At 35.5% G+C, this 60,663-nt stretch overlaps 2 long non-coding RNA genes and 1 pseudogene across 3 annotated transcripts; all 3 read left to right on the forward strand.

Annotated features, from left to right (window-relative positions):
* The first annotated feature begins 10,442 nt into the window (after window positions 1-10,442).
* LOC147487526 (uncharacterized) lies at window positions 10,443-13,176 on the forward strand. Its single transcript, XR_015201235.1, has 2 exons — window positions 10,443-10,614; window positions 12,927-13,176. It is a non-coding gene; the product is annotated as an uncharacterized LOC147487526 (long non-coding RNA).
* A 5,737-nt stretch (window positions 13,177-18,913) lies between these two features.
* Window positions 18,914-19,828, forward strand: LOC147487527 (uncharacterized). The gene is made up of 3 exons (XR_015201234.1): window positions 18,914-19,017; window positions 19,484-19,567; window positions 19,720-19,828. It is a non-coding gene; the product is annotated as an uncharacterized LOC147487527 (long non-coding RNA).
* Window positions 19,829-31,038: 11,210 nt separating this feature from the next.
* LOC147487528 (cell division cycle protein 48 homolog) lies at window positions 31,039-36,299 on the forward strand (annotated as a pseudogene). Its single transcript, XR_015201233.1, has 8 exons — window positions 31,039-31,052; window positions 32,041-32,165; window positions 32,478-32,544; window positions 32,808-32,965; window positions 33,100-35,327; window positions 35,441-35,662; window positions 35,759-35,820; window positions 35,938-36,299. The product of XR_015201233.1 is annotated as a cell division cycle protein 48 homolog (transcript).
* Window positions 36,300-60,663: the final 24,364 nt, after the last annotated feature.

Raw genomic sequence — 60,663 nt, forward strand, 5'->3', positions numbered from 1 at the left:
CTTTCAAATTGTTTGGGGGTGGTATATTTAATTTTAGCACATTGTACGTTCACGTATTAAAATTGCATGTATAAATATCGAAATATAGAATCCATAGGCCTTGTTGATTTTATTGGGATTCATAATGTAATTAGGTACCTTAATTTCATGAAATTCACTATTTCATGGAATTTCGGGAGCTAATCCGATAGGAGCCACGATAGGCGCATACTTGATTTGTGAACGTATGGTATTATTTTATTTTTGTTAGAGTCCGCTTATGTCCCAAGTGCTATTTATTATTTCATGTTATCCCCATAACGGGTGGAACTCATATAGGAATTGTGTCTGTTTTTCTTTACATATATTAGTATGTTCTAAATTTGTTTTGCAGGTGCTCTAAAATTTTCACGCGTTTCCATGATATTTTCTATCCTTCTTATTTCTATACTTTGAGAACAAAGCATGTTTTTGTTTGGGGGTGGCATAGAAACACGCGTAATTTAAGGCACCTATTATGATATATATATAATATGCACTTACTTTTTAGTAAAAAATTAAAAAAATATAAATAAAAAGTATTTATATTATGCACTTAAGAATATTGGTATTGTTTCTTTTTCTGTGATGATAGTAGTCTAGAAGTTTCACGTTAGCTCTTAAATTATAATAGTTTTTCGAAACTTAGGTTAATATGTAAGTAATAATCATTGCAACTTTCCATAAATATATTGCATGAGCATCTATGTTTGTATTGGCAGTAAGTTTCTGAAATCTAGGTTAGTATTCTTATTCTACAAAACCTGTGATAATATAGCCTAAAAGCCTTATATGAGTGAAATATTTGAGTAATGACACAAGGAATAAGTAAATTCCAAATAGAGAAATCACACATCCACTTGCTTGATCACTATACCATATCCTAAGCGAGAATTTAGGCCCTTTTTGGATCGATATAACCAGAAATTCAAATCTATATAAAATTATTTTCCACTAGTCGCCCCTCTGAGCCTTTCTTTAGCCTTTTCATAAACCACAAATCCTTGACCCTTTTATAAAAACAAAATAAAAAGAAAATCAGCCTACCCATTTTTGAATGAGTTTGAGAAGTAGGACGAAATGGAATAAAGAAAAAAGAAAGACCTGTGGAAAACCAAGAATTTGTTAGTTGTTCTAAATAAGAAAAGAAAATTTACATTCAAAGAAAAGAAAAAAATAATAATAAATAAAATAAAAGTTAGAATTCCAAAAACATAATCAAAAGGAGTCAAAAGCCAAAGAAAAAAAAAAAAAAAATAGCTAAGGATGGAAACAAAGTGTAGAAGCAAAGTAAGAACAAGGTTTTCTCTAGTTACATAATATGAAGACCCTATTTTCTTAAACTTGTCCTTTTTGAATATCTATTTCCTCCTTTCTTAAACCATCACTTAATCCCCGCAACACCTAATAAAGACCTCTAGCTCAATTAGGATTAGGTTGGTGTGATAGTAAGTAGCAGATGTGTTTGATTGACTTCGGCTCCCTTTTATGTCATTGAGATTGTGAGGAAAAGTGTGCCCACTGCACACTGGAGTGAGCGAAACTTGAGTGGAAAAATCAGAGTATTTTTGTCTTGACATATTTGTGAGGACCCACTTAAGGACGTTATTCCAAAGTTTCATAAACGGATCTGTTATTGCATTTCATAGCATAGTTCATTATATATATATATATATTTATACATAGATGATTGATTAATATGAACGTATTAGCTTAGGTTTCAAATTGATTATTTTTTATTCATTGCTAGTGAGATGTATAGATATCTGAGAATAAATAAGGAAACATTAATTTTATTTCTTAAGTTGTTGTAGTATAAATGAAGTTTGTGAGTACCTTCTCTAGAAAACTCTCGCGAGGCTATAACTCATCAATTAGGGAATTTTTAGTGGTTTAAGACCTTATTGCATATTGTCAAGCAGTCATACTCAGAAAACGAGAGTAGTTAGGAATACTTTTTTGGTCACTTATTTTAATTTCACATATTTACTTGAGGACAAGAAAAATGCTATTTGGGGGTGGTTTGATAAGAGCTCAAAATTATAGTTTCAACCCCTTAATAGTATTATATTTAGGCCAATTATATTTATAATAAATAAGAGTTAGTAATGTTTACGTGTTTTTGTGTATTTCAGGTCTTGAAATCAATTATGTGAAGAAATACATCACTTTTGCAAGAGAAAGACGTCAAATTGATTGCTAGAGAAATTATATGATTAAAGCCAAAGTTTCAAGGAGAAAAAACATTTTTAAAGCCAAGTCAAAGCTGAAAAGTCAAAGTCAACGCGGGTAGAAAAAGAGCAGAAAAGTCAACAGAACTTCTGCATGTTGTAGCTTTGGACTCAGACCTCGGAATTGGGCCTATTATATATCAAAACGATCGGCTCGGAAAGAGCTTTCTAATAGTTTAAGCGTTGATCCAATCAGAGTAGTAAAATTAGATAAAAATAGTTTAAGTAATTAGGTTTTGGGCTTGATTTAGTGGCCCAAAACACAGCTCCAAAACCCATGCACGAAATTGTAAACCTAACCCTCTCCTATATATTTGGCTACTCCCCTCTTTAGTTTAGTTGTAAATTAGGGTTCTCTCTCTCTCCCCTTTTTTTAGTTTATTATAGTTTAAATAATTAGGGTTTATAATTGTAGCCTCTATAAAACCTCCATTAAAATGCTTTCAAGTTATTATTATTATTTAATTCAATTGCTTCTCTTTCTATTATGTCTTTTTTCATTATTTTGTTCATGATAGTCCCATGAATCAAAGCGAAACTCCCATTAGATGGAGTTTGAATGAAGCTTTGAGAGGACTTGATTTGTTATTATAGATTTGTTGTTTAGGATTTTAAGTTTAGGTTTTTCTTGACTTAGAGATAAGAAGAGTTTAACCTAAACTAGATAATAGTGAGTCTGCCATGAGAATAGGAACAAGCTTTCTCTCATGCTAATTAGTTTATGACTAGAGATAGTATAAAGCAATTAGGGATCATTAAAGGTCTAGTCTTTATATTTTAACCTTGTGGGAGAATATCTAGACTAGGGTTTTCTATACAAATCTATGCTAATATGTTAATAAATTAAAAAGTGGATTTCAATCTCTCTCTATTCTTCTCCATATTTTATTCAAATCTTATTCAATTGCTTTAATTAAATTAGTATAAATTAAATTTATATATTTAGTTTCGTAGTATAAATTCACGTCCATAAATATTGCTCTCGCCATCACTACATCATAACAGGCTATTTGCAACGGCAAAAAACCGTTGCTAATAATTTTCGCAACGATTTTTAAGTGTTGCAAATATGGTGTGGGTAAAGTGTTGGAAATGTTTGCAACGGTTAATAAGCGTTGCAAACTGAAATTTCCAACGCTTATTAACCGTTGTAAGAAAAACTTTCCAACAGTTTTTAAGTGTTGCAAATATTATTTGTAACGCTTGTTTATGCATGTTTCGTACAAAATTTTAGCAACGTTTTTAAATTTGTAACGGTTATGAACCGTTACTAATAGGTTACAAATAAAAAAAAATCTCATATTTTGTAGCAACCAGCTAAACCTGCCCCATTTTATTAGGACGCACTTAACCAAAAATAACACTACTCATTTCCATATTGAAACAAACATCTCAATTCCATGATAAAGTCCCCATTGTCTTTTCATACCATTTGACAAGTAAATAATAGCAAAACACAAGCAAAAGACTGGAAAAAAAAAAATAGGATATTCGTTAAACCATGTATGCAATATAACTTCAAAATATTTTCTAAGAGTTACAAATTCATATTTACAAATAAAGGTTACATATTCAATACGATTTTCCAAGCAATCTCGAATCATTGCAATACCAAGTATTGGTAATGGCGTCACTCACTATAAATCTATGCTAGCATGTTAAGAAATTAAAAAGTAGATTTCAATCTCTCTCTATTCTTCTCCATATTTTATTCAAGTCATATTCAATTGCTTTAATTAAATTAGTATAAGTTAAATTCATATATTTAGTTTCATAGTATAAATTCACATCCATAAATATTGCTCTCACCATTGTTTCTTTGTGTTTGATTAGTTGAATTCGTTTAAGTCTAGAGAGTTAAGAGTGGAACGATTCCGTACTGTATATATTGCATGAATATACATGTGAGAGTAGAAAATAAATAATTGATAACGTAAGAATAAGTTAGAGAAATCTAGTGTTGTTTTTTACATTTATCAGTAGTGTAGGATTTCTTCTTAGTTACAGTTGGGCGATGGGGGTGTATTATGCTTTCTCAATATTTTTATGTGACTCCGATCTCATTGGAATGCATCCGATTAAACTATTGTTAGCATTAACATGGGCGTTCCTTTTACATCTTTTGGCGGAAAAGCGGATGTCAATTGCCAAGACTAAAAGACTGATCCATCTCCGTTCCCATTACGCAATTTTGGTTTTTTTGAAAGTACATATCGCGGTTTGCTACCTGTCATTAGTTGTGTCCTTGGTTACATCTTCTGAATTTATGGCTTGTGAAGTTTTGGGCATAATTTGTGTGCTTGTAATTAGCAGTGGCCTTCAGTTTATGCAACATGTCTTTAGTGATCGCAAAGAATATTATGTCCGTTGACTTGAAGTGAGATGAGTTTAGTACGCATTGAAGAAGATTGGGCAGAATTTAGAGGGTTAACTAGAAGAGCGCGGGATGCGCATGTTGCCAACAGATTCTTCCAGGCCACAGGGTTTAGATACTTAAGTGATGGTCTTGTAGCAGAATGATGGAGATGATGGAGTGTTAGGCTAATAGTTTGTTCTGGTAATCATAGATGGATATAGGGGGGGGGGGCGGTCGCACCCCCTGAGATTAGAAAAGCTCTACTACCACATAACTAATTGCCTAGAAAAATCTTCAAACTATAAGGACTCGCATCTCTAAATTATTTTGCAAACTTCCATTGCCGCACTACCAAAATTTTCACAGTAAGAAATTTTCACAACTAAATGAAAGGGGACATGCTCCAATGTGGTTATTGGGAACGCATAATTCAAATCTCTAATATTATGGGGCTATCAAGTCTTGAACTTATGGGTTCTAATTTTGGGAGTTATAGATGTATGATATTAACTTGCTATATAGATTGAAAACTGAAGTGTTCATCAATTTAGTATGAAGTTGTGAGAGAATGCATTCTCTTTCAATAGAACTAGTTGCTAATTGAATTAACTTTATAACCATCTCCTGTGTGCTTGTTTGCTTGTAAGTCGGCTCGAAACTTCTTAGTTGTGACTTGATTTCTGACAAAAAGCTTGGCTAGAATCTAAAAACTTTGGGACTAACTATAGAGTCCTGGAGATGATTGTGTCTGCAATCTTGTTGGCCATCGGAGTTTAAACCTTGTATGAGATAAAAAAAAAAAAAAAAAAAAAAATGACGTAAAAATTGATCAAACCTTTTTGAGTTATCAAATCTAGGATAGTGAGGTCGGGAGTTCAATCTAGCCATCTAGGTCAAGGAATAATGCAGAGCGGGGATGCCTTGACATTGTTTGCTTCCTGATTCATATTTGATGCAAACAAATAGATTGACAGTAACAAAAAGGTGTAAGAAGCAGAGTACATTTCTGAGAATGCAGTTGTGTGAATGAATGTACAAAATTACACTACTATTCCATTAACTCTTAACTCTGAAATAAAATTATTTGTGTATGCATTTTGCACTATTTTCCTCCTCGTTACTGCCCAATTTCTCCAAAAGCTCACTTGTCACCTTCACTGCGTCGGTGCCTCCTCTTTTACTTTGTCATTGGTCTCCTCAGTAAACCACTCGCCCAAAACCTCATGATTTCTCTGATTCTTCTTATTCTCCTAACCTGAAACACATTTGTAGTGGAATCATTAAAAGACCGCTCACATTCTAAATACACATCAATAGGTATGTATTAATATTATGTTATGCAAGGCGAATATTTGGGCATGGCAAATAGAATGAAACCAATAATACGGGCTCGAATTGCTCGAATTAATTTCCACCTTGATGGAACACCAATCTCCCCTTCTTTACTTACAGTTCAATATGTCGGATGGTATTGTCTCTCCTCAATATGTTTAAAGGTAATTTGTAGTTTTGGGGAACTAATATGTTTTGAGGAATTGCTCTCATAGTAGAAAAGTAATTTGTTTGATTTGTTCCGAGGAACTGCTCTCATATTAGAAAGGCAACGTGTTTAATTTGTTGGATGGTATTGTCTGTTTCAATATATGTTTAAAGGTTATCATGAGTTTTGCTCTAGCTATCAATCAGGTCACTTTACATATATCAAAGTCGTTCTACACATATCTTATCTCTACTAGCCACTTTGGCCAGGCTTGCTACATTTATAGTAGAAGAGGATCTTTTTTATTTAAAGGTAAATTCTTGATTCGGCCATGATAATTGCACATTATGCTCCAACCGGCCACACCTTTTTATTTTGACATTTTCAACGGGTTTTTTACTCTTTTGCCCTTCCTTACAACACTCTCTTTCCTCCTGCCATACTCTTTCTCCTCTACAACACTCTCTCTCTCTCTCTCTCATTTTGTACTTGTGATGTTGGCATGCACAGTTATAGTTACCCGTTAGATTTTCTTTGCTATACGTACTAGCGATTTATGACTGTTGGATTTTGACCCACATAAATAAAAAAACATAGCAATCATTTATACCATTAGAATTAGTTATTGTGGGAATCAGGGAGTAGCAATTTATTGATCTACTATTAGCAACTGTTTCGTAGTGTTTGTTGCACGGACATGAAACAACTCTTTCCTTGATTTTTGTGCCAACCTCAAAACGTTATTACAAAACTCCAAAGCTTCCTGTTTTTTACTTCTTCTTCTTGATTATCCTCTCTTTCTTGATTTTTGTAAGGTTTTTCATGGAGGACAATAACACAAATCTCGATAATAGATTTTTCTAAGGTTCTTCTTCTTGAGTATCCTCTCCTTCTAAGGTTCTCATTGTTTATTGATATATTTTGAATTTTGTTTTGTTGTTTTCAATGTTGGTTTATTTCTAGGTAGTGTTGGGTTTGCTTTTACATAGTAGTGTATAGATTTTTTTAAGGTTTCCATGGTCATGTTTACCATTTCCATGTTGATTTTGTTCTTGTTGCATGGAGTGAAGAAGTATATAACGGGTGAGGTGAAATTGAGAGTGTTTGATGTGTATATTCTCTTTGAAGAATTCATGTGTCTTGTGAAAGGTGTGTCATCGCGCATGAAATTGAGTTTTTCTATGATGTACTTGATGAATAAATCCCTTTGTAGATCGATGAAAAAATTGACTGCTTAAACATGATTAAAAAGCAGAATAAGACAAATGTACAGTCATTGTGGTGCCCTTGGACACAATAGTGCAAACATGCACAACAGTCGTTGTGCAGTGCCCTTGGATTGACTTTTCAGCCTAGTTCCGCCAGGTTTTAGTAATGAAGACTTTATTGGATGTCACCATCAGCGACACTTACATGTACTGTCAATAACTTGTGTTTTTTTAAAATCTGACTTCCACTTAGAAGATGTTATTGGTTTTAACTTATGATTTTCACAGCTCATCTTATGGTGTTTTGGGAGTATGTTTCACTGTATATGTTTGGGAATGCATGAATTGATGTAATGGTATTTTGTGGTTTGTGAAGTGGCCGGTTTAGCGTGCTTGAGTGTCAGCACAACAATTGTTAATGGTCACCTGTTTTGTTTGTGATTATATCAGTGTTGTTGTTTATAAGGAGAGAAATGAAAGAGAAATATGTAGGGAAACTCAATGACATAAGTTGTATTTAGCATTCACAAAGCTGGGCTGGACGTGCCATTCTAAAGTGGGATAACTGCCATCCTATGATGTATGATACATCGGCAACTGAAGCCATAAACAAGCACACAATTAAGACTATCAGGTTGACTTAAATATACACCCATAACTTATGTACACAATAATATTATCCAATAACAAATGAAACAAAAGTTAACTTTTATAAGTTTATCCAATACCAAGTAAAGCAAAAGTGTAGCATTATTTAATAACACATACTGAAGTTGAAAAGTAGTAATTGACATTCTAAACTGTATCGTATATCAGCAATCCTAAATACCTTCTTCATCATTGTTCCCCCTACTTCTCAGTACCATATTCACCAGTGTTCCCACCCTGCTCAATTATAGCTTGAGCATTGTTCCCCACTTGTTGAAGATTCTCTTGGGTAATGTCTACCTCCTTTTGAGTACCATATAGCCAAAAAAGGGTTATAGTCTACATCATTGTTGATGTTCAATATTTAAAAAGTTTTTCTTATACAAATAGCCAAAAACATTTTTGTAAAATTGACCGGAATTCGCAGTTGTTGATGGTTAGTACCCTAAAATATGTGTGTACATAGATAAAGTGGTGAGATGAAAAATCTAGTTTGGGTAGGAAAAATGTTTGCCACGTGTTCGGTACGGTACGATAGCATTTATTATTTGCCTAACGGTTGAAGAAATTATGGGTTTTTTACCTTTAACTGGCACATGTCACTAGTAATATGTGTGTGCTATAAGGAATGTTCAGTATCCATTTTCCGACCAAAAAAACCACCCAAATTGAAACCCTTGAAACCCTAATTTTCCGACCATTTCCAATTTTTCAAAAATGCGGAAGCTTAATTTGATGTGTTGTATGTCACTTGATAAAATGCATAAACTGTTCAAGACATTCACTACTGAAGAAAAGGAAGATTTCGAGAAGTCTTGCTTTGGGAAGTTCTTAAACATTGACGAGAGAATGCACACCACCACTACTTGTCTATGTTGTATGTGTATTTGAACTTGGTTTTTTTAACCTAATTGCATAATCCTAGCTGTCTGTTTAATACATTTTATGGGTATTGATAAGATTAAAAACAATTATCTTACTACTATTAATGCTAAGAACACTAATAATATGCAAGACTACATATTCTTACGTTTATATCAATATTTCTACTCTCAATATGATATTGCAATATAACAAAAGTAAAGATTCGTTCCACTCTTAATTGTTCAAGAACATAAGCGAATTCAACGAATGGAAAACAAGGAAACAACGGTGAGAGTAATGATTGTGAATTTAACTAATATGATGATATTTGGTTTGAACTACTACTAAATTAAACTAAAACAAGTAAATATATATTAACTATTTGGATATGGAGAAGAAAGAGATAATTCTAAATCTACCTTGATGTTTTCCTAACATGCCAATATATATTCAAACCCTATTTTGCATAGTTCCTAAGAGTGAATCCCTATGGTTTATATAGGAAAAGCTACGAGAGACCTAGGGTTAGGACTGTCCTCACCGCTTATGAGTTTCCTTCCATCTTTGGACTCTGCCTTCCTATTAGGATTCCTCTCCTTATGGAAGTCTGAATCTATACCATATCTTATGAGAGGTAAGTTTCCTTGTTGATCATAATATCCTAACATGTATGGCTAGATTATATCTAAAAGGTAACTCCTAAGATATGTCATCACGATTTCTTCCTTATCATCAGAGATCGCCATCTGATCTTCAGTTTTCTTCTATTCAGGAACTGTATATATCAGTTCCTAACAACTTGGAGAATTGTCATACTTAGAGGTGGTCAACCACGTGCCTAGCACATGTCCACTAAACACTCGTGATAAGCACGAGGTCACTTATTCACAGAACTGATCCTATGGTCCTCATCTCATTATGGACATCTATAGTCTTAGATTATTTTCCATACACATGTCATCTGTTCAATGACGGGAAATCCCCCTTACAATAGAGTTGTTGAGAAAACACTAGTCTTTATATTTTCACATAAGGTGCAAACATAAAGACTAGACCTTTAATGGTCCCTAATCATTTATGGTATCTATAGTCATAACTAATTAGCATGAGAGAAAGTTTGTTCTCATTCTCATGGCAAACTCACTATTATCTAGTCTAGGTTATTAACTCTCCTTATTTCTAGATAGAGAAAAAAATAGACTTGAAGCTCTAAATTAAATAATAACTTTATACTAACAAATCAAGTCATCATCAAAGCTTCATTCAAACCCCCTCTAATGGAGGTTTAACTTTGATTTATAGGACTATCATGAATAAAATAATAAGAATAAGACATTGAAATAATAATCTTGTATAAAAAATAATAACTTGAGTGTTTAATGGAGTTGGAGGCTAAAAAGCATAAAACCTAAATTATATTAACTAATGGGGATGAAGATAGATTATAACACCCCGTCTTTTATTTTATTTTTCCTAATAATAATAAAGATAATAATAATAATAATGTGTAATAGATAAAATAGATATAGGATATCCAGTAGTCACGGATAAAAGCCCGTAAATAACTAGATAAGAGTTATCCCTTTTTTTTAGAAGTTTTAAAAACTAGAAAATAAAGTTTCTCACGTAGAGTTTTTGGGGAAAAAAAACGAGAGTTTGAAAAAAAAAAAAAAAAAAAAAAAAGAGGAGAGTTTTACTGAGAGGAAAAAAAAGGGGGGTTTGAACAAGAAAGATCGTCCAGTTTCGCGCGACGGTCGACTTCAGTCTTTGGGGGTTTTCTGCTTAAGGAAAGCGGTTCGGTTTATAACAGTGAGTAGTCTGAAGTTTTTTTTCTGTTATATGTGTTTATGCTATTCATCCCAGTAATACTGTTTTCCAGAATTGAGATAGTGTAAACCCCTTTAATGGTGACGACTGATTTATACGACTGTGGCAGTACCACAGTATGTAAAAACTCTGTTAAGGGTTTGTTAGATACTATTTTGAAGTACTACATTAAATAAATTCTGACGAATTTGAAGCCTTGACAATGGTTGTTACTGGCGTCGTCACCAGAACCCAAATCACCCAAATCGTCCTGTTTTGTGTTGGTTGAAAGAAATTGTTTTGTTGGAATTTTTGTTGTGATGTTATACTGTTAGTTTGAATTGATTGTTGATGTTTGATGTTTAGTTTGAATTGGATTGTTGATGTTTGATTGTGCACTGGAGAGTGCGAAGTTGAAGCTCGGGAATAGGGCGTTAATGGAGGCCGAAATATAGATCCAGTTTTGAGGGAGGAATTGGGGAATCAAGGAAGTGGGTTTTTGTATGAACTAAAGAAGTAGGGGTTTTGATGTAGGTTATTTTCGAGTAGATTAGAAGTGTTGAGGGTTGGAAATTGGTGGTGGCGGATTGAGGGAGAGAGCTGATGGCGTTGGTGAGGGAGACGACCCTTGGTTGGGTTTGAGATTGGGCCGAATCCCTTATAGTGTTGGTTAGGTAACACCTACAAGTCTTATTGGATGGCCGGTGGTGGCTGGAGTGGAGGAGAGGTGCTGGAGGAAGAAGAAGATGAACAGTAAAGTCTGATTTGGGCTTGGGCCCGAAAATCGTGGGTTGGGCTTAGGCTTTAAATTTTTGATTTTCTATTTTTGACTTAAATTAGACTATGGGCCCTAGTGCTTTGGGCTTTTGGGTTTTTGGAGTTTAGGTTAGGTTGACCAATATAGACTGTTGACCAGAGTGGACTATGACTTTGACTGTTGACCAGAGTGGACTTTGACTTTGACTTTGACCAGAGTTGACTTTGACCAGTTGACTCGAAAATTTGACTTTTTCCTAAAATTATGATTAGGTCTATTAGGATAAGTCTAGGACTACTAGCATGTTTGACTTAGGCTAGGACCTTTATAAATATACTTGTGTACGTGTATTTATTGCTTTGTGATTTTTCAGTCTTTTACGATACACAACGTTCTGACACTTATACATTCATGAAATTAATAACGCATAAACCAAAAATAATTGAATCAAGATATTCCTACGTTCTCTGAAATAATCTATGCAATAAAATACAATAATGCGTAAACAAAACTTACCGCACCCTTTTAGAACTCTCCACGCCTCAAGTTTTGGAATTGAGTTTTATGACTGATGATGTTATATGTTAGGTGGGCATTTATTGAATGTGCCATAAATGGCCCGTTAGTGTTATATAAGGGTATTCATTGAATGTGTCATGAATGACCCGGGTATTCATTGAATGTGCCATGAATGACCAGATTGTAGTGGACTTCCCTAAAGAGGAACTAAGGTATTCGCCTTGCGGGTTAGTTGTATTCCTTGAGTGTACATGAATGTAGGATTGGGTATTCCTTGAATGTGGCAGGAATGACCCAGGGCATTCATTGAATGTGCCATGAATGGCCCGTTAGTGATATGATAGGTATTCCTTGAATGTGGCGGGAATGACCTAAGGTATTCATTGAATGTGGCATGAATGACCTGAGTTTTTGTGCCCAAAGAGGCTGTGAAATATGTGTATGAAAGCCCAGAGATGGCTATGATATTGTGGTATTCGGTGGGAGAGAGGCACACAGGAATGTGTGATTTGGCAAATGTGTGGAGTGCAAATCGTGGAGTAGGTACTAAAGGGTGGGTGTATAAGAAAAGTAATTGATTAATTGATAAGAGAAATGGATTTGTTTATACGAGTGTGCTTTGGGTTTACCTTTGAATACATATAGAATATCTACATATGTTATATATACAAGTTCTAACTTTCTTTTGCAGGAGGGTAGGACTTAATAATATTTTGTCTTGGGACGGGTCCTACCCTTATACTGGCCGACATCGGTAAAGTGTAATTCAATTATTTAGATATTAAAAGGAGTTATTTATTAATAAAATGGAAGTTAATAAAATGGAAGTTTTGCTTGAGAAGAAACTATGCGGTTGAGATGACTGGAACTACCGCCTTCCAAGCCGAGAATGATTAGGTTATGATAGATTTAAAGTGTTAGTTGGATAAGTAAAGTTTGAAATGTTTATATGTATTTAGTCTACTCATACCAGCAAATTTAATTTGCTGACCCATGTTTTCTTTGTTTTGGCAACGTGGGTGTGTTCTTGGGAACATAGGTGGAAGGCAGTGGAATCGCGGCGTGTGATTGGGATTCGTGCCTGGAGCAGTCCGTTAGTTTTCTTTTAGGTCTGATTCTTTATTGGAAGGATGTAATAACGTAGTTTACCTTTTTCATAGCATGAGAACATGGTAGTGAGGAATTTTATTCTGAGAGTTTGTTTGATATTTTATTTGGAAGGATGTTATCTTAATAAAGAAGTTGTGGATAATTATTGGGATTATTTTAATTTAAGTTGATTCTTTTATGACATGGCTGTTAGGGTTTTGTATGTGTAGTATCTCCTGTCATAGTCTGGGTTCCTAAACAAGTGAACCTAGTGATGTTTGAGATTTTATATTTCAAATATTCACTTTGTTATTGTTTAGAAATTCGGGCTGTGACATAGATCCTCTTTGCTTTGCCCTAAATCTCTTTATAAAGCAAATGTTTATGTTACAATTTTGTGCATGGGATTGGGTGTTGTGTTTTGGGCCACTAAATCAAGCCCAAAACCTAAATATTTAAGTCTAAAAGGGTTCTTACTGTTGGAATTTACTGCAATACCATTTTCATCCACTTTTATTACTCTGATTGGATTGATTCCTAGACCATTAGAAAGGTCTTTCCGAGCCGGTTGTTTTGACATAAAATAGACCCAATTTCGAGGTCTAAATCCAAAGATATAGCATGTTGAAGTTCTATTGACTTTATGTTCCTTTTCTGCCTGAGTTGACTTTGACTTTCCAGCTTTTACTAGGCTTTAAAATGTTTTTTCTCCTTGAAAATTAGGCTTTAACCATAGAACTTCTCTAGCAATCAATTTGACTCATTTCTCTTGCAAAAGTGATGTATTTATTCACATATTTGACTCCAAGACCTGAAATACACAAAAACAAATAAACAGTAATAAACTCTCGTTATTATAAACATAGTTGGCCTAAATGGAATACAACTATAGTTTTGAGTACTTATCAAATATTTATGTTGTTGGTTTTATTAATTTCTGGCTTTTGTTATGTTTTTTGGGATTCTAGGTTAAGAAAAAGAAGGATATGATTTGCGTTGCTCTAGCTGATGACACATGTGATGAACTCAAAATCAGGATGAATAAGGCTGTTCGGTTGAATTTGAGGGTTAGGCTAGGTGATGTTGTATCCGTGCACCAATGCCCTAATGTCAAATATGGCACTCGAGTGCATATATTGTTTGTGGATAATACCATTAAGTAACTGAATTGTAAGTTCAGTTTATTTTATATTTACATCTTTATCTATTTTTCTACCAGTTCATTGGCTTTTGATGAGGTTTTCGATTGACGATATTTGCCTAATTGGTGGTTTTATCATCGTAATGGTTTTTGTGGGACATGTTGATATTTTTATTTATTAGACTGACAGAGCATCTACTGCGCATATTTGGTAAAGATGGATACTGTGCACTTATGTCATGTTATTGTTGTCATCAGAGTCTTGCATTGCATTTGTTCTACTTACTTGTCCTGCTTAGTGCGTGTTTGGACCTCCACTATGGAGATGGGCCCAATATGTTTTCTACAATGAAGAATCCCCATCAAGCAAGAAGACTATTTGTCCAAGTACAATGCACCTCAATGAGATAAACACCAAATCACATTAATTAGAAGATCATCATCAACAAGTTTAAGTTCTATCCAATCACTACCTATTGTAATCTATATAATTAAGATCTTCATGTAAAGAGCACAGGGAGAAACTCTTATTCTCTTCTTCATTCTCATGTAATCTCCAAGCAACACCATTAACAAATTAAAGATCAATGTGGACGTCGGCGCTTTTGCCGAACCACGATAAAATTCTTGTATTCTTTTTTCTATTGTGTTTGACCCAAGAAATTGTGTCGAAACATTGACGCCGTCTGTGGGGAACTAGCGAAAAAGTCATTGTGAGGGAGAAATCTAAAAAAGTCATTGTGAGGGAGAAATCGAATTTGAGTTTATAACCATTTAGTACCACGAACTTTCGTTTTTTTTACTAAATGGTACCTGAACTTTGTTTCTCGCCTATTCGTACCACGAAGTTTCAATTTATTTCAATTTAGTACATCAGTTAATTTTCCATCTAATTTCACTAACGGCGTTAGTACTATTCACGTTAGTACTATTCACACAGCACTATTCACGTGAACAGTGTTTTCGCTATTCACGTGAACATTTTTTTTTAAAGAATTTTTAATCAATTTTAAAAATTAATTCTTTAATGAAAAATAATTTTAAAAAACACTATTCTCGTGAACAGTGTTTTTTTTTTTTTTTTTGTAATAATCTTTAATCAATCTTAAAAATTAGATTATTACAAAAAAAAAAGATTATCATAAAAACTTACATAGCATATATATATATACAACATATTCTTAAAAAAAAAAACACACACACACACACACACACTGTTCACGTGAATAGTATTTTTTTATTATTTTTCATTAAAGAATTAATTTTTAAGATTGATTAAAAATTCTTTAAAAAAAAAAAAAAAATTCACGTGAATAGTGAAAATACTGTTAACGTGAATAGTATTTTTTGTTTTTTCAAAATTTAAATTTTTGAAAAAAAACACTGTTCATGTGAATAGTGTAAACGCCGTTAGTGAAATTGGATGAAAAATTAACTGATGTACTAAATTGAAATAAATTGAAACTTCATGGTACGAATAGGCGAAAAACAAAGTTCGGGTACCATTTAGTAAAAAAACGAAAGTTCATAGTACTAAATGATTATTTTCTCATCTAATTTCAAGTTCATTAGTAAGTTGTCCGTAGCAATCCGCCAAGACAACTTTTCACTCAATCAGATAAGTCTTTTTTACTTTTAATCTTTTGTTTACAATAGTGTGGAACATGGAAATTTAGTCGAAATCAGATTCAACACCAGTTCTAATTATATAGTAGGTATTTTTAAATGAGAATATTTCTATGCCAATAGAGAATCATCAATGCCTGTATAAGCATCTTCACACCGATATACTCCACATCAATATGGCTTGCGGTAGACTACCCAAAGACACCTTCTTAGCTTATATTAGCTTCCATCAAAGGGCTCCGTCGTACAAGTCTCGCCCCACGCAAATGACTCATGGAAAACAAGCACCTAAAGTACATCATTTACAATTTTGTTATCTTTACGGCTGAGGAAATAACTTATTTAGAGTGCCCACTACACTACTATTAATGTATCAACTATCAAAGCCCACTTGGGGACGTACGTATTTCTGATTCATATTATCTATTATTATTTAGTGACAGATTCATCGATATCTCTACTAGCAGCAGCAACAATTTCTTCTAATATGCAATTGTCGCGTTGAGCTTCAACATTGACATTGACTATCTAAGGAATATGACGTACATGTCTCTATTCTTTCACTTCTTTGCCCCATAGGCCGAAGCCCATGCTCCAAAGAGGGGACGATGTTTGGACCCCCACTATGGAGATGGGCCCAATACGTTTTCTACAATGAAGAATCCTCATCAAGCAAGAAGACTATTTGTCCAAGTACAACGCACCTCAATGAGATAAACACCAAATCACATTAATTAGAAGATCATCATCAATAAGTTTAAGTTCTATCCAATCACTACTTATTGTAATCTATATAATTAAGACCTTCATGTAAAGAGCACATGGAGAAACTCTTATTCTCTTCTTCATTCTCATGTAATCTCCAAGCAACACCATTAACAAATTAAAGATCAGTGTAGACATAGGCACGTTTGCCGAACCACGATAAAATTCTTGTGTTCTTTTTTCTATTGTGTTGACCCAATAAATTGTGTCGAAACAGTGCGTAAAGGTGAGATTTCATATAGTTCACTTCATATGGTTGTGGATTTATTTCTGGCTCGTAGTTCGTAACTTCTGTTGCAACTGGCTATATGATTTTCAGAAAAATCCCTTGGTTTCTATGTTCTTGGGTTTAAATAATGAGCAAAGTTTTCATTACTCTGCTGGTTAGCAAGTGTTGCTTATAATGTGGGCTAATTTTGACGTGTCGTGTGCATGATAAGAGTTATAAAGACAAGTAAGCATATAATGGACTTTCAGCATTAATTTGGTGGTTTTCAGAAATCTGACAACAAAATGAAAATAAATGGAAGGTTAAATATATTTTGCTCCCCATATACATTAAAATGGGAAAATAATGATTAGCAAGGAAGTTCATGCAAACCTAATTGATGTGGAGTAGATTGAAAAAGGAAAAAACAAGATAAAAAGAGACATAATAGGCAAGGATTTAATTGAAGGCTTCAACTTAAATGTCTTCATGTTTTCATCATCAAGATTCAGCTGGGGCACTCTTGTCTTCCAGCATAGTGTAGTCACTATTTTTTTTTCTTATTTTGTAAATAGGAACAAACGTCCATTTATATATAAGCATTCACTACTAAAAAAATGACATATTATGACGCTTGTTTTTTTATCTATCTTGACGACTTTGTTAAAAACCGTCAAGATATGTGTTTTAGTAATATTTTTATGACGGCTATTGCAACATTATATCGTGTATGACACAAGCGTTAAGAAAATATAATAATTTTATAACGGCTATTGCAACATTATGCCGTGTATGACACAAGCATCAAGAAAATATAATAATTTTATGACGGCTATTGCAATATTATGTCGTGTATGACACAATCGTCAAGCAAATATAATAATTTTATGATGGCTATTGCAACATTATATCGTGTATGACACAAGCGTCAAGTAAATATAATAATTTTATGACGGCTATTGCAACATTATGTCGTGTATAACACAAACGTCAAGAAAATATAATGGTGTTTCTTAAAACAGTCAAATTACAATTTTTTGGGCGCTAGGTTGGACCATTTTGGCTTTTAATTAAACCGTCAACAACTTAACCAAAAAAATATATAACAAAGTCAAGTAACTCACTAATCCGTGAGCGTAGCGAACTCTTTGAGGTCGCATTTCTAAAGTCTCCCAAAAAACCACTTGCTACGTGTCATTCTCTCCTTTGTCTGACCGTACCCCAAATCACTTATGTGGTTTTTTCCCTCTCTTCGCCTCCAATCTCTCCTGCGGTTCTCTCCCAACCTCTCCCAATCTCTCAATTTCTCCCTCAACTCTTCTCTCTCATTCTCATCACAGACTAATCTCTTACTCTCGTCAGTAGTGGAACAACCTTGCGCGAACTCTCATGAGTAGTGGAACAACACCTTGCACGAAAATAACTTGAAAGAAATTGAACACCTTGCGCTGTGAAAATAACTTGAAAGAAATTGAAGGTGAATTTGTGTTAGAAAGCCGTAGACTTTATTTCTAATTTTTGTATGCAACCGCTTTCCTAATTTCACTTTCTTCCTCCTTGTTAATAGCAAAAATAAAAATTGGGTTTTCTCTCACATTTATTGTTCTCTAGGCTGTTGTTGTCGCAAGGAAGAAATCTCTTATCCAAATGAAAAGGTGTTTTGGACACTACTCATTAAATTCTTGAAAAACTGGAAGCTCATTTGAGGGCAAATCGGTCATTTTCAAAAACAGCTTTTCTTAAAATTTATGTTTGTTTTTTTACGTGATTTTGTGTGTCACTATTTTTTCTGAAATCAATTGAGTTTTTACACTGAGTTTGTCTCCTTTAGCATGTTTTCTTTCACATCTACTGGGATGAAAACAAATAATACTATTCAAGATGAAGAACCATCTTGAATCGGGCGGGGGGTTCATCTCATGCCTTTGTAGTATGTGTTTAGAAGCATGTTAGGGAAAAAAATATCGATTTATGAATTCTTTTTTATTACACATCTACTGGGATGAAACAGTCAATACTATTCAGTATGAAGAACCATCTTGAATCGGGCAGCTTGGGGGTTCATCTCATGCCTTTGTAGTATGTGTTTAGAAGCATGTTAGGGAAAAAAATATCGATTTATGAATTCTTTTTTATTACTTTTTAACTTGTTTAAACTTTTCAAAAAAATTAATGGAGTTTATTTTGTTGCATACATAGCCGACAATGAAAATTCATCTACAACTGTCTTTGCCGAGGGGACCGTATGATGTCTTTGTTGGTTGTTCTTGAAAGCATGATCAAGAGATGGTCCTTCTTTAGGTAGTATGTTTTCCTTTTATCTTGTTTTTCTTATTTTTGCAGCTCAGTTTTTAGCATGTTTTTAAATCACATCATACTTGGACGATGAGAGTCATTGTGCCGGCCCGTCTTTGCTTCTTCCGCCTCAAGGCTCATTTCATTTCGAGGTGGTTCTTTTGTAGAGGAGAAACCGTAATGATTTGCCATTGCTTATTAGATTTGACTTCCTAGCTTGGACGTGTCCCAACCTGTACCAAAACATTTCTGTTTTCAAAATGGTATTAATATCTTGAATTAAGTAGTAAAGAAGCTACTCATTGCTTTCTCATCCCAACTGCCCTTAAACTTTTCAAAACAATCCGGGGATTTGTCAAGATTGTATCATGTTGAATCCTTAATGCAGCATTTCTTGAATATGCTTATAAATCTCATATATGAAAGCATGGTTTTTTCATGTAGTAATTAAAATATCAAACTTTCTATGTAGGCGGAACAAAGGGCGCGAGAAGAAAGCGACAAGTTGAGTCAACAAGAGCGTGAAAAAATTTCAGAAAATCGGAGGAGGGATTTGGTGTGTACTTCCTTCTTTACTTATTTATGAAACTTGATTGGAGACTTTTTACCAAGATATACCTCTTGACTTCTTTACTTTTGTACTATTGCTGAAATAAAGGAAACAGACCTTCCAAATAATCAGCCTAATTCCTCTTATGTTTACTGCAGACTCTCCGACCTCGGGGGTAGCTGCCAAGGTAGAAGAAAAAAAACTGGAGTTGCTCTTTCTCAAGTGGAGTGAGCACCATAAAATACTTGGCAATTATTTAAGGTAAATTTTCATATGATTAGATGTGCTATTTCATAAGGTGATTTTGTTCTTTGGGAGGTTGTATTCATGACAACAATTGAGTCAAATCCAGTATAATCTCCTTGTGTATAGCTATGGATGGTGCTGATGTCCAAAGTGTAATTTTGTTATTTTCACATTGTTTTGGGAAAAGACATTAGTTTGCCTTAGTTCCTTCAAATAACTTTTTAGGCATGCTATACTTTGAAAATTTCTTAACGATAATGTAGTTTTCTTAGATGAGATGTTCTTAGAATTATTTTTAAAATGTATTATTTTTTTTCCTTTTATTCTCTTTTGCAGTTTCTTAGTTTTGAATAATTTTCCTATGCAACATTACCTCTCCATGTTTTATATTCATGCCTACAATGTCTTCAAGCGTGAGAGCTAACTCCCCTTCCCCGATATGGCTTCCATTCAGATTATCATCTCACATTTGTGCAATATTTGACGATTTGGTGTTACCCTTTACTCTTGCAAAATATGAATAGTTGTATGCTTTTGTCCTATAACGACACATTTATTATGTGTACTTTTTTTTGCTATTTTTTCCTGTATATATTTTTTTATATATATATCATTCATGCATGTTCTACCATGTCATGTCCCAATAACCCAATAGAAGGGATGCAAGTAGGCTTACGGCTAGTAAATTACACCACACGGTGTGTCGTCGAAAAGCCCCAACCACATCACCAACTAAAGATCCATTAAGCGTTTACACTTCGGGGAGGTTTGAAGATGTGGAACCAAGCCTTATTAGATGCATAAACCAAATCTCTATATGTTTAAATCATGATTCAGAATTTTTGTTTGTTTATGTCAACTGCATGTAAGTCCAATTTTAAATTTGGAAATGTATTTTTACTTTAAATTTGTTAGAAATATTATCCAAAAGGAATAACAAGAATTAAGATACAAATTTACTCTATCATTTTCAAACAATTCAACAAATAAAAGCAACCTAATCGTTATATAGATTTACTTGATTAAATATCTATATTCATGGAGCTAACCATTTTCTTCTCTTTTTACAAACCGCAGTTTGTGGCTCTAGGTCTTTTTCTGTTATTGTGGATTTATTTTTAAAAGGAAGCGGTATGTTTTCATTCAGATTTGTGGTATTCCTAATCCTTCAACAAATATTTTCTTGGCCTCTAACTACCCGTTTTCATTACAATATATTTCCAAAGCTAACCACTATTTGTTTTGTCCTTGCAGGCTCAGTTCTTTTGGGTTTTTTTGTTCTAGGTATTTCTGTTTCTTGGAGATATTTTTGTCAAAGAAATTGGTATGTATTCATTCGCATTTGCTTTACTCTTGTTTTAATTTGTTTTCAGTTTGAAACTACTATTTTAAATATCGTGAATATTCATGCAATTCTCTTGCGCTTAATATTCTAAATATATCCTAATACATTAGTTACTTTGGGTGCATTTAATAGGTGGGTAATAATGGTCCAAATTTCATTATTTCATTTAGATATAACAAAGTAAGTGGTCATATTTATGTTTCATATATATTGCAAGTTTTTCACATTTATGACAACCAGGGTTGAAATAATAAGTTTGAAGTAGTTCGACTTTATAGTTTTTATCCGTTTACTCAACTTTTCCTGCCTTAACTTCTCGTTAGAGAAAAGAAACATAATTCCTAAGCAAAACTTTCAACTATTTAATGCCCATGTAGGGATTTCAATTGACACGACATAAGAAGGCTTCCCTCTCGTCCCTCATTTTCCACTCTCAGTGTTTGAATGCACAATGGATGCAGCTGATGAAGGTTTTCCAGTAACACTGCCCCAAATTGATAGGTTCTTTGGTAGATTTTATAGTCGCCGAATCGACATACTCCCTACCAACTACTACTTTCGGCCGCGTCTTCATAATCGTCGGCCCCGTAATCGCTTTCGTTTAAGCAACTTTCAACATGCATCGGGAGATTAGATCGCCTACCGAAATTGCATATCCAACAACTTGAAGACGTACAATTATTCGGGCGTATCTCTTCTCGGATTATGACCGCAGTGGCATCTCAACCTGAGAGTTCAATGCATATTCATAGGATACCTAATCAGCCAGAATCCTCTATAAGTAATCACATGGTTAGAAATTATGCAGAAATCTCTTCAGCAAGGGAGAGGGTCGATGATCTAGATGAAAATTGCCTGCTCATGGAATGGGTTCGTATGGTTGGAAATCCTGCACAAAATTCTTTGCCAAGGGAGACTATATCTGATTTACCAGAAAATCTACCCCATATGCAAAGGGTTGACAATCTACCAGATCCAACAGAGACTTCAAGAGGTTATGACAGGGTTGGATGTCAAGCAGATAAATCTTTGCAACTAGATAGTGTATCTGATTTTGATTTAGCATACAATTGTCCCCTCATTCAGTGGCTCCGTAATCCAAGGGTTGCAGGCCTAGTTGATAACATTTGCCTGACACCGTTTCATGCTGAACCTTCTAGACATAATTCTTTGCAAAGAAGTTGGGATTCTAATCAAAACAGCATTTCCCACACAAGGCAACGAGTGGAGCAACACACAAGGCAACGGGTGGAGCAAAAAAGGGCAAAAAATACTGCAAAAAAGAAAAGAGCCCGTGCAAAACAGACAAGTGAACAGCATGCATCGACCCAGTCAATTAATAGTGCTAGAAGAAAAGTTGCACGCATTGGCGAAACCTCCAAGCACCGAGATGCTCATCGTCGCCTAGACACTGCTCGTAAAGCTTTCGCTCGTGCATTGCACATGGATGGATTACGAAATTCCAGACAAACTCGTAGAAGATCAGCATTTGTAAGGCAAAACCCTGTTGAAAGGGTTGATCAAAACGCCCTTAATGCGTTTCGTAGCAGAGTTGTTGGGCGAAGAGTTGCACGTCAAACAATTGCTCGTCAAAGAGTTGTTATTGCTCGTCAAAGAGTTATTTCACAAAACGTTGTTCATCAAAGACTTCCTGGTGTACAACTGATGGTGTGTGAAGACAATATCCGTGAAAACCCTGATCTGCCACCTACTATAGACGACTACATACCACTCTCCAACGCACAAGTATTTAGAAAATCATGCAATGATATTTCATGGGTCAGTTGTCCTCTATGCAAAAGAAAATTTCCCGATCTAAAGATTTTTGCAGGTATTTGCTTTTCTTTGTATATTTTCTAGGAATATGTTAACCTCGCTTATAACAATAATTGATGCAGGTATTTGTACCTCTTGCAAGTTGGATAATCGGGCCAACACTGACGCTGGCATGTTCAGTGTTAACAATTCAATGGATCCGGGCATTGTACCTCTGGAACTGTCTCATTTGTCCGATTTAGAAAGAATTCTCATTGCCAGGGTGCACCCCATGATGTCTGTGTATCGTGTTAGGGGTCAACAATACAAGTACAGTGGTAATGTGATCAATTTTTCCCAAGATGTCAATCGATTGCCAATTGTTCTTCCATTCAAGCCCGGCGATTTGTCCGCAATTCTTGTTGTTAATAGAGGGGGGCCACATGCAAGCAAGGAATTCCGTGTTCGGCGAAAAATTTATTTGTAATGCGACACAGACCTTAGTTTGGTTAAAAACTTATCATCGATACTATAATGATATAATTATTGACGATGGAACTATCGAAGGACTACCTGTTGATGGACAACCTGATGACCTACCACATATGTCCCGACCTGTGGAAGATATCGACGACGATGTTTCTACCATACCTAGGGAAGCCGATGACGATGACGGGCCACCTCACTTGCATAACCAGGATTTGCACATTGATGAGTTTCATGCTGTTGGAACTATTTCTATTGCTGCAGAACCCAATCAACAAGCACGTCTCCAAAGGGCATTTATGGTACAAAGTGTAGATCAAACTAATGTTCATATGCCTTTAACAACTCACATCATTGATGAGTTTTCAACCCCAGGGTATATTGCTATGGCATTTCCAACTTTGTTTCCTTACGGTGATGCTGATCTATGTCAAGCTCGCCAGCGGAAAGTCAATCCATTGCTGTACTTCCAGTTTTTGATGAAATATCATGATGGGCGTTTTGCTAGAGATACGAGGTTCCGCTACTTTGCTTGGAACTCTCTTTCAAGGTGGCAGGCACTTTCTTTAGGCGATGTTTTTGTGAGGAAGAATCTAGGGGATGCTGAGTTGTCAATTGAGGAAATTCGGAATATGGTTTCATCCGGGAACAAGCAATTAGTTAATCGTGTCTCTTACTTTGCTAACAACATTCGTGGTACCCGGTCTTATTGGTATACAAGATTGAAAGAGTTGACTGCCATGGTTAAACAGTTAGGTGCACCAACCATTTTCTTCACACTCAGCGCTGCTGACATGCAATGGCCAGAACTGTTTTGTATTTTAGATCCTTCTAATGATCTTGAAAGGATGTCTCCTTTAGATAAAAGAAGGGGACGCGCAAAATTAATTAATGATAACCCAAATGTTGTCGCTTGGTTCTTTAAAGCAAGAGTGGAATTCTTCTTTCGGGATTACTTACGAGCTGAGTTCTCTGTGGTTGATCATTGGTACCGGTTTGAGTGGCAAAATCGTGGTAGTGGTCATGTTCATGGATTTCTTTGGCTAGCAGATGCTCCAGATGTTACTAAGATTGCTACAAGTGCTACCGATAGATCTAATGTCATTGAATATTTTGATAGACTTGTTTGCACTATGAACCCAGACCCCAGCATGTCTAGAAATCTGCAAGACCATCCTTGTGCACGCACTTTGCCACTCGATTTACAACTTGATACAGACGAAGATGACTATATTTCGTTGGTCAATTGGGTCATGCGACACTCTATATGTGGGAGTCATTGTTTGCGCTTACACAAAACAACCAAACAAATGGTATGTCGCTTTAGATACCCATTTGATGTAATTGGTCAGTCGAAGATTGTAGAAGAGCCTCCCAACAGTAACATGTATCGTTTCCTCAGCTGCCGGAATGATGAACTAGTCTGTTCCCACAATCGAAAGATTTTGCAGACCTGGCGTGCAAACATTGATTGGTCGCCGTCCTTTCAAAGGTAATCTGTTGTCAATTACATTGCTAAATACACCGCTAAATCTGAACCAACTTCAAAAGTTTCGAGATACTTTTCAAGATATTGTTGAAGATTTTCATCGACTACGCCAAAATGCAAGATCTGCTTTCAAAGCTACTTTATGAAAAGTGTCTCTCGAAGAGATATTTCTGCCAGAAGTATGTCACTTGCTAAAAGGGTACCCATTAACCCGATCATCCGTAAAAGTTCAGTACTCTTAAATGTTAGTGAAAAGAGCATGGTAGCATCAATTGTACGCCGTCGAAGAGTGGCCGATGATGATGAAATTGTTGGAACAGATCCAACCTTTGTAGGAAGATATCTTCAACGACCTTCTTGCTATGAAAATACTTCCCTCCTGAATATGGCAAAGAGACATTACTTCAAGCAGCAGGTTTGGCACACTTCTAGAGTGGAAGCAGTCGTGCGTTTGGTTCCCGAGCTAGACGGTGACATCCTACCAAACACTGAAAAATGGGAATCATTTTGTCGTCAACAAGTCTTAATTCATCACCATTATCGAACTCTTGAAGAAGCTCAGGGAGAATTTTCCTTGTGGTCTGAAAGATACTATGACTTGGGTTTTGAAATCACTCATAGGATTATTCTTCCAGAACCGATAGATGAAGATCTTGAAGATGGTATTGAGGTAGAGCTTGGTATTGAAGACTTACTTAGGGATGAGTGGATGATGGCAGCAGCAATGGGGCCCATGTTTGTCCTTGGGGAAACTGTGGAATTAGGAAGGAGAGACTTCGACATTTCACACAATTGGGCTGAAGGTTTACATCGATATCCAAATATAGAAATTGATAGAAAATTTGTTCATGCTCTGCGTGGTGGCAATGAACTAAATCATGAACCTCAAACCGTTGTACCAGATCATGATTTATCTAATGAACAAAGACTGGCTCATGATATGGTTGTTAGAGCACTACAAGCTGGAGCATGTATTCGGTTCATTGTTTGTGGGGGAGCAGGCACAGGCAAGTCCACACTCATAAATGCAATTGTGTATTCAGTTACTGCACTTTTCGGAACAAACAAAGCAGTACGTGTCATGGCTCCTACTGGAGTTGCCGCTTTTAATATTGGAGGTGCAACCATCCATCATGAACTCTCTTTCACTGTGGAACAAAAACGTGTGAAAGAAACTTCCAAAAAGATTGAAGGTGATCAATGTCGACGTATGCAAGAAGAGTTTAAAGACACCAAACTTATCATTATCGATGAGTACAGCATGGTCGGAAGAAGTATGCTTGCAAATATTGACCGGCGTTGTCGAGATATTTTCTCAAAGAACGAGCCATTTGGTGATGTATCTATTATTCTCGTTGGTGATATGCGTCAATTACCTCCTGGATGTGACAGTGCATTATATGTCCAAGGTGGGTCTATTCAAAAACAACATGGCGGAATTGTATATTCTAGTTTCGATAAATGTGTTCGGTTATCACATATATTTCGACAAGCAGGGGATGATCAAGCATCATTCCGAGAAACACTATTTAGACTCAGTAATGGAACTTCAACCGTCGGTGATTGGCAATTATTTCTAACTCGGGATATTTCCTCGCTCAATATGGATGAGGTTAACACCTTCAAAGATGCTTTGCGTCTTTTTCCTACCAAACAGCCTGCACATGATTACAATCTCACCCGACTGCTTGAGCTTGGTAAACCAGTTGCTCGAATTGTATCACTAAATAATTGTGAGACCGCTACCAAGGCTTCGTCAGATGATGCAAAAGGCTTGGAGAAAGTTCTGTGTCTATCACTTGGTGCACGTGTTATGCTTCGTTCAAACATTGCCACCACAAATGGACTGGTTAATGGTGCAATGGGCAATTTGTTGTAGATGTTGTTTTTACGGAAATGGCTGCAAATCACCGTAAGATATACCTCTTTGTCGTTATGGTTGACTTCGACCACTATCGTGGTGCTAAGTTCGTCCATTCTAATACAATACCTATTACTCCACGGACATCAAATTGGAAGTCGTAATGCTTCATGCCAGGTACATTCAGGTTCCCATTGTACTATGTTGGGCGATAACAATTCACAAGAGTCAAGGCCTCATTCTTGATCGGGCTGTGGTAGATATTGGTGAAAGGGAAAGCCTCGGTTTGACTTTTGTTGCTTTGTCTCGCACAAGAAAGTTGTGTGATCTAGCATTTAGCCCTATGTTCTCTTTGGAGAGACTTCAAAAGATTGGAAAATGTGTTGGCCTTAGAGGCCGATTGCAAGAGGAGAATCGTTTGTTGCACTTGTCTGCTTCAACCATTTGATGTTATCGGAAAATCTGACCTTTGAAATGTTAATTTATTATTTTTATCTCGGTATGTAGTATTCATCTTTCTATCTTTATTTATATTTATTTTGTTTGCAAATTCACTTCATCAAGATATTTTATATTTCTCATAAATGAATATCTAATGTCGTTATCATGCTTAATTTTGTTGTTTGGATTTATGTAGGTTCTTCCACAAGTAATATATAGGAGGACATTTTTTGATGGTTGCTGCAGATGGATTTTGTCACTTCAGCTACTACCTTATATATTATAGTTGTTTGGACTTTTGCTAACCCTCCTTTCTGTGTCTTTTGAGTTGAGTTGAGCAGTTTGTAAAGTAAATAAATGTGTAACTTGTTATATGTATAGTATTTTAGAACCTTTGGGATGTTGTTATTTTGGTTCGATGTTGTTATTTCTGTTCTTCTGATCATATGACAGGTTTAATGATTTCTAGATATGACAGGTTTTTTATGATTTAATATTGAAAATACAAAGGAGACTTTGTCGAAATTTTCATTCGTAAAATATGTGTTGTGATTTTTCTACGTTGAGAATATAATATTTGTTTCTAAAGTAAATAACTGTGTAACTTCTTATATGTATAGTATTTTAAAACTTTCAAAATGTTACTTTAGTTTTCTGATGGTGTTGTATATATATATTTTTGGTTCTTCAAATAACGAAAGACAAAAACATGTTTCTTTGGAATGATAGGTTTTGTGATTTAATGTTGAAAATATAGATAAGATTTTGCCTAAAATTTCATTCTTATCCATTTGGAGAATGTAATATTGTTTAAAATTAAATGTATGTTGATAGGATATTATGTGACTTAGCTCCAAACACAAAAGGGCTCTATAGGGGTGCCCATTGTAAGGCAGGACTACTTAGCAGGGGAAATTTCCGCAAATACTAGCTTCTTTCATTGTTGGGATAATGGTCTACTTCTTCACATTTATCGCACACGTAATTATTGATAGATAATTCTGTGTACGTGCTAAAGCGTTACACATGTTAATACATGACTGTTGGTTTCAACTACGCAATAAAATTACCGTAGCAAAAATATTCAATCAATATTGTTACACTTGAATAAACTATGATATAATTTATTTTTCTTAATTTATCAAAAATTTAATCAAATTACCGAAAATAAATAAATAAATAAAAATATATAAAAATCAATTAATTTAGGGGACAAAACTAAAAGGAAAAATTAAATGAACCAAAAACCCACCCGCATTTCAAAAACACTGGACAATAGTTGACTTTTTGTCGAAAAAAGACAATAGTACCTGGTATGCCGGGTTAATAATTTTTTCTTAATTTATTTAATGGGAAAATAAATAATATCGAGCCAAATTAATTCATTGCATACTACACTCTCTTAGTTGATTTGTCCTAAAAAGATAATAGTACTCTATGCACAGTGTCGGTGCATACCAATGCAGTATGCACAAACATCAATGCATACCAAACATCACAAAGAAAATGTTATGCACAAGTGTCATTGCATACTACCTCTTGAATGTGCATACTACTTCAAAAGAAAATATCATTATTGATGAATTTGATTGTGGAAATGTATGTTGGTCAAATGGATGAAATTGTTAGTTGCAACTTTCAAGTGCCAGCGATGTATGTTTTGTTGGATAATGAATTTAAGTTGAAAACAAGTACTTTTTAATGAATGTTACAATCTTTGGTTTACATTATATATTTTTCTTTTAATGAATTTAATTCATGCAATTGAATATAGTATAAGTATTAATTGTGCATTAACCAAGTTTACATGTTGTGGTTTTGTCTGGAACAAACAAAAAAAAATCTCTTGTGCATACCATGTCGATTAGTAGGATACATTGTTTCAATTAATAGGTAATGTTTCAACCACACTACTTGTCTCTCCTCATGGATTTGCTTCAATGCAGCTTGAGATGGTTGTGTGTATGTATTGTGGTAGTCGACAATTAGTTTTGTTGATGAACTACCACCACCAAAAGGCAAAAGCGCCGTAAAGTGTGCACCGAAAACTACACGATACCCTCTCACATACAAAAAATAATGTGGACCGACCGGAGATGAAATTCCGGGATAGATCGTAAACAAAAAATGGAACCAACAAAAATAAAATAAACTTTTAAACTTTTATTGAATTACGGCGAGAATATCCAATAGAGAATCATGTATGTTTACTTGAATGTATGTGCAACTTCCTCTCTCGTTTTCTTGACATTGAAAAAATAATTGCAACATCGAATGCCTCACTCCTTTCCCCTCATTCCACTGCCCCTCATTCTTTTGGTCTCCATTCTTTTCCCAAAGGTGCAAGTCTTTGCGATTGTGGTGGTCGGTCGAATGACATTTTCGGCACTTATGGCGCTTTGTTATCATTGCACCCGTATTCTCAATTCTCTTAAAACATGGTCTACCAGGACCCCTCTTGACATTTGGTGGTAGCACACTAAAATCCATAAATAAAAATCAACCAACCACATCATTAAAAAATGTGGTATGCACAGTTGATACTCAAAAGTTAGATCCATAATGAATCAAACAAAAAAAAAAAATCGAATCAAATCAAAATAAACATATATTAATAAAATAGTTAACAAAAACAAACAGTAAAAAAACCTTCTAATTCAACAAACAAATAAAATGAATCAAAACAAACATCGAATCGAATCAATTTCGATTTGAATAATAAAGTTGAGACAAACCTTCAAATCGAATCAAATGAAATATAGAATCTCTAGATTCAGATTTAATATTCAATCGAAAACGATTGATCTTGTGTTTCCTTTTTGCTTCGCTCGATGGTTTTTCCAATTTTTTGTTTCTAGTTCAAATGAATGATGACTTATATACTACGAAACATAGAAGGGTATAATTGGATATTAAAAAAAAAAAAAGTCAAGTCAACATGGACTTGTCTTTTTGAATGATTAAAAACCAAAAACCAGTTTTATTAGTGATTATGACGTCTAACTTGTCCTAACCAATGATTTGTAAATCCGGCTGGTTTTATCAGTGATAAAAACTAGAATTAGGGCCTTTTGGCTTATTTCTTGTTAATGATATACTACGCTCACGCCCCACTGCAATGCAGTATATACTAGTAAAAATTGAACCGTCAATACACTCCGGAGTTTCCTCACCCATTTTCTTAATTTTTCAGTCTTCTAATTTTTATTAGAGAAAACAGAAAAAACACAAAAGTGCGTTTTCTTCCTGGAAACCCAGGACATCTTCTTCGTCCTCTCCAATTGGAACACACATTAGCACTTGCACCTCTCCATTTCCTTCTCTGAAATCGACATCTCGCTGAATCTTTATTTGCCTCTTATCTGGCCATGGAGAAAAAGGCGCCTCCTTTTCTTTCAGATTCCAATTTTACTTGGTTATCTCATTTTAGAAACATGTATTTGACATAAAATTTGGAGAGAGTGAGAGAAAGAAAGAAAGAAGACACAGTCTTGAAACAAAACCCTTAAAAAAATGATGGTAGCCGTCAGACCGCGACAACAGTGAAAGACGTATCTCCTTATGAGTTCGTCAAGGCTTACTCTGCTCAATCTCAAACGCTTCCTCATTGGACTGATATTGTGAAGACTGCTACTTTCAAGGAGCTTGCTCCGTATGACCCAGATTGGTACTATGTTAGAGCTGCTTCCATGGCTAGGAGGAGTTACTTGAGGCAGGGTATTGGAGTGGGAGGATTCCGCAAGATCTATGGTGGGCGCAAGAGGAACGGAAGTCGTCCACCACATTTCTGCAAGAGCAGTGGTGCTATTGCTCATAATATTCTTCACCAGCTAGAGGACATGAAAATTGTTGATGTTGATCCTAAGGGGTGAGTTTGTGATTCCCACGTTTTTTAATTTTAATACTGTTGAAATAGCTTATATGCTGCACAAATTGTATATGATATATGCCTAACTGTTACAAATTATGGAATACACAAACTGCTCCCTCTGCTGAAATTAGTTTTGCATTTCTTACATTGTTTAGTAGAATGGTTGTAACATAGATGTATGGTCTTAAAGCTTTTTGGTTCAAGTATATAACTAAGGTTTCATGTATTCATAAGTTTGAATTCTTCTTTATTCTTGCATGGTTTTGCTTTTCTGGAAAGAAGGTAAGAACCATGGAAGGAAAGGTCTGGATGCAAAATGGGAAGAGCTTTGTAGCTCTGAAATACCTGTAGGTTCTCTGCAGGGTGCCCATCCTTCCAGTCCTTGACATCAATTTCATGAATTTATTCTGAAAGTTGGCTTCATAATACGGGTTTTGTGCTTTGGGTGGATGATTAGGGAGGAAGATTCAGCTACTGAAGTTTGTATCTCTTTCCACCACCCATCAAATCTTTCACAAATCTGCCTCCAATTGCCATTACATGTTTCTCTTCCCTTCTTGATTAGAGTTTTTCTTTAGATGTCCTTCCTATAGAGTCCCTATATATAGGGGAGGGATTAGTGTTTAAATCAGATTGGTACTGATTAGTATATAAATGGGATTACTAGAAGTTTCGGTGATTTGCCAATGTAAGGCTAGCTTAGAGAACTTAATTACCCCCTATTTGACTGTACTGTGAAAGATTAAAAGACTTATGAAAAGGAAAGAATGTTGAAACACTAGATGCTGAGTCTTTGTTGCTGTCTGTGTCTTGGTGATGGTTAAGCCTGAACTCCACCTTTGGCCATGAAATGTTGAATTGGCTTCGGTCCAGGGCTTAGCTTCGACCATTTATAGGACTGAGATATCTATGATGACAAACGACAGAAAAAGCTTTTCATGTATGGGTTTGACACGTAGATGTTGAATTTCTTGTTTTGCAACAGCGGAAGGGTAATCATATCTACTGGTCGGCGGGATCTTGATCAGGTTGCTGGACGTATAGTAGTTCCTGCTGCTGTGCTCCATGATTGGAATCTCTCTTGCTTCTACATTTTATCCTTTGTCCAAGGTTTTGTAGGCCCATTTTAGTTGAAGAGGATATGGCTGTTGTTTGAATGTCAAAATCTTTCTTGTCTTTTCCATATTTGGTATTTTGGATAATGAGCATGTTTGTTAGCCTGGTTAAGACAGTGTTTCATGTAAAACATCTTACCTTGGTTTTACTTAATTAATATAGTTTCAAAAAAAAATGCATTCTTGTTTAAGAATTAAATTCCAGCATATGGTAGGTATACTGTTCAAATAGTTCCCTATTAATGAGTGTTTGTAGTATTTTATTTGTCCTTTTGGTTACTCTGATTGTTGTGAATGTAATATACAGATATGTGTATCGTGTGAAGCTTAGCCTTAGCCATGTTTCAGCCTGAGAACAGCTCAAGACATGCATGGTAAGTATGTGTTGGTATATGTTTCTTATCTTGCATTGCATGTTGTTAGAACTTTGTGGATTTTCTCATTAATGAAGATACAAGAAAAGGAAAGATGGTTTGGGTGGCATATTAGTCTTAATTATATTACAATAAGTTTCCGATTATTGTCATTCATATATATATTATTGTTTACCTTGATTAGCTACCCTGGACTAGGAGTTGGTTTTCCTTGCATGGTGCTAATAGCTTCTGAATTACAAAAAATTGTTCTTTTTCTTCAGGTGTTCCATTTAAAGGGCGTACATGTGGATTTGCAAACTTAAGTTGGAGTTATTGTAAGCACCCTTCTTGCATGTGAAAGGAACCTAGCTCTCTTCATCTGGTGATCATGGAAGTTGTTGCTTACAATAGCAAATTTTTCTTTGGCATACATAGTAAGGTATTAGAAATCCTTAACACCTAGTCTTGTTGCTGTTAGTGGTTGGCCTTTCAATAATTTATTGTTTTCACTTTATAGAATTTTTCTTTCACAAAAATTATTAAATTGTGCTGTCTATGCTTTGGTTTTTGTAGGTTTTAAATGAATGAGTGCAAGACTTATACCACAGAAGGTAAAAGTTATTGAAATTATTTTCATCTCTTTAGTTAAAGGAAAAAATTGTACAAGCTAGTTTTCTGAGTATAAAGGTTCTTGGCTTCTACCCAGTAAGTTTGTACACTCTAAGTAACCCAGGAGCAAGTAGCCTTCCATGAGATGATCTTTGTAGTCATAGCTCAAATAATATTCTTAAACATTTTGTCTTGTTGTAGACAAATCGAAATCCAATTGGCTGAGGTTGTCACTTTGTGGAAGTTTCCGACCAACACTTGTATCTATTTGAATCTGTCTAAACCATAGATGAGTTGAGAAATCTGCCTATTAGCTAAAGGTTTATTTGTGTACTTGTGGTAGATATACGGATCAGATATATCCTATAGTGGTGTACGTTATTTGGGGCTTAACCAACATGATTCTCTCATAGTTGATCGTATATCTTTCGTTTAGTAGTTATTGACTTATTATGCTAACATCATTGTTTGTGTATTTTTTTTTAGTAGTGTTGACTTATTATATTATTACATTGTTTTGTGTATTTTTTTTTTTTATTTTATTTTTCATTAATTTAGAAACTACCATTTTACCCTCATTAAAATAAAAAAAAATAAAACAAACAAATTGATTATATTTTGTTTGGAAAAGTTTAATGATGTGATGAATTCAATTAAACAAAGATATTTTTAGTTTACTTATTAAACAAACTAACACATTCTTCTTCATATTGTTTTTAGGTTAAAAGTGAGATAACATGGTAACTCAATTAAGTTTGTTTGAGATGGATCGGTTGATTAGCAATTTGTTGGATGAGTTATGTAAATTGTATTGTTGTTGGATTATATATGAGACTTGATTTTGAATTAAGTGTTCGAGTTATTTAATTTTTTTCTCCGTGAATAAATCATGTAATATGAACAGGTTCTTGGAATGATTTTTTTTGTAATGGACTTGAGTTGTCAGGGTGTAAGAATGCATTGGTTTACAGGAATTTTCAGATTTACAAAGAAAAAAGAAGAAGTTATGACGGTTTCCAAAAAACTGTCGTGTTACATAACAATTCTTGACAGTTTTTAGTGTTAATTTCTTGACTTTTTGTTTCTTAGGGTGACGCTTAAATAAAAATAGTCATAAACGATAGTTTAGTTCTTGACGTTTTTTCTACTAAACTATGACGGTTAAGTAAAACATGTCATGTAAAAGAATCCCATTAGAATTTTTGTCATATTAAGTTCGAGTTTTTATGTCAGCTTCTCCCAAACCGTCATCAAATTTATGACGTTTTATATTTACTTTTATGACGGGCTCTATAATGACGGTTGTTTTTTAAATGAAAAAATGTCATTAAACTTGTTTCATGACGGCTAAATCACTTTTTTTTAGTAGTGATTTATATTATGATCATTTAGTTAATTAGAGTTTGACACGTTATCAGACAACATGTTTATATAAGAAGTTTGTTGGTGGCAAGAATCTGATGTTTGAAGTAAATGTTACATATTTTATTCTTTAGAATGTTAAATGCATATAGACAATGATTGCAACTTATTTCCTGGGAGCATACCATCCAAGGAAAGGAGATCTCTTCCTTGTCAGAGGTGGAAGGAGGAGTGTAGAGTTCAAAATCATAGAGACTGACCCTGCTGAGTATTGTGTGGTGTCACCGAATACTGAAATCTTTTGTGAGGGCCAGAGAGCCAGTGAGAAGAGAAGATGAAGATAGGCTGGATGATGTGGGTGGCGTACGTAAACAGATGGCTCAGATCCGCGAGTTGGAGGAGCTTCCACTAAGACATCCCCAACTCTTTAAATCAGTAAGCGTTTAAAGGGAATTCTATTATATGGACCACTGGGACACTGATAGCCAGGGTTGTTGCCATTGAAACTGGTGCTTTCTTCTTCCTCATTAATGGATCTGAGATCATGTCTAAATTAGCTGGTGAGAGTGAAAGCAATCTTCAGAAGGCTTTTGAGGAAGCTGAAAAAAAATGCTCCCGCTATCATCTTCATTGATGAGATTGACTCAATTGCTCCCAAGCGAGAGAAGACACACGGGGTCATTGTTTTTAGGGCTACTAATAGGCCCAACAGTATTGATCTGGCTTTACGTAGATTTGGGAGATTTGACAAGGAAATTGACATTGGTGTTCCAGATGAAGTTGGACGTGTTGAGGTTCTACGCATCCACACAATGAGGCTCTCAGATACTGTAAGATCAACCTGAACAGAAGCTTTGTATATTTTTAAATTGATTACTTATTTATTTTCTTACTTCTATTTAACAAATCGAACCAGCTGTACGTGGTGTTTTATGTGGTACAGGTTGAATTAGAAAGGATTGCAAAAAATACTCGTGGATATGTTGGTGCTGATCTGGCTGCTTTGTGTACTGAAGCTGCCCTGCAGTGCATCAGAGAAAAGATGGACGTGATTGATTTGGAGGATGATTCCATTGATGTTGAGATACTTAGTTCCATGGCTGTCACGAATGAGCACTTTATGACTGCGCTTGGAGCAAGCAATCCGTCTGCTTTGCGTGAAACAGTGAGTCCAGTTTCAGACAATTAAGCTAATTTATTTGTTAGTATATCAATTAGTGGTCGTCTCAGACCTTGAAATTTGATGAACATGTTGTTGAAGTACCTAATGTCAGCTGGGAGGATATTGGGGGACTTGTCAATGTAGAAAGGGAACTTCAAGAGGTAACTTTGAATATAGTTGGTTTTGTTCTGTTTACATATTCTGTTTTTCTTGTTCTATTTTTCTCTTCTCACTCTCTTTTTGCTTGTTTTGATGCTTGCATGTCCTCATCCATGTAGACTGTGCAATATCCGGTGGAGCATCCTGAGAAGTTTAATTTGAAAAGTTCAGTATGTCTCCTTCAAAAGGAGTTCTTTTCTATGGACCCCTGGATGTGCTAAAACTCTACTGGCCAAAGCAATTGCAAATGAATGTCAAGCAAACTTCATCATTGTCAAGGGTCTTGAGCTGCTCACAATGTGATTTGGGGAGAGTGAGGCTAATATTTGATCTCCCATCCGGGGGGGGGGTAATACTTGTTAACCCTAAATTTTATATTAAAAGGTTAATCTTCACGCCCAGGGGTGGATCCAGATTGCTTCTCTGTTGTAAACTATCCGTGACTTTGTCACGAAGCTTTTAAAAATAATCGTTCTCCTAATTGTTTCTTGTTTGTACATTTAACCTTTGCACTTAATTGTTATGGTATATGAGATTATAGATGAGGAACATTTTTTTTTTGGATAAGTATACATCTTTATTTTACTTTACTCAAACATTGATGATCAACTAACCACGGTCAATAGAATTAGGCAAAGAGTTAATTTCCAACTTTTTTTTTCTGTACCAGGCCACCTGCAAGCAATTAAAGGTCATATAGAGGCCATCAACAGGACATGACAAACCATTCAACAACTACAACAGGCCATCAGGAGGCCACTCCATGGACGCTGATGTTTTCAACATTGCAATTGAATATTGTGAACAACAAACTAAATTACAAATCAAAAATTATAAAACAGTTTTCTATGCATGCTGAATCTAAGTTTGCCATCACCTGCATCCTGCATGGACTGGCAACACTATCTTTACGTCAGTGTATTGAGAAATCACCTGCAAGTGAGAAATTATCTTATGTTATCACTTCAAATAATCATGGTCAATAGAATTATAGAACTTCTATGTGAATGTCCCAATAAACTCTACGAAATCAAGTGTAAAAACCAACAGGCCGTGTCTGTCCATTCACCAGCCACAACAGGCCACTACTTGGACCACACACTGATTTCACCTCAAATCTCAATGCACCAATATCGAAATACTTATAAAGCTTTCTCATGTGATACAGGCGCATAAAGTTAAATTTCCACCAAACTAATATCTTTATATAAAAAAATAAGGGAAAAAAAACTTGCAACATATTTTGCAGAATCACCATGAAAATGAATTATTTAATTTGCAAAATTGTAAAGTAACCAAAAAACCACAACTTCCGCAAATAAGGATGACATATAGGTTTATTCCAACAAAACTTCTTGATACACGATATTTGTAGTGCAATTAGAAGCATCTGGTGGAAGGATGACACTAATTCTTTTTGATGATGTGCATCTTGAAAGGGCCACATACAATTGTCCATGACTGAAAACAGGTGTCTGTAGATCTATCCCAATGTATGTACTTGACTGATTGTCCTTGTGATTTATTTATCGTCATTCCATACGCGAGTTTTACAGGGAATTAACGCCGTGTCATTGGAACTGCCATGCCATTAGATGAAGGCGTCAAAGAAATTCTTGGGAGAAGTACCGGCTCACTTGCTTTGTCTCCAGTTAAAATCCTAGCCTGAATCACTTAACGAGCACATTGAAGAACTATTAGTCGTGTTCCATTCCAAAGTCCATTTCTTGGTACTATATTTATGAGCAGCATAATCGGGCTCCCACGTTTAGCTTTAGTAGGAAAGGAGGTAAACTTGAGGGATCAAGTGAATTCAAAAACTCACTTGGATAATCACCTCCATTCGTGGGAGAGTTGCCATCTTTTTCAACTGATTTATCTGCTACTAAATATTCAATAACTTCTCCAGGAAACAATTTTAAGGCAGTGTCATTGATTTCCTTGACATCGCCATCATTCAGCGCTAGAGAATAGTACACTCTCTTAGAAAATCAGCTGAAGTTGTGCCCTCCACGTTCAAATTTGGGTACACAGAGTAAATGAGTTCTTCGAGATTTCTGCAATGTCGTATCTCAAATGGAAGCTCTTCCGTATCTTTTGGATTCGTTCCAATCTAAACAAATCAATTAAACTTAGACGATGAGCTACTATGTAAGAGTATTTAACCCGGCAGTAAGTATTTGATTCAATATATATATAATTTCTTTTTTGAGAATACTAATCTCCAGGGGCACTTGGGAGAAGAAGCTGGAGTGAAACTCTTAGTTTCCTTATTGACCCCCGGCAGTAAGTGTTTGATTCAATATAGAATTTCTTTTTTGAGAATACTAATCTCCAGGGGCACTTGGAAAGTTTTGGCGGTTTCAGAAGAAGCTGGAGTCAAACTCTTAGTTTCCTTATTGACCCGGCAGTAAGTGTTTGATTCAATATAGAATTTCTTTTTTGATAACACTAATCTCGAGGAGCATGAGATTAAATCTCAACCACCACATAGTTTTTCCCAAAACCAATCCTATTATATTATATTGATAGTTTACTACATACATTACATACTGTCATAGGGCTATATATAGGCTAGCTAGTCTATCTTTTTGTTACCATATTTGATTTTTTAATTAATTAGTAGTTTACAAAATAATGGGTTCAAAGTTCACCGAATTAATAAAAGCACTACCAAGTTGAGATTTTTAAAGCTGAAATATTACAACACATACGCAATGTGTTGGTATATTGACTATATATATCATGACCACTGTAATGTGACACTGTGGTATGAAATGCCAAATTTTAAAGATCAGAAAAAACATTTTTTTTAGGGTTAACTAGTATTGACACACTAGTAGATGGGGAAATTAGGGTCTCCCCCCGTCAACTTGGGGGTTTTTTTTTTGTGTATTTTGGGAGGAGACCCTAATTAGCTCATCTAGGGGGTAACTAACCCTTTTTTTTATACCCCTGTTCACGCCAGATATTGAATGTAAAATGATGCACATGACCTAATCTTATACCTTAGGTTTGGGAAAGGAAATGTTAACTTTAGTTATACAATTCATATTAAAACCGTATACTAATTAAATAAATCCAGCAATTACTGAACGTACAAAACTACAAATGGTAGAGGACTCCACCACCGCTTCTTGGATGGGTTCAAGGAAGATAGAATTTCCTATCCACAAGACCTCAAGTGCAATCACAACGTCTAATAGCTAGACGGATTAAATAGGATGTTCAACTAGTAATTAAAGATTTACCACTAAACTAATATCAAGTTCAATGTCAACTGTAAAGGTGGGTTTTGGTTTTCCTTTACATACAATGGAGGAGAGGAAGATGGGTTTGGGTTTTGGAGAGACCGAGTTCGCTAATGAGCGAGCTGCCTACGTATCCTCTCTTGATTTTTAGGGGAGAGAAGAATCAGGTCTCACGTAGTTCAAGTAGGTGGTATTTATAGGCCTAAGGGAGTGTTGATCCTTCAGACACGTGTACTCTCTTGTACATATGTAGGGTGGAGATTATGAATGTGTGGTAGGTTGGTTTTAGTAGGAGATGTGTGCTGATTGGGAGTTGGTGCGGTAATCCATAGTTCCCGGTGATGGGATGTAAAGGTAAAATTTTGGTGATGATTACATCTGGTGGTGTTTTTATCTGAGGCATTCTGTCTCCAGTCATTTATTCGTCTTGAGATATTCTTGAACAAGCTTAAGCGTACCACCTACATGAAGGGAGCTCCTCACAGATCGATCTTGGAGGTCGATGTCCTGAGTTCGCTTATGCTTCACGCGTGTGCAATATTCCTTAATGAGAATATTACTTCCCTACACGCTCATAGATCGGTCTTGGAGGTCGATGTCCTGAGTTCGCTTATGCTTCGCGCGTGTGCAATATTCCTTAATGAGGATATTACTCCCCTACATCAACCACAATGATTAATACCGAAGGCTAGCACTTCGAAACCAGAAAACATATTCTTAACATTAAAAATAATGAATGTTATCAATCTCTCATTCCTTAGCCACAAAACCTTCGTAGTTACATCTCTCACCTTTGTTACTGAGGTCATAAATCCCAAACAAGTGACACAGTTTCTCTGGTTGTATGCTTTAAATAGATTACCTGCTGCTTCCGACCTTGCACACTTCAAGTTCTACCCCCAAATATACCGAATGCCGCACAGGAGCTCACCTGATGAAACCATTATACATGTCCTATACTCCTATGTAAACCAGTTGGTTCAGTCAAACATCAGGATTTGCTGTGCAGATTTTACTACTTGGCTAGCTCAACTCTTGGATTGCAGATCTCCAGTCTCTTGTATAGCTGGAAATTGTGGAAATTCGAAACAAATGGAGGTTTAACAAAACACGCAGGCTTTTCGTAGCATTAGGGAAAAGGTTTCTGCTGAATATGAGATATTGCTTGAAACATTTCAATTTCGAGGAACACTACCAAGAAGGAGCTGTGCACGGCTCACGGCTGAGACAGACTCTTCCACCTTACAACTTGTACATTTTGAATACAGATGGCTCTAGACTTCGAGTTATGGAAACACAAGCTAGCAAGTCTGGTTATGACGGAATCATACTTGACTGAGCGTTTGTTGTAGGAAACTAACAAACCAACAATATGGCTAAACCTTTAGCAGTTTTGGAAGATCTTCACCAAGCATGTAAACTTAACATTTCTCACATTATTCATCAATTAGATTCTCAGCTGGTAGATCTTGCATTTAGGAAGGAAGGAGTTCATGTTGTTGCAAACCCGTTAGCATCACAAGAAGCTTGAGGACAATCACTGGGACTTTTTAATCAGTTTACTATCCCACTGTTAACTGTGGCAGAAGTGCAGAACTTCTTCCAGGATTGTTTCTAGTAGGACTAGTAATCTGTTTGGGACTTGGTATGTTTTATTTCTGTAATGTGTGCTTCTATGGTAGACATTTTGTAATGAAATCATGGTTTGTTCAAAACAACATATAAGCAGATCATCAACCAAAACAGATCAAATTAGGAAAGGGGGCTAATGAAAAGGGGATCACAATTCCTTATCATCAACAAAAACGCAGCAAGAATCATCGAATTAAACCGCAGCAATTCCACGCAAACAAAGAAGGCAACAACCCACTATTATTGACATATAAGGTTACATCATACAATACTAAGTTAACAAGAAAGAAACTATGCATGACAAATCCCCAATCAGATATTTCTTCAAGCAAAAACAGAAAATTAGTACAAATCGCGGCAAATAAAACAAAAGGGCATGCATTAATTCCCAACCAAAACACTAAATTTATCAAATCAAACTCAACAAATTGTAAATCTAAATCATTGGATTATTCATTCAAACTTTGCACATAAAGTACATCATCGATTTCCTTACAAAACTGATACAATAAATGTAAATCTAAACTAATCCAAAAAAAACTAATCAATGAGCAAAATCAAAATTAGTATTCAATACATCTGACAATTCGGGACTCGGCGGCGCAAAATAACAAGACTTGACAGCAACAACTTTCCTTCTTTGTGGACAACAAGGATTAGTATATAACCTTCTAGTAAAACAAGGAAAGCCAACCACCCCATTGTTGGTGGGATAGTTTATTGAAGTAGGGGTTGTGGAAATGAGTTTGTAAAGAGCCAGTTGTGTTTTGAGATTGGGTTTCTGAGATCTAGCACTGAGTTTAGAGTCTCTGAGTTGGGCTAGTGCACCTGGTTTTAAGTACTTGTTAAATGATTGATGGGTTTTGAGTCTGGGATTCATGGTGAGTGAGTTGACAAGGAATGCGTTGGATCGGTGGAGAAGAAAGAGTGAGTGAGAGAGAAAGAAGTTGGTGGTGTTTTTAAGGTGGAAGAAAATCGGCGGGAAAGAAATGGAAGGAGGGAAAAGAAGACTTGTAAAAGAGAGAGAGATAATCTAGTTTTGACTTATCACTTTTGACTTTTGATTTTTGATTAAGGTTTTAGACATATAGGAATGTGATAAGAGCCCAAAACTGTAGTTTTAACCCCTTAACAATAATACTTTTAGACCAATTATGCGAGTAATAAATAAGAGTTAATACTGATTACGTATTTTTATGTATTTCAGGCATTGGAGTCAATTATGTGCAGAAATGTGTCGCTTTGAGGAGATAATAGAGCAAGGGTTGGTTGCTAAGAAGTTCTGTGATTAAAGGCCAAGATTCAAAGAGAAAAAACCTTTTTAAAGCCCGGTCAAAGCTGAAAAGTCAAAGTTAACGCGGGCGTAAACAAGCAAGACAAAAAGTCAATGACTTCTTCCAAAGACCGTATCTTTATACTCAGACCTCCAAATTGGGCCTACCTTACGTCAAAACGACCAGCTCTGAAAGATCTTTTCAATGGTCCAAGCCTTGACCCAATCAGAGGAGCAAAAGTGGACGAAAAGTCTGATGAAGTAAAATCCAGCTGAAAAGGCATCTGTGGACTGAAGAAATTGGGTTTTGGGCTCGATTTTTCAGCCCAAAACATGGCTCCTCAGCCCATGCACGAAAAAGTGGATCTTGTCTCCTCCATTTCAAGACAGAAGACTTAGCTCTTAAGCAAATGTAGTTTTTAGGTAGTCATTAGCCAATAATTTTAGACCTAGTTTTAGACTCCATTAATTAGTTTCAATAACTTGTTTTATATCTAGTTTTTACCTTTCAATTAATTAGTGTTAGAACAAAAGTAGATTATTATTTAGAATCACTATTAGTTTTATAATAAAGTATTAGTTTTCATCTCAATTTAGTTATTTAATTAAATTCTTATTTAGTTTTAGTTGTTTTAAATTTATAAATTAGGTTGTCTTCATTTGATAATTAGTTAAATCATAATTATAGTTCAAATTAGTAAATTTGCAATCTTTATATCATGTCTTGCTTAAATTCGTATAGAAATGATAGTTTAATGACTCAAGGTTAAACCTCCATTAAAGGGGTTCGAGGAAGCCTTGATGAAAACTTGATTTTGTTAGTTTAGAAATCGTCGTGATAATCTATTCAATTTTAGAAAGTAATTAGTTCACCATGAGAATGGGTTTGATTGCTTCACATGCTAGTTATTATTTGGTAGAGATTGCCATGAATAATTAGGGATTAGAAATATCATTTTGTTATGCGAAAGCATTGAAATTTGGATCACAACGAATCTTCGCTAGTTAACACTATACCAAAACAGGACATCCCTAACAGTCAGAAACCGTTACTAAAAATATTTGTAACGGTTTTATATGTCACATTTGTTTAGGCGTTATTAATATTCGTAACGGTTTATAACCGTTACATAATTATTTATTGTAACGGTTTCTAACCGTTACTAAAATATTTACTAACGGTTTTCTTTGCTCAATTGTATTACTCTTTAGCAACGGTTTTATAAAATTAGTAACGCTTTTTGGTGTTACTCTTTTTTAACATCAGTAACGGTTTTATAACATTAGTAACGCTTTTTTGTGTTACTCTTTTTTAACATCAATAACGGTTTTATAAAAATAGTAACGCTTTTTTGTGTTACTCTTTTCTAACATTAGTAACGGTTTTATAAAGTTAGTAACGCTTTTTATGTTACTCTTTTCTAACATTAGTAACGCTTTTATAAAGTTAGTAACTTTTTGTGTTACTCTTTTCTAACATTAGTAACGCTTTTATAAAATTAGTAACGCTTTTTGTGTTACTTATTGCAAAAGCTTAGTAACGGTGAAGAACCGTTACAAAACTATTTCATATGTAAAAAAAAAAAAAAAAAATCCCAAAACCACCGCCCCTTCCTTTTTGGGAGACTACTTAACCTGTATAAAGATGCCCCCACTTATTGGGTATTTTACAATCGTCCATAATATAAACAAGAAATCTTACAAGTACATCCAATCACATAATCTTTTATTAAAATAACATCACCAAAACGTCTTTCATAAATAAGACTTGCCACGAATGAAATACACACTGTTTTCCAAATCAATGGGACTTGTCCTTAAACTCAAGCTCTAATATCATTTGTACAAAACTAGCACCTTCAAAAGAGTTGTAAGCATCGGGGGGATGACTTTGGGATGGTATCATCGAAAAAAGTCCCTTTCATCCTATACACCAATAGAAATAAATAAAAGGAGTCGAAAGCGTTAGAAAACAAATATGTATATATAGATATATACTTATATCCTATTCTTAAGTAGTAGCTCCTTATACTCAAACTACGAATTCAGAAAATAGAGTATGGTAGCATAATTCTTAAGTAGCGGTATGTTTTGTCCCTTCCAAGAGATCGAAAAGTTCAAGATTTATTTTTTCACCGGTCTAACAACCAAACTCACAAAAAATGTGGCAACAGTGGTCTCATACTCCTAACAACAATATGAGCAATTCAAACTCCAATAAACCTGTTCCACTTGAGCGAGTCTTCAAAGATCCTACTTTTGACAATTTGTTTTGTGCCTTCCAGAAAAATATTTGACGCAAGGAGGTGTTCTCTCGTCTCATATACAACCCTACAGACTCTATTAAATCCATGGGAAGAGTAAGAGAACAGTTCTATTGATTATTACTAAAGAAGCTCATGGAGTCCAAAAAAAACTATATGCTGAAGATTACTGACCACTACTAGTGTGTATCTACGGGTATGATCATACTATTTGCAACAATTCTTTAAGGTTAAATAGCTAAACAACTGCTAAGATATACTGACAGATAACAAACGTCGGACAGCATACTTTTGCAAACATACTACATGCATCCTTCTATGCACACGCAAATGCAATATGACAATTGAGATATTTATATTCAATCTAAAGGACATTAACCACTCAATGTGGGAAATCAAGACTCTTACATCCATCAAATAATAGCTCAAGCAATAAGAAAGTACAAAAGATGAAGTGTAATACCCATGAAGCTAAAGCTTATAACTATTGACTAAAATAGTTGTTAAATTCACTAATTAAGTCTTGAAAATGTCGTCACATAAATGTAAAACCGAATATAAGAATTATCCCTCATAAAACAAATAGAGACTTAAACTTACCTGCATTGAAATGGCTAACTCTGCATTGGCATCAGGTCTTTGGAATAAGCCCTAGATTCTCTAGGTCCTTTCCTTTCTGAATCAAACCTTTGCCCTCTCCTCCTGGCGCCTTTTGCCTAGAAGTCAATGAAAGACAATTGTTGAGCGAGATCTTAATCGATAATTGTGACTCTTAGAAGAAATATAATCATAATTAATAACTAAATCATAAGCATCAATATCATTTTTCTAAAAGTAAAACTTCACAGGAACAAAAGACAGTGACAAAATCAGAATAAAGTCCTGAGCCATAAAGGGTCGTTTCTTTTTTTAGCATTTCTCACGTTTTATTGTTTCTAACTTCATTAAGCTGTACCAACCAACTTCCAAAGATATAAGTTGAGAGATAGTACCAAGAAAACTATAAACTCCTCTTTATCTTAAATGTTCAATTGACATCTTCTCTCGAAAGCCTTCCTTGCTCTATATTGATAGTTGCTTAAACTTGGTGCTAGAGTTTGTTTAGTGTCCTGCTAGTAGCATTGGAAATTTGGAACATTCAAGAAACCAGTAGAAGACAAGTAAGCTGCCACCTCTCCAAATCACACAAGGCCATGTTCCCTTTCACCCTTTAACTTGGGGCCAACCCGTCCTTGCCACATTCACTATGTCAGCCAAAGCCTCGGTGAAGAACTTAGGTGAGTAAGGCCAGTCAACTCAAATATCACACTTCAAGCAAAGCGAAAAAAAGGATTCAACAATAGAAAAGCACATGTCTAAATTTTCAAAAACATCAAGAAGAATCAGCTATTCTAAACAATGGGAAAATCCAAGGACAACACCTGCATTAATGTTTACTCAAAATGTAAATCAAGATACCGAGGAGTTAAACCCAACAACATTCTTAGCTAACACGACTACATTCAATAAGACTCCAAAACCAAGAGCAGGAGAAGTGTATGGGTTGTGGAACTATAATTTGCAGTGAGATAAGACTACTAAAAGAAGAACAAAAGACGCCACAAGAACGATATTAGTAAGAAAATAAGATAGATAGTAGCAAAATACACCTCTGATTCAAACACAACTGGACATTCTCCAATTTTCTTTTCTGTTCACTCCTACAAGAAAAAAAATAAAAATTAAAATTAAAATTAAAATAAAATAAACCCCAAAAACAAATCTCCAAATCAACCGGACTAAACATCAACTTTCACGGAATTCAAAGCGGGGGGGACCCTATTAATGGTAAACTGGTATTCAATGACTTAAAACTGAAAAAAGCGTTGAAACTTATAGAAAATGGATAAAAAAGGTCAAGAATGTGATATAAAAAAACATTGGAAGAAAATGCAAATACATGAAAACTAAGGATATAAAAAGATCCACAATATTAAGGAAGAAACTATTCAAGACAATTAGTCAAAGAGTGTTGGGAACATCTTATATAAAATAAGGACATATATATACATAACACAGCCTTAATAACTAAAAGATAAAGCATCACAAAGAAGCAGGAAATAATGTAGATATGAGAGCAATTAAAGAAGAAAAAACTTAGGTGTCTGAGATGGGAGAATTTTCACTGATAGTCTTATAGTCTTACTTTGCAGAAGAGAATTCCCATGAAAGAGACAACTCTCTCTTTTTGTTTGTTCACTTGCCCCGTGAAACTTCTCCTTCTTGAGGGTTGAAAAGTATATGTTTTAAAGGCCTCCTATCTCATGAAAAACCATTCACTGCAAAGTGAGATTCCTCCTCAACATCAAACACACTCTATATACAAATAGAAAATCTAGCAAAACTCGTAGCTATAATATGTATTCACATGAACCACGTAAACAGACATGGTTTTTTTTCGGCTAGGATTATTGACTTACGTCCTAGACTACAGTCCGCCACTAGCTTAGTTGCTTTTCTCGCTTCAATACTAACAACATACACATATACAAACGATGTTAACAAGTTAACATTTGACCATCCAACGAGATGGTATACGACAAAAGCTTCGGCAAATGCTTTATTAATGTCATTGCAGAAACCATAATGTTAGTATGATAGGCAACTAATCAATACGGGATATGTATAGATAGATCAAACCTAGAATGAAAAGTAATTTACATATAAATATAAGGAGCAGCCCATTAGAAACCCGCTCTTCCATTGCGGATACCCTCGGTTGAAATTTCTTTAAGGTCTTCATTAGCGGTTCTTGGAACTTTGGAAGAGTTGTTTGTATCTATCATAAGTTCATAATTATTCAGCCGGTATTGAGATTTGGTGGACTGGTGGCAAAGAGTTAGTGGTGCTGTAAGAGAGAATAGACAAGGAGGAATGATATTTATGTTAGATCAAGAGAACTGATATTATTTTTATTTTATTTTTTATCTTTCCTTTTTCTCTTTACTTCTCGAGTCAAATATCCTAACCATGTTGACTGAATCATGGACGCGCGTCCGATACGTGGACACAGCACTACAACACTTGCGTCCGTGCTTCATAGGTTTTAGTGTTCTACCAAAGCTGGACTGATGAAGACTCCCTAGTCCCTAGCAGAATAAGAGACAAACTTAAAAAGGCGCGATCATAACATACAATTTCTAACAAAGTATCATAAAATTGATGTATTACAATAATTAAACAATGTCAAACAATAGTCTCAGCCAAGTGGTATATCACTTCTATGTCATCTCCGTTATCAAGTACAGGGGGTCCACAAACCAGATAGTACATCAATATCTAGAACGCCAAATAACAAAAAACTGAAAATATATGCAAAGACTCTGTATCGAAACTAATATTTATTATATAGAAGGAAGTGGATGTAACTAAATATGATTGCTCTTCAAGATGTTTGCCCTCCCAATTATCCTTGAATAAAGTTGTAACAACTTTATTATAAAGTCTGACTAGATATGACTCGTTAAGTTAAGTCACGACCAATATAAAGTTTGATTCCCTACTTAGGTAATAATTAAGTAAAATGAAATGTTATGTTAAACCGAAGTCAAAATATATACACAAAGAACGACAAAATAACAAGTCTTGAAAATTGAATAAAAGCAGATGATTAGGTACAGAATATTAAAAACGATGCACAAACCCGCTAGCATTGATGCCTAGAGCTCTCAAACAATTAGTAAAACAATATGTATTAGGGAAAAATAGTAGGGGAACACAAACAAGATTTCCTCCCTGGATTTCAATTGCATAGTCATTCCCGATTCATGAATGTAACATTAAAAGCTTGATCGCTTGAGAGAAAAATACCTCTGCACGCACACAAATACACCACAGCAACGTATCACACAACAAGCCAGGAACACCAAACAACATATGGTTCTCAAGTTAGTAATTTACATCACAGTGACTTGTGAGGCTAACATAACACCGAAAACACAACTTAAGTCTATTACTTAACCAAATTAAGGCATTCTTTACAACACATGAAAATGCATATATAAACATAATATAATTCGATTTGTGACTAAGGGCGGGAAATGACAGTATCATGGACTTGAGGTGATTTGTGAAAAATCAAAGAACCTACAACATATAGTTTATCAAGGACAAACAAAGATTTCAGAGCTGATCCTGGGTCCGTCCCTGCTTATCCATACACAATACCATCCTCATTAACATAAAATGGTTTGACTACCCAATATTTAACTACGAAAACATAGTCTGAATTCATGCTGTATAGCAAAATCTCTCGTCTAGTTTGATTGCTATAGTCAAACCGATAATAATAATAGAAACCCATGATACTTTAGAAATGGATCCCATCCTAGTTTTTTACCAGACAATTTTTTTGTCATTCACGTCCTGACCAATCTCTCCATAAGATTTAACAATTAACAGCTACTGCAATAGAAAAGATTTTAGTAGAAAAGACTTTAGCAGATGATAAGCATCATTCAAGTAGAAAAGACTTTAGCAGATGGTAACTTCTTTATTTGATTGAGTAAGAAAATAAGGAATCTGAGCTGAATCATGAATCATCAGATAATATAAATACAAAACCTCTTAATTTTTTTTTATTATGTATCAAGGTCTCCAAATATACCAAACAAATCAAAAATCCTTTCGATTTCCAACCAAAACTTCATAACAATGAAATTTCAGATAGGGACTTTATTTTCTTACCTTGCATACTTCGAGTTTCCTTCTGCTGCCTCTTGACCTCTCTCGCTTCATATTCTATATCCTCTAACAACCGCGTGAAACATCATATACAATAAACATATAAAGTAGTCCTAAATATCAAGAAAACCCATAAATAACATCATATCACAAACCGGACGCCGTGCTAACGCCTCAACTTCATCCTTATATGCCTTAGTAGCAAATTCAAAGATCCCATCCCGGAATCACCCACCATTATTTCATAAGTTTCAAAACTTACGGATAAATCCCAATACAAATATTCAACCACCGGATCAACATTTCAAATATGTTTGGTTGTGTCGAAAATCTAATGTACTACATCGGACCTTTCTTGGTGGGATTCTACTAAGTTCTCGCTCATTCGAAAACTTGAGTGGCGAAATGGCTCCATTCCCGAGCTTGGAGTTTCCCCAAATTTGTTTATCGTTACATCGACAAAACTTCGATAGTTATGCCCAAACTCTCGGTACGAGTTTGAAGAGGCGAAGTTTTCCTTCGAAAAGTATTTTTACAACCGATTCCTCATTAGGCAATCTTTTTGTGGGTGATGATCGAACATCGATGAATTTAGCTTTGTCTTTACAAGGTGTAGGGATTCTCGATATGTTGAGCAAGCTCCCTGTGGCCCCACAAAGTTGGAAAATGTTTTGAATTCTTGTTTTTCGTCTTCGAGGTTTGGATCTTTTGTGCTTTCTAGGTTATCCATTAATCCAAGACCCACCCCACTCTGCTCCAACTTTCCAACACTACAATAGTCGCCTTTCAATGCTTCCAAAGATAAGGCTTCCTTATCTTTATATTCCGAGGGACAACGAAATGAATCTTTATTGATATTCAAATGGGCACCAAAGATCGGCTATTTTCCTCTTGAGTGTATGCGAAGATTCTTCCACTACTTCTTTCTTCACTTCTATGTCTTACGCATCGTCTTTGTCTTGTCCTTCCTAGTCTTCCTCAAATCGTGCTCTCAAGTATACCTTCTCTCAAATTTTTGGAGCAATCATATCACCATCTTCTTTAACTCCTCCTAAATTGATAGAAGAGTAATCAAAAGTAATAATCTACAAAGAAAATTGAAAAAATCATAATTAAAGCTTTTGGATTCTAACCTTAGAGATTGTAGGGTTTATGAGGAGTTAATCACTGAAATGAGGAGTTAATCGCTGAAATGAGGTGATGAAAAAAAAAGCTCACTACTTCTAGCAAACTTAAAAAGAGAACGTCGGATTTGAAGAAACTAAAGGGAATATATTGATACGACCATAGATTGTGATTTGATTAGAATAGATCGGACCTTCAATCGCACAAAACACAATCAATAAAACTATCTTTTTTTGTTGATATAAAACCCATAAAAGGAAGAAAATCGAGACAAGGGGGTCACTTGAATAATTTCTGGAAAAACTGTCTAGGGTATTCTTGATTGCTCATGAGTAATTACTTCCCACACTCTAAACCAAGTACCTTGACACCATAGGGCATACATTTAGCATAATATTTAGGGGCAACTCACACTAACAAAGACATACCTTATTTAAGGTTAAAAGCAGTCAGAGACCATACCACTAAGGATTGGATTCAAAATTGGTACCAACCAGGCTACCACTAGATAACTAGCCAGCAGATTCAAAACTTATGCAGATTTCTTTCACTAACAATGACAATATATTTGAAACCAAGAAAGCAATGATAGCTAATAAATAGATTACTAAAAAAAAGCTTATACTCAAGTAGCTAATTAAAACCAACAATGCATATAAGAAAGAGGTAACGTTTATGACACATTATACAAGTAATGGTGTTGCAAGTATTATTTTTCCACAAGAGCTTATGTGCACATCATAGAAACACAAGTAACATTGAGTCTCCCACACACAAATATCATTCTTTTCTATAATAACAGTTAATAGTGAAAATGAAAAGAAGAAAAATAATATACAGAAAAGATGAAGGTGCTACACTTACATGGTTGGAAACCGAGCATTTATCCAAGAACCAAGTGAAAAGTTGCATGCATGCAATCATCTAAGAAATGATATTCAGAAAACGACAATATATGACTCAATAATTCATAAGCGAAACTATAGAGATACGAGAAATAATACTAGCCAACTATAGAGATACGACAAAATCAAGTAATGCTAACGCAATCTATATACCAGTGAAACAAGAAGAGTGTAAGTGACAACCGTCTTAACTAAGCTAGGCACAGGCAGCTTTTACATTATTCGGCAGGCTACAGAAACACCAACAAGAGAAACTAAACTAAGTTACAACATGTTAAGCAAAGACTAGTACACACCTTTAGTTAGAGAATCCCAACGTTCAATGGAAAAACAGTCCAAGGCTTCACCATCCTCCCTCCTCCTTTATCCGGGCTTGGGACCGGCAATGCAAACCAATTATATTAATTTGCACAGGCGGAGTTAAAAAATGGGTTAGGGCTTTCTTCAACCTACTAAGCAAACAAGCATACATACACTACAATCAAATTTAATAAATAGATATAGTACGAACATATTAAAGTTAATACTCATCCATACCAAAAAAAGACCATAAGTTTGTCAAGTCACTATGACATCCATATTAAACAAAAAACAAACGGCATTCAAAACATAAAGAAGCCAAACCATACTAAAAAATCCCAAGTTCAGAAAGTTTGCATATCCCAAACAACTTATTAAGAAAACTATCCCTTGACTCGAGCCAAATTAAAGGACCTCCAAAGACTAAAGCCATCCAAAAATCTAACTCCATCTTGGGGCCCATCGTAAAACAAGAGCATCACCAACCAAGACTTCCTCTATGTAGACCTTTTTCTCACCTGCGAGAACTTTTCTGCCATTGCAATCTCCAGCTGTCTCTGTCATGACATACCCCTTAGCAACCACTACACCATCCCTATCTAATAAGGATACATTTGGTGAAGAACCAAGCGTCCTAGAAGGAGGATTCAAATTTGCAAACATATTCATCAAGTTTTGTTGAGTCGAAAGTGAAACGAGAACTGGAACCGACTTCGGTTTAAATGTTAGGCCGCCGCGGTTGTTGAGTAGTTGATGTTCCATTGTTTTTAACAGCCTTAAGTACATCCTGACACAATTTATAGTAACAATTGGTCATACATAATGAAATTGTATGCAAGAAAGCATAAGTGCAAACTGCAAACTCACCTTTAACACGCTATGACATTAGATAAGGAAGACTTCATCTCATTCATTTCCCCACTTCAACTTCGAATTGGATGAAGAGTGGGCTTGCTGCAATAATGCCTTGGCAATACCAGATGCGTTGCAATTGCTTCTTAGACTTGTTGGAGCTGATTCCACGTGTTCTACTCCCTTTGTCGGGCCAAAGACTTGGACAACTCATCATTATCGAAGTCTACTTCCATTACACTCGCCCTCACCACCCGCGACTTGCTTCTTTTCTTCTTTTTATTAGAAGCCTCCACTTGTTCCTATATGAGTAATACATGCATAAATTATGAGAATGGTATGCAAGTATGCAACATAGCCTATATACAATACCAACACACACGTAAGTTCAAGCTTCAATGTTATTAGAACTTACATAATGGGTTTTGAGCTTCGCTAATATAGTTCCATCCACGGCGCTCATGTCCTTTTTCCAACTATCTACCCGTCCATGTTTTCTACTAGGATCTTCTTTATCCTACAAAAATAATCCTTAATAGTTGTTAGCATAAGGTGATAAGAAAAACGTTAGTACAAGAATAGACACCTACCATTTTATCCAATTTATGGGCATATGTGCCCCGCCCATTAGTATGTCGATATATGTTCTTTTTGGCATTCTCAGCATTCTTTGCGTTTCTAGCTCTCACTTCAGCGGTACTCTCATTTCTGACAAACGCAGCCCAATGATTTGGATCCTTGCCATCTGGGCATGCTGCAATAGCTTCTTCCCACGCGCCCCCGCGACTTACGCAAAATCTCTTTCCGAAAGGCATACTTTGATGATCTGAACTTTTGGGAAAAGTCCTTTTCAACTTCTCGGCGTGCCGTTGCTTGGGGAACATTAGGCTCAAATTCTTCCTACATGAACAAAGTGATGTTTGTTCATTTCATATTAAGTAAATTTCCACACATAGGGCTGGACAACATGTAGATATAGGATTGGAAAAACATACTAATTATCAAGAATAATGGATGCTATCATTGAAATTAAAGTACATGTAAACCATACCATTAATTTGTTCCAGACATTATCCTTGAAGCTTCCATCTATTTTTCTCCAATCTTTGTAATGAATTGGAATACGAGCTCGAACATAAACTCCAACCTGGGTATTCCATTTGGCATGGTTAGGACCCACAGCGACGCCATCCTCATTGAACTCTATAGGTAACTTGGTAATCGTTGGTAAAGCTTCCGAAGGCTGAGATGTATGTGAGTCGGAAGTTAAATTATGAGATGGAAGTGGGACTGAACTCGAAGGCTGGGAAGCAGTATGTTGTGATTGACCTGATGACATTATTAAATAGCCTAATATGACAAAAAAATTGTTAGAACAGAGAGGTAAAACTAGGATACCACAAAAAAAAATGAAAAAGTTCAAAAGTATACATTTATAAAGACCACTCTTGATAATAAAAAAACATAACTCTCACCTAATTGCACAAACAAACTTCAAAATAGAAAAAAGTAGAAAATGAGAAGTTTGCATGCAACTAAGAATCTTAAAAATATCTAAGAATCTTAAAAATGTGATAATGCAACTATTACAATCAGGTTAGACTTTGCATCAAAGGCTGCAAATTAGGTTGGTCCTCAAGAATAGATTGGAAGTCGGTTGGTGCATCTAGTTCATCAACTCGACTTGTCAATCGCCTCGGTGAATTTATCACTACCCACCAATTAGGATTTCTCAAATCCTTTGAGTAAAATACTTGACTAGCCTCGGAAGCAAGAATCGCTCTCATCAATATCCTGATCAACACTCTTTAGCCTATTGAGATTAACCATCACCAAATTAGAATCTGGACAAAGTTTACAACCATTGGTCTTGTCCTCCACCTTCACCCAATTGCAGTAAAAGACAACATGTTGGAAGGTCGTATAGTCCAGCTCTATTATCTGTTCGATAACCCCATACCACTTAGTCGATGCATCAATGGGGATTTTGTCCTTCCTACTTGACGTAAATGTAGTGATTGCATTCATGCAAACACCACTGCCTCTTAATGTAGCAACTGTTTCATCATGCGACCTAGTAGAGAACACAAAACCATTAACACGATACTTTTATAACGTTTTAGCTTTGAACAATGGTCCTTGGACAAATCGCCATAAGTCACAATTTGTGTCTTTTTCAGCCAACAACTGTGAAGTGAAAAAAAAAAAACGACAATTAGAAAGTTAAAAGTACAAATTGTAATATCCTAGTAAACTAAATACATGAATAGAAGAAAACAATACCTTGTCATATAACCACACAATGAACTCAGTTTGTATCTCCACTTCTGTCTTTGCTATCCCTTTTCTTCTACCACGTGCACTTGCTTGCAAGGCCGCGATACTCAATCAATTTGTTTATGCAGGTTTGACATGACTATTTATTACGACTTTCTAGACTAGTAATTTCAAGTCAAATGTGTCAAAAAAAGAAATCAAACCTATAATGTTCATCAAGCTTTTCGACGTCTAGTCGAAAAAGAACCCATCTACGGATTTTGTATCCATTGTTCCTTGCCTAGGGTCCGCAGTTTTACCCTCAAGTATAGGCCCCTCATCACAATACTCTCCATCTTCATCTAGAAACACCTCACGAGTAGCTTTGTGATTTCCATCCCGTGAATTTGGCATGTACTCCATAGCATACCTAACAGATTCGAAACAATATAGGACTCCATAATAGAGCCTTCAACATAGCGTTTATTGCTCGGAATATTTTACACTCCTTCATTGCCCCTATTAAAATAAACAAATCCAAAATTGTACTTAGTAGTTTTGATGATAATTGCCATTAAATATGAAATAAAGGTAAAATTGTACATACCGTTCAAATGGATACATCCACCTAGGATACACGGTCCACAAATCAGCCCTTCATCACCAAATGCACCAAAAGGTGGATCTTTGATCAAAAAAGCGGTTGGAAAATACTTTTCCAGCACACACAATGCCTCTGCTACCATGTATTTGGCAACTTGGATTTCCTTTTCGATTAAGACTTTCGAACATAGGAGATTAAAGAATAAGCTAATCGGTGAATAGCTCTACGCCAAATCCGCGATGTTTTGGAAAAGCGTGTTGAAGCAAAACTGGAAGCAAGTAACACATAATCACGTGATAGTCGTGTGATTTCATTGTAAGCAAACCAGGAGGACTCAAAGTGACAACATTTTTTAAATTCGACGAAAAACCTAAAGGAAGCTTCAAGTTCTTCAAAATTGTGCAAAACTCAAGTTTCTCATCTTTATTCAAGACAAATGGGGCCATTGGTTTAACGGATCTCCCCTGTGTGATTGGGTCTGTTTGCATCCACTGACCACTATGAATCCCCATTTTCTTCAAATCCTCTCGCGCCTGTACTGTATCCTTTGTTTTCTCTTTCTTGTCAAGAATCGCATTTATTATGTGTTCTGCCACATTCTTCTCATCGTGCATCACATCAATAACATGTCGAATCTTATGTTTCGGCCAATATTCCATTTCAAAGAGAATAGACCTCTTATACCATGCTTCAGTAACTTCATAATCTTCATCATCTCCAATAGCAACCACATCTACATCATCTACACTCCGTTTGGCACCTTTTAATACTTTACCAGGTACATAATGGACCCGACTTAGCATTTTCTCAATTACTTCTCCCTTTAACCTTGGTGGAGGGGGGTTTAACTCTTTTGTCTTAAGTCCTAAGTACTTGCCCTGCCTAAATGGGTGATCGTTTAAGAAACATCCGGTAATTTGTATAAACGATCTTCCTTGCATTCCCAAGATGCATAGGCGGAGTTTCATCACCACAAATAGGACAAGCTTTGTAACCATGTGTTACCGCCGATAATAAGTTACCATCATGCGCGTAAATCATGAATCCCCACATCAACATAGCCCTCAAAGTAAAGTGCTCTCTTTTGTACATGTCATAAGCTGCCACCCCTTCTTTCCATAACTGTTGTAACTCATCAACTAGTGGTTGAAGAAATACATCAATGTTTTGACTCGGTGCCTTCGCCCCCCGGTATTAATAATGACATCATATGGAACTCAGATTTCATGCACAAAGACGGAGGGAGATTATAAGGAACTATGTAAACATGCCAACAACTGTAACCAGTGGATTGAACTCCACGTGGATTGAATCCATCAGTTGCAATCCCAAGCCAAACATTACGCCCTTCCTTAGCAAAGTCTGGCCAATCATCTTTACATGTCTTCCACTTAAGTGAATCGATTGGGTGTCGCATATAATTCCAAGAAGGTGTCGCTCTATCGTGCCATGTCATTTCACGCGCTATCCATGCTATTGTGTACAACCTCTTGAGTCTTGGAATCAAAGGAAAATGTCTCAATACTTTTCTCGCCTCTTTTGTTTCTTTCTTCCCCGTTTTCCCCTCCTTCACTTTGTATCTAGGTGTTTCACATTGAGGACATACCGTTAAGTCGACCGATCTTCCAATATAACATCTGACGGTTGTTTTCGCATGCATCTATACACTTGGCTTTCATTCCCAAATCTTTTAACATTGCCTTCATTACAGGATACTTTAAAGGCAACGTGTTTCCTTCCGGCAACCATTTTCTTAACATGGACAAGAGCTGCCGGTCACACCGCTTGTTTCCCCCAATTATATTGCTTCTTCAAGTTTTGTAGGTCCACCACTTGCCGAGAGAGTTGTTATAGGAGCCTCGCATGAAGAAGGGTATAATTTTTCTTCCGCTTTTGTTTATATTCATTATACCTTTTACCCAAATCTTGTTCAAGAACATATGGTGGTTCCAAATCTCCACCCTCACTTTCATCGCCTCCATTCAAATCACCTGCTAGCCCTTCATGTATGCCATAAGCAACGTCAACAAGATTCCCCATTCTGAGTCCTTCAGCCTCATCGTTTTCTTCTGCATCTCGGTCTACCATTCGATCCTTATATGGGTTCTCACCATGTAGAACCCATACACGGTATGTTGATTCTATACCATGCAAAATCAAATGTTTTCTCACTATATCAAACGGAAACCTTTTCCTATTTCGGCACTTATTACAAGGGCAAGGACACGTGGTCGATGTAGGGTCCTTGTCACTAGCAAATTGAATAAAATCCGACACCCCTTGCTTGTATACAATCCCAAATCTGTCAATTTCATTCATCCAATCCTTTGGAATTGGTTGAGACATACTGCAAAATAACTTCTTACACTACACCGTTTAGAATAAAATAAAATCTCACACGAAAAATAGTTTAGAGGCAAAAGGATGAAAGTGACTTTGAGCTTGCAATATGACATATCTGACACAACTATTTACTTAACTTCATTATACCAAATCAGGGAGTTCCTTCAATATGAAAGTCTAGTATAGGTAATAGCAGAGTATCATTTTTTTTTCGGTAGAAATATCGGCAAAGTATCAAACCACTAAGGTAAGTATACTCAATATTTTAATCCAGTCACCATAACAAATTTGACAAGGAAACACTAAAGAAAAATACAAACACTCGACTTCACTCATGACAATGACGACAAGATATTTGTCCAAATAATGACATATAAGAAAAGATCTCTCAAAGTCAGTTTTAACACCATCGATTAGTTTACTTACCACAATCATTTTACTTGAAAAAAAACCATAGGATAAAACAACGATAATAACATGTAAACAGATAATAACCACAAAGATGCATTTCCACAAACAATCCAGAGAACTCAAAGAAGAGTTCAAACAACATAGTATTCATATATTGAATAGTACTAATAGAGCATACCCATTACATGCCTGATTAAACCAACAAACTGAAACAGAGAACTAACAACTCCCAAAAACAATTGTTTTTTTATGCCTGATTGTTATGTAATTTGTGTTTTTCTTGGTTACAAAATTATTTGCGTGAGTTTCTAATGGGCTTTGAATTTTATATTGTATGAACTCAAATATAAATATTTGCGTGGGTTTCCTGCTATGAATTTTATATTTGCGTGTGCTATGAATTTTATATAATATTTGTGTGGGTTTCCTATGAATTTTATATTGCCCAACTATGAATTTCCTACACTATGGGGGCATATGTGTGAGCAATGTCTACTTGCAGGCCCAAGTCCCCCCGTGTACTCATAGTTTAAATCCAAGTCCTCATTGCAAGAGATCAATTATCTATCACAAGTAAGGGAAGAAAAAGTAAAAGGGACAAACAAAGTAAAATAGTAAAGTGAAAAGATGGTCTTAAGTCTAAATACACTAAAGAACACCCACTGTAGAGAAATCTATTATATGGTCTTGCACTAGGTCATTGAATTTCAGTACAAAAACATCAAATCCTAGGCTCTCTGATCAAAGTTTCTTTAGAAGAAAGGAAACGTACATATGGGTGTTGCAGGGACTTTGGAATATCTTTCTAGTTAAGCTAAGCAAGAACCATGAAAAGAGCAAGAAAAATAAACTATTGCAAACTGGGGAACTTATGGTCAGTATGGACTGTGATGGGTGTGAGCTTAAAGTTAAGAAAACCCTCTCTTCACTGAAAGGTATCTCTACTACTTAACCCCTTAAAATGTATTTGCATATATAAAGCAGCGCATATGATACATAATATGGTTGTACTCAAAACAACAAACCATATGATAGTGGGTATAGGTTAGAATATAATAGGTAGATTGAGCAAATAGTATACTAACACAGGCTATTGTATCTGGCCCGACATGTAAGGACTCGGAAGCACAGGGACCGTGAATAGGACATATACTCACCATCGAAGCAGAATTTAGGATATCGCAGCGGCGCAATGGGATGAGATTCGGCATACTCCCAATTCCCAGTCAAGTAAACAGGAAAGAATTCCCAATCTTTGTCTGAATGAGGGAGATTCAATACTTGCGTGGGTTTCCTGCTATGAATTTTATATTTGCGTGTGCTATGAATTTTATATAATATTTGCGTGGGTTTCCTGCTATGAATTTTATCTCTCAACTCAAATATTTTGAACCTGCTTTTCTCCAGCTTTTCTTTTATTTTTTGGGCTCTCCTTAACTGGTTTGATGGTGTATCTACAAGGAAAACTAAAGGTCTCGTACACTAGGCTTCAGTATATTTTAGCATAACAAGTTCAGTAATGCCTAAGGTGCTTGTTTGGCATGCTTCAACAGCACATACTTCTCAGTAGTGTGTGTCAGGTGTACATGGATGGATAACCAAGAAAACTTATTTGAAGAACACAAGATATCAAATAAAAATCGAAATTTTTTGTTGTATTTCAAAATAAATAACATACCTTTGAAGCAAACTAGCACCGAAATTACTTGCAGTTGTGGATTAAACACCTAGAGGAGTGTGAAAAAAAAGCATAAAAGTGGAAATTAGTTAATGAATAAAAAGCATAAAAAGCATAAGAAGAAGGAAAAGGAAGAGAAAACTACTGGATGTCGGTGGCGGCAGAAGTGTTGTTTGGTTGAGAGAGAGAAAGGGGATGTCGGTGGCGGCAGAAGTGTTGTTTGGTTAAGAGAGAGAGAGGGGATGTCGGTGGCGGCAGAAGTGTTTGTTTGTTTGGTTATAAAAACAGGGGATGAAAAATATGAGCGAGAAGAGAGAAGAGAGAAGAGCGCGATTTTTTTCTCGCCCAAAATTCTAATTTTCGATTTTATTTAGTTTCTATTATCTTTTTTTTTTTTTTTTTTTGCTAATCTAGTTTTTATTATCTTAATAATCTTTACGGTTTTATGTCAAAACAAAACTTTATAAATACGTTACAAATTAATTCTCAAATCCGGGAAAATTAACTAACACATTATTTGCAATTTTAACGCTAAATAAACGTTAGGAACTTAGTTACGCCTAAAAAGCATTAGTAAACAAAAAAAGTGTGCGTTACTGATTTTCTGTTTTGGTGTAGTGTAATTAAGTCGAGTTAAGGTGGAATCAATCCCCCCTAATTCCTTATCATATAGTAAAATTAGAAATTCCGTAGTTTGAATTATCGTATCTTGTTAGTATAATTCACATCGTAGTATAATTTCCATCATACTCTCATTAACTTTGGATAGATCGATAATCTTAGAAAACATTGAATTCTAAAGAACTAAAAGTGGAATGAATTCTCTACTCCAACTCTATTGCGATAGCATCGAGAGTAGAAAACTTTGATAAGTAGAACAGAAAATAACTTTAGTTTTACTTGCATTTGAGTCTCGTTACTTATTCGTAGGTAAAACTATCATTTTACATTTATCAAATGGCGCCACTGCCATTTTAGTTCCCTTTAGAATTGTTTTCGTTAGTATTGTTAGTCTTTTCAAAGTCCCATTAAACCTACCCACCCTTGTTTGTTTCTAACAGTGATTGTTTGGTTCAGAACTAAAAAAATTTCAAAGAACAAGCCTGAGCGCGCCCCGCGCCCAACAAGGCTAAATTCGATCCCACGCCCAAGCTCTGGAACTTCGGATTGGACTTGAGCGCGACTCGCACCCTACCAAGGCAAAACTCAAGCACCCCCACGCTGAAGCG

Source organism: Coptis chinensis, chromosome 7, assembly GCF_015680905.1.
Source record: "Coptis chinensis isolate HL-2020 chromosome 7, ASM1568090v1, whole genome shotgun sequence".
Lineage (NCBI taxonomy): Eukaryota > Viridiplantae > Streptophyta > Magnoliopsida > Ranunculales > Ranunculaceae > Coptis > Coptis chinensis.